Source organism: Quercus suber, unplaced genomic scaffold (genome assembly GCF_002906115.3).
Source record: "Quercus suber isolate HL8 unplaced genomic scaffold, Cork oak 2.0 scaffold_10, whole genome shotgun sequence".
Taxonomy (NCBI): Eukaryota; Viridiplantae; Streptophyta; class Magnoliopsida; order Fagales; family Fagaceae; genus Quercus; species Quercus suber.
The window spans coordinates 199,043-271,131 of record NW_027069476.1 but is presented as its reverse complement, the minus strand read 5'-3'; the positions used below and the strand labels follow the sequence as shown (position 1 = coordinate 271,131).

General features: G+C 33.7%; 2 protein-coding genes across 4 annotated transcripts in view; both read left to right on the top strand.

Moving 5' to 3' along the window:
* LOC111990399 (uncharacterized) overlaps positions 1-17,627 on the top strand; it is a 20,248-nt gene extending 2,621 nt beyond the window's left edge. Inside the window, exons 3-25 of one of the 2 annotated variants that reach the window (XM_024022174.2) lie at positions 3,649-3,866; positions 4,011-4,116; positions 4,219-4,320; positions 4,465-4,524; positions 4,623-4,701; positions 8,015-8,162; positions 8,793-8,916; positions 9,445-9,625; positions 10,031-10,059; positions 10,236-10,384; positions 11,724-11,826; positions 12,016-12,111; positions 12,235-12,290; positions 12,398-12,521; positions 13,228-13,290; positions 13,398-13,457; positions 13,586-13,747; positions 13,985-14,058; positions 14,138-14,231; positions 14,389-14,525; positions 14,601-14,681; positions 15,430-15,535; positions 17,303-17,627. In XM_024022174.2, the coding sequence (XP_023877942.1) occupies positions 3,649-3,866; positions 4,011-4,116; positions 4,219-4,320; positions 4,465-4,524; positions 4,623-4,701; positions 8,015-8,162; positions 8,793-8,916; positions 9,445-9,625; positions 10,031-10,059; positions 10,236-10,384; positions 11,724-11,826; positions 12,016-12,111; positions 12,235-12,290; positions 12,398-12,521; positions 13,228-13,290; positions 13,398-13,457; positions 13,586-13,747; positions 13,985-14,058; positions 14,138-14,231; positions 14,389-14,525; positions 14,601-14,681; positions 15,430-15,535; positions 17,303-17,374 (2,424 nt within the window). In that variant the 3' untranslated portion in view covers positions 17,375-17,627. Of the gene's footprint in view, positions 1-3,648; positions 3,867-4,010; positions 4,117-4,218; positions 4,321-4,464; positions 4,525-4,622; positions 4,702-6,441; positions 6,654-6,797; positions 6,904-7,005; positions 7,108-7,251; positions 7,312-7,409; positions 7,489-8,014; positions 8,163-8,792; positions 8,917-9,444; positions 9,626-10,030; positions 10,060-10,235; positions 10,385-11,723; positions 11,827-12,015; positions 12,112-12,234; positions 12,291-12,397; positions 12,522-13,227; positions 13,291-13,397; positions 13,458-13,585; positions 13,748-13,984; positions 14,059-14,137; positions 14,232-14,388; positions 14,526-14,600; positions 14,682-15,429; positions 15,536-17,302 lie in introns of those variants that run through there. The other variant, XM_024022172.2, reaches the window with a different exon arrangement.
* A 14,800-nt stretch (positions 17,628-32,427) lies between these two features.
* On the top strand, positions 32,428-63,553 carry LOC111984107 (uncharacterized). 2 transcript variants are annotated; one of them, XM_065777497.1, is made up of 14 exons: positions 32,428-33,535; positions 34,398-34,500; positions 35,686-35,781; positions 44,612-44,667; positions 45,743-45,866; positions 54,307-54,369; positions 54,477-54,536; positions 54,627-54,788; positions 55,372-55,445; positions 55,525-55,618; positions 55,930-56,066; positions 56,136-56,216; positions 61,407-61,512; positions 63,181-63,553. In XM_065777497.1, the coding sequence occupies exons 1-14, from the start codon at positions 33,411-33,413 to the stop codon at positions 63,286-63,288; spliced, it is 1,389 nt and encodes a 462-aa protein (XP_065633569.1). In that variant the 5' UTR covers positions 32,428-33,410; the 3' UTR covers positions 63,289-63,553. The 2 variants fall into 2 exon arrangements, with proteins under 2 accessions (XP_065633569.1, XP_065633568.1); XM_065777496.1 differs by lacking the exon at positions 61,407-61,512 and adding an exon at positions 58,721-58,826 and having other exon boundaries at positions 32,429-33,535; positions 63,181-63,552.
* The last annotated feature ends 8,536 nt before the right edge of the window (positions 63,554-72,089 follow it).

Genomic DNA, 72,089 nt, shown 5'->3' with positions numbered 1-72,089 from the left:
ATAAGGACAATAAGATAATTTAATGGGTTAGATAAGTTGAAAAAACTATCAACTTGAACTCAGCTCTACTCAAGACTTTAAAAAAAAGTTCTAACCCACCAACCCACAAAGATCAACTCAGGCGGCAAGTTGGGTTGGTTTTGTTAGGTTATTGGGTATGATAGCTTGATGCACACCCCTAATATTTTAGTTCACAAACTTTTATAGTCCAATTTTTATCAATCTTAATTACAATATTTTTGCACTTCATTTCCAAAACTGAAAATGCAAAAAAAAAAACCCTGTGCACTAATTTGTACATATAGCAATTAATGTTTCCAGTGTTTTTGCGTTTGACCTTGTTTTTAAATTAGCAAGTTGTATCAATGTCCATTCTATAATTCATTGCTGGAAAAAAAAAATGTTCATTTAATCATTTCAATTCCAATCTAACTTCTTTAGTGAACATTTTTCGTTTTAAATTTAATATAATAACAAATACCATCCTCATTCCCACATTTGTGCAAATTAATCATTACAAGTCCTTGTTAGGTACTAACTTTTATTTATTATTATTATTATATTAAAATTTTTATCAACATGGAATAGTTATTTAACCTTAAAACATATGCTAAAGAATATGAGTGAAGTTCTGGAAAAGACAAGCAGTGGGAGATAACGTTTTGGCCTGCCAAATGAAGAGCTCTGTTCTCTTGGATCGCCTTTCGCCACTGCATACTTTATTTTTCCTGCATTGAGTTTAGTGGATGTCAGATGTCTTCTCTGGACAATCGGATATACTCTGTCATTACTCATTTTCCTTCAAAATAAAAGTCTTAAAGAAATAATTTTGGTAGCAGGTAGCTACGAGTATCTTTCCAACAAATTTAGCTTCAAAAAAATGTACACATATATACATATCACCTAGAAAATAAACTTAGGAAGGTACTTTTTTTGATGGTATAAAGTTAAGTCTTCACAGCCTATTTAGGAAGGAACTTTATTGTACTGTATAATGTAGCCATGTATTCAGATCTTTTCTATTTGTTTTTGAAATAAAGATGGAAATGTGGATTGTTCCTTAGTGCAGTCGTGGTAATATATACTTTAAATTCTTGACATTGCTGGCCTGAAACAGTTTGATACTGAAGACAACAAAGTTTAAGTGAGACATTTTTATTTAAATATTATATATATATATATAATTCAATTTATTGCTTCTTGATATTAAAAATGACTAATTATGTGTTTTTTCTAACTTCTATATTTCAATTGAAAATATGACTAATCAACTTAATTTGCTTGTGAAATAATCGATTTTAATTAAAATTTTATCAATTTTAGTTGAAAAACTATTTTTCCATTATATTATTTTATTATATTCCAACTTTTAAATTTTTTTTTTAAAGTTCTTGTTAATTTGTGAGTTTTCATATATGCTTATCTTGTATTCCTTATAACAAATTTATCAAAAGATCTTAGGTGAGATTCAATCAATTTTTTTAATTCTTATCTCATTATTTTTTAATTTTTTTTTTCATATTTAGGTGATATTTCTTGTATATATTTTTAATTAAAAAAATTAATACATAAAAGAAATACTATCTATAGCATACAATTTTAATATATATATATATATATATTGAAGAAAATAACATAATTTACTTTGTCAAATGCACTACAACTTCATTTAACAACATAATCACCTAACAAACTCAATTCACTAAAATTTGGAGAGAGAGTTGATCACCAATATTGAGAATCTTTTGTGTGGCAAGGAGACATAAAAAATTGAAAATTCAAGTCGTTACGAGAAATTATTCGTTAATATTTGGTACACTCAAATAATTTTAAAAACTAACTATTAATTTACAAATTTTGGGCCTTATCGCATCAAAAAAAAACATTTTGGGCCTTATTTTTTATTGGGCCTAGGTAATGGCATAAGTGGCCTTGCCACTTGGCCCTAATTATTGAACATGTAAATCTTCAATCAGAAATGGTACCTTCCCATTTTTTTTTTTTTTTTTGGATAACGGTACCTTCCCTTTTTTTTTTTTTGATAACGGTACCTTCCCATTTTGATAACAAATTTTAATTAAAGATTCTCTCTATTCAAAAGAAAAGACACACTTCTCGAAAAAAAAAATAAATGAAAAGGCAGAATTTATTTGGTCACGAATTTAACATGATGTTGCATAGAATGGACATCAAAATTTAATATGAGTTCCTTTAAATTTATGAAAATAGAAATACGGTTCTCTCAATTTTATTTATTTTTATTTTTTATGTTATATTCTCTCTATATTTATTTTTCAAAAGAAAATACACAATTTTAGGGTATAGATTTAATTTTCACCAATCTAATAACGGGTCAAATATAATTATTTATATATATATATATTATATTATATAAATGCTCTCCTGTAGTAGGATCTCTCAACGTTTCTTTCTTGAAACTGAAAGGCATCATTATTTAGCGGTTAAAAAAAATGAAAAAAATAAAACGAAGAAGAAGAAGAAGAAATAAAGGCACTACTTTGCAATGAAAATCCAGTTTTTCATAAATCAGTGGTGGAGGGTTTTAAATAGAAAGATCTAATGGACCAGAATAATAAATCAGTAGCTAGTAATGTACAATATTAAAATCAGTGGTACTATTAAGTGTTTAGGACTAAGGAGTGGATATTTATCATACGTTGCCATGCTGCGTGGTACTTTAGAATAATATTTAAAATGTCATTTTTTAAATAATATTGTAATAAGTAGTTATAATTTCTGCCTTTCTGCTGAAAAACACGTCCGTGGAATTAATTAATTAATTTTTTTTTTAATAATTTGTTTGATTAAATCTTTTACTGTGAAAATTTGGAGTTTTTACATAGGTGCGTGTTGAGTTGTCAGTGGTAGTAACATTTGATAGGTATTTTTAAATATCTCAACTTAAGTTTATGCTCTAAATGTGTTTTGTTGTTAATAATACTTTACGTAAAAGCAATTATTTTCTGTTGGAATTATAGAAAATTTTCACTACTTACTAAGGTGGCAATTAAATTGTCATTGTATCAACAACATTTATATGAAGTTCCGAACCCGCTATTAACACAACTTTTATTATTATGTGTGAATCATGACATATCACCTTAGCTTTTGTGATGATAGTGATAACATAGTATGGGTATTTTTCTCTCTGTTGGCACTCTCATGATCACTGCTCCCAGTTTCTCTTTGATCTTTAAGTCAATAATGTCAAAAACCCACCTCATTAGGGATGGAAAAATACCTCTAACTCACCCCTTCCAACCTGGTTGCCATCCCTACCTCTTATAGTGTGAAATTGTTCTCTACATCCATGCACTATACCTCCCTCTCGTATAAATGTGTTCCTTAAGTATTAGGACCTACCTTTACTTCTTGAGAGGATGGTTTAATACATTGAATGTTCGGAATAATTTCACTTAAGTTCAAAGCAAATGAAAATGATCTTGATTAGTACCAATTCATTGTTAACCTGAGTTCTTTCAGCGTTTCAGGCCTCTTTGTGTGTCATTCTTGGTTGTGTGCTTAAATTCTTGGTTGTCATTTTGTTTTTCTGTTGGGTCAAAAAGACGAGAAAATTTGCAGTTATATTGGTTTGGTCTGTTGTTTGAGGATTGGGAAATTGGACAGGTAACATATCCAAATATGATGGAATTCTTTGAGAGTCTTGGAGTTGATATGGAGACATCAGATATGTCATTCTCAGTGAGCTTAGACAAAGGCCATGGATGTGAATGGGGGAGCCGAAATGGTTTGTCAAGTTTATTTGCACAGAAGAAGAATGTTTTGAATCCATACTTTTGGCAAATGCTTAGAGAAATTTTCAAGTTCAAGAATGACGTCCTAAGGCAAGCCATTCTATTTCCAACTATAGATATGACTTTTTTCTCTTAATTTTTTAAGTGAAAAACAATACTATAGGACATCACTTTCATGAATTTTATGTGAGAAGGAATGAAGATAGGGGTCAAGCGTTTGTATATTTATTGCAGTTATCTTGAGCTACTTGAGAACAACCCAGACATTGATCGCAATGAAACCTTGGGACAGTTTATCAAGTCACGGGGTTACTCTGAATTATTTCAGAAAGCTTATCTTGTAAGGCCACTAAACCAATTTTTTCTATTACATCCTTGATCCTTCTCTGTTAATTCCCTAGACCATGATTTTTTTTTTTACTCTAAAAATGCATTTTTATAGGTTCCAATATGTGGTTCAATTTGGTCCTGCCCTTCAGACAGGGTCTTGAGCTTTTCAGCTTTCTCCGTTCTTTCATTTTGCCGAAATCATCATCTACTTCAGGTATAAACTAGCTGTATATGTTTTGTCTGTGTTTATTTTATAAAATAGTGGTAGGGTTGTTTTCTGCATATGTTGCCAATTTTTGTACTCCTGGAGTCCTCATTATAATTTTGATTTTATATCTTTGTTTGGTGCTATCTGCAGCTCTTTGGCCGTCCACAGTGGCATACTGTCAGATGGCGTTCGCATTGTTATGTGAAGAAGGTTTTTATTTTGTTCTCAGGAAAAAAAAAGAAGAAGAAGAAGAAACTGCTTAGTGTGTCACATGTTGTGTGAAATTGATATTTTGTTTGAAAAATCAGGTCAGAGAAGTGCTGGAGAGTAAAGGTTGTCAAATTAGAACTCGTTCTGAGGTACATTCAGTTGCAACAAATGATGAGGGTGAGAAGTTATTTTTATATTTCTGGTCCCTTTGTCCCTCCCTTTTGTTGCACTTGTACTTCGAGTGATCATGGAGTAAATATTTTACCAATAAGTGATAACAAATTCATATACTCATATTTGAATTGCTAGGATATCCTTATCTATATTCAATTCAGTTGGTTGTAAAACAACACATGGAAGAGTGAATGAAACTTAAAACATTGCGTCAAATGATGTACAACTAGGTGAACTACACACACCCAGGGAATAGTTACGTGTTTGAAAAGCTTTGGGCACTTGCGTTGACAAAAAGAAAAAAAAAAAAAAAAAAAAAAAAAAAAAAATTTTTCACCAATCTAATAACGGGTCAAATATAATTATTTATATATATATATATATATTATATTATATAAATGCTCTCCTGTAGTAGGATCTCTCAACGTTTCTTTCTTGAAACTGAAAGGCATCATTATTTAGCGGTTAAAAAAAATGAAAAAAATAAAACGAAGAAGAAGAAGAAGAAATAAAGGCACTACTTTGCAATGAAAATCCAGTTTTTCATAAATCAGTGGTGGAGGGTTTTAAATAGAAAGATCTAATGGACCAGAATAATAAATCAGTAGCTAGTAATGTACAATATTAAAATCAGTGGTACTATTAAGTGTTTAGGACTAAGGAGTGGATATTTATCATACGTTGCCATGCTGCGTGGTACTTTAGAATAATATTTAAAATGTCATTTTTTAAATAATATTGTAATAAGTAGTTATAATTTCTGCCTTTCTGCTGAAAAACACGTCCGTGGAATTAATTAATTAATTTTTTTTTTAATAATTTGTTTGATTAAATCTTTTACTGTGAAAATTTGGAGTTTTTACATAGGTGCGTGTTGAGTTGTCAGTGGTAGTAACATTTGATAGGTATTTTTAAATATCTCAACTTAAGTTTATGCTCTAAATGTGTTTTGTTGTTAATAATACTTTACGTAAAAGCAATTATTTTCTGTTGGAATTATAGAAAATTTTCACTACTTACTAAGGTGGCAATTAAATTGTCATTGTATCAACAACATTTATATGAAGTTCCGAACCCGCTATTAACACAACTTTTATTATTATGTGTGAATCATGACATATCACCTTAGCTTTTGTGATGATAGTGATAACATAGTATGGGTATTTTTCTCTCTGTTGGCACTCTCATGATCACTGCTCCCAGTTTCTCTTTGATCTTTAAGTCAATAATGTCAAAAACCCACCTCATTAGGGATGGAAAAATACCTCTAACTCACCCCTTCCAACCTGGTTGCCATCCCTACCTCTTATAGTGTGAAATTGTTCTCTACATCCATGCACTATACCTCCCTCTCGTATAAATGTGTTCCTTAAGTATTAGGACCTACCTTTACTTCTTGAGAGGATGGTTTAATACATTGAATGTTCGGAATAATTTCACTTAAGTTCAAAGCAAATGAAAATGATCTTGATTAGTACCAATTCATTGTTAACCTGAGTTCTTTCAGCGTTTCAGGCCTCTTTGTGTGTCATTCTTGGTTGTGTGTTTAAATTCTTTTGTTGTATGGGAATGGGATAAAACCTTGACCTCACCTTCCATCCTTGTATATGGGGAGAGGAAATGCCATTTTGCACAAAGGCTTGTTTGTCATTTTGTTTTTCTGTTGGGTCAAAAAGACGAGAAAATTTGCAGTTATATTGGTTTGGTCTGTTGTTTGAGGATTGGGAAATTGGACAGGTAACATATCCAAATATGATGGAATTCTTTGAGAGTCTTGGAGTTGATATGGAGACATCAGATATGTCATTCTCAGTGAGCTTAGACAAAGGCCATGGATGTGAATGGGGGAGCCGAAATGGTTTGTCAAGTTTATTTGCACAGAAGAAGAATGTTTTGAATCCATACTTTTGGCAAATGCTTAGAGAAATTTTCAAGTTCAAGAATGACGTCCTAAGGCAAGCCATTCAATTTCCAACTATAGATATGACTTTTTTCTCTTAATTTTTTAAGTGAAAAACAATACTATAGGACATCACTTTCATGAATTTTATGTGAGAAGGAATGAAGATAGGGGTCAAGCGTTTGTATATTTATTGCAGTTATCTTGAGCTACTTGAGAACAACCCAGACATTGATCGCAATGAAACCTTGGGACAGTTTATCAAGTCACGGGGTTACTCTGAATTATTTCAGAAAGCTTATCTTGTAAGGCCACTAAACCAATTTTTTCTATTACATCCTTGATCCTTCTCTGTTAATTCCCTAGACCATGATTTTTTTTTTTACTCTAAAAATGCATTTTTATAGGTTCCAATATGTGGTTCAATTTGGTCCTGCCCTTCAGACAGGGTCTTGAGCTTTTCAGCTTTCTCCGTTCTTTCATTTTGCCGAAATCATCATCTACTTCAGGTATAAACTAGCTGTATATGTTTTGTCTGTGTTTATTTTATAAAATAGTGGTAGGGTTGTTTTCTGCATATGTTGCCAATTTTTGTACTCCTGGAGTCCTCATTATAATTTTGATTTTATATCTTTGTTTGGTGCTATCTGCAGCTCTTTGGCCGTCCACAGTGGCATACTGTCAGATGGCGTTCGCATTGTTATGTGAAGAAGGTTTTTATTTTGTTCTCAGGAAAAAAAAAGAAGAAGAAGAAGAAACTGCTTAGTGTGTCACATGTTGTGTGAAATTGATATTTTGTTTGAAAAATCAGGTCAGAGAAGTGCTGGAGAGTAAAGGTTGTCAAATTAGAACTCGTTCTGAGGTACATTCAGTTGCAACAAATGATGAGGGTGAGAAGTTATTTTTATATTTCTGGTCCCTTTGTCCCTCCCTTTTGTTGCACTTGTACTTCGAGTGATCATGGAGTAAATATTTTACCAATAAGTGATAACAAATTCATATACTCATATTTGAATTGCTAGGATATCCTTATCTATATTCAATTCAGTTGGTTGTAAAACAACACATGGAAGAGTGAATGAAACTTAAAACATTGCGTCAAATGATGTACAACTAGGTGAACTACACACACCCAGGGAATAGTTACGTGTTTGAAAAGCTTTGGGCACTTGCGTTGACAAAAAGAAAAAAAAAAAAAAAAAAAAAACAAAGAAAATGATGTACAATTTAATCAGTAAAGCATGTAACCTCTTCCAAACATGGAATAAGTTTTGGACGTCCTAATGGAAGCACATTCCAAAAAAATTGTTTATGCATACCTCGTAACGTTTAAACATTTGTTTTGATGAATTAGACATCTTCTCTATTGGAATCATGGTCCACTTCTATCACTGAATTTTAGAGGAGATTTCACAGGTTGCATTGTGTTCTGTGGAGATGATTCCAAAGAAATGTACAATGGCTGTATATTGGCAGTCCATGCCCCTGATGCTGTGGAATTATTAGGAGATCAAGCAACTTTTAATGAGAGGAGAATACTTGGTGCTTTTCAATATGTTTACAGGTGCATTCTCTCCTCTCCAAAATCATCCATACACATGGGGTACAGCTCAAAAAATAAAAAGACACATTTATCTTGCTAAAATTCATAAAAACTATTTTTTTTAAAATTTTTTTGGGGTTGCAATATAGACTTCTTATTTGTACTCAAGAACTAATTTTTGAGAATGGAGGATGTGTATGCAGATTTTTTTTCTTCCATGTGATCTGCCCCTCTCTCTCTCTCTTGTGTGTGCATTGACGATGTCAAGCAGGGGGTGTGGGGAGGACAAGAAGAAGTTAGTAATGTAGATATTTTTTTTTTGATAAGATAGTCATGTAGATTTAATGCTTATCATATGGGGTATTTCTCTCTTCCTATAATAAGATGTCCTCATAGAGTTAATAACATATTCTGATTAAGGGAAAAAAAAATTATAGAAGAATTTTATAGTGTACTTGTTAACTGCAACTATATAAGAACTATAATGTCAATGGACATAGGAGATAGTTGCTTTCTGTTAGTGTACTCGTTAATGTGTAATTCCATTACGTTTGCTTTTTCAAAAATGAGCTGGTAAAATTGATGGTACTGAGCTCTGCTATGGTGAACACGCTTAAATTCATAGTCATTTTTTTAACTCTCTATTGGCAGTGATATTTTCCTTCACCGGGACAAAAATTTAATGCCCGAAAACCCAGCAGCGTGGAGTGCTTGGAATTTTCTTGGGAGTACAGAAAGTAAATTATGTTTAACATATTGGCTCAATGTGCTTCAGGTTAGTAAAAGGTTCCATTTGTGAAAAGTAAAATTTATATTAGTGTTCAGCAACATTTGAATGGTAGAATTTGTGCATGTTGATCCTACTTTTGTTGTATATCCACCCTCACTTGTGGGTGAGCACATTAGAAAAACATTGAACGGCTACTTATTTCCCTGTGGGCCTTACTAATGGGTTAAGGATGTTTGAAATTCTCCCCAGTAATGGAGTACAGAATAGATAACTTCTTTAAAAGCACTTTCACTATATTTTAAAATGACCTAGAGCTTACAATTGTTGAGAATGAATCATTAACAACCTTCAACAACAAGAGATACATTCTATTTGACAGAAATTGGTATAAGAATACTGTATCATCTGGAGAGAATAATATTACCTTAAACATATAAAGCCTCTTCATAGACATACCAAGAAACAAATGGTAGGCTGGAAAAAAGAAGACAACCATAATTGTAGCTGCATAAGATTAACATTTCACTTATTGAAATTTTCTCTAATCATACCCTGGAATAATTGTGCATGCAGAATATTGATGAAACGAGTCCACCTTTTCTAGTGACTCTAAACCCAGGTCATACACCAAAACATACCTTGCTTAAGTGGTCAACTGGTCATCCAGTCCCATCCATTGCAGCATCAAAAGCTTCACTTGAGTGTGATAAAATCCAAGGGAAGAGAGGAATTTGGTTTTGTGGGGCATACCAGGGTAAGTTTTCAGGCATATAAAAAAAGGACTTTCATAGCATATTTTAGGATTAAGATCCTCTTGAGTTCTTAGTTTAACTCAACCATCAATTTCCTAAAATCTCATTAATTCATGGAGTTCCTAAAATTCAATCCATTCATTTTGAAATGAGTGGATTAAATTTTATCACGTAATCAAAATTTGAAAAAATGTTGACTATGATCATTTTGGCATCTATTTAAATTGTTGATGATGTGGCAAAATTTAATACACTTATCTCGAAATAAATGGATAGGATTTTAGAAACTCTATGGCAGAATTACCCTAAGAACTTTAGAGGATCCTAATTCATAATGTTTAGAGTCGTGTTTTCCTATGTTATAGAAATTTACTGGTCATCTGAGCATGTGTGCTACTTTTTCTCAGGTTATGGCTTCCATGAGGATGGATTAAAGGTAGTGACTAGTGCTTAATAATTCTTATGAGTAGTAAAGATATATGCTGTAGTAAGGCTCTAAAAGATTGTTCTTTGGAAGAATTGTTCCCAAGCCTATGGATTTACTATGTTCACTATTTTTCTTTCAAGAATTGTATAGTTGGAGTGTATCTTACGAGGTAGTCTAATTGGCAGGCTGGCATGGCTGCTGCACATAGCATGCTAGGAAAAAGTTGTGCTCTTTTGAGCAACCCAAAACACATGGTACCTTCTCTGATAGAAACTGGGGCGCGCCTTTGTGTTACTAGATTCCTTGGACACTATATCTCTACTGGATGTTTAATGTGAGTTTAATTATTCTTCCAGTTGTTTCCTCCTTGAGTGAAATATAGACATTCTTCTAACCATATAAATTTACAAATTCAATGTTAAATAGTATGTACCCTCTGTCATCTCTTTGTCATATGGGTTCCAGACTAAGAGGAAATCGAAGTTTATCATAGTGCAAGAACAGTTATGATGTTTATAAATAGAAATTTGGAAAAAAGTTTCATGTGAAATGTTTATTTTGACTGAAACATCTGGGAGAAAGGGTAAGAGAAGGTGTTAATGGTTAATTTGGAATGCTTGGTCTTTTGGTTGAAGTAAGGCTAACCTAATCATGTGTGTCATGCTGGGCGTTTGGTGATAATGAGACTTTGGTTTACTACTACTACAATAAAAAATAATGGGTAATCATCGGGAAAATTAGTTGATTCACAAGATGACTATATTTGAAACCACTAACAAGAGGAAAATCATGTTAGTGAAGAAATTCAAGCTAGGCCCAATCAACTTGATCTCGTACCATGTCAAAATTTGAAACATTATGGAAAATTAAGAGGAGGTGAGAACAGAATAATGGGAGAGATTTAAGTGGTTTGGTGACTAAGATTGCCTTGCTTGTATCTTTTCACTCACATGATTTTTCTCTTATTGGTGATTCTAATATGATCAACTTGTTAATCAACTTTTATTTTCTACCTTTTTACTTTCTTCCCATTTTTAGTAGGGAATATTACTACTGCTTTATTGCATATTGGTAATTTATCTACTGGATTCCTGCTTCTAGTAACTTGCTTTATAGTGAAGGATTGGTTGATTGAGCCGTCCTTGAATCTCTTCACTTGCTTGATTTTCCTATTGGTAATGATTTCTATTTAATCAACTTTTCCATAAACTTTTATTATGTACTTCCTTTTGTTTTGGGTCCTATTTTCAAGTGACTCAGCCAGTTAAATCTACTCCATTCTTCCACTCTCATCTTTTCTTTATTTTATACATTATTTCAAAATTTGACAAAATTTGTAGCAAAACAGGTGTAGGTAGGGTACTATAGTCACTCTTTTGAAAGGCCTGCTTTGCTTGTATCGTGAACTATGTATTCTTTTCTTCTTGATAGATTTTAAGGGTTCAAGTTACGTCACAGAAGTGTTTAGCTAAGTTATTGATCTACATTGCACTTGAAAAAAAAAAATTTCTTTTTAACTCTTCTGTATTGTGTAACTCAGTTCATTTTTTGACTATCTGTCTTCTGATCTGAAAAATTATCTATCTCCCCAATATACTGCTTTGTTGTTTTAAGAAAAATAAAATTTACCTTTCATGGAGAAAATTGATATATTGTGTCTTGTGGTATCACAGTCTATTGGAGGAAGGGGGCACACTATTTACCTTTGAAGGAAGCATGAAAAAATGTTCTCTGAAAACTGTGTTGAGAGTTCATAGTCCCCAGTTTTACTGGAAGGTAGGCACTCTAAATTTATATCAGTATTTCTGATAAGGATGAAATGCCATATTTGGAAAGTAGCAGAAAAGTTTCATAATTTAAAGGAATAGGTGACTCGTTATATTGGCATTCAAAAATTTAGAATACTTTTGCTATATTGCTGAAATTTCTCACCATCACTGAGGAGCACTATATTGCTTTTATCAGGTAATGACACAGGCTGATTTAGGCCTTGCAGATGCATATATCCATGGAGATTTTTCTTTTGTTGATGAAAAGGAAGGTCTTCTAAATCTTTTTAAGGTAAGATAAATTTATTTGAGTCTGATTCCAAACCTCAAAAGCCAAAAATGGTCTAAGTCTCAAACAAAGTTATTTTTCTGGCATTGAATCCGTTGGAATTCTCCATGCTTATTTATTTTGCAGATTCTTATTGCCAGCAGAGATGTAAATTCCTCCATCTCAAAATTGAGTAGCAAAAGGTATATTGTGACGGGCATTCTAGCTGGAATCATGGATTTTATTTGTGATATTTAGCACTTATCTCCTCAATTGCATCACGTTGAGCATTCTCATTTGTTTGCTTCAGGGGCTGGTGGACTCCACCTTTATATACAGCTAGTGTAGCATCAGCAAAATATTTTCTTCAGCATGTTCTGAGGCAAAATACTCTTACACAGGCTCGCAGGAACATCTCTCTTCATTATGACCTGGTATAAGATAACCTGAACATGTGTTGGTTTACAAAATTTTTCAAAGTATGTAAACATTTTATATATGCACACACAATATGTAATATTTTTTTCATGCAAGCATGGATGAAAATGTATTTTGGAGGTGGGGTTGGATCTGTTAGATATATACATTCTATGTTGAAGTATTTAAGGGAGGATTCAAAAAATATAATTGAAATATTTAAGTACATAACTGGAGTGACTGAGGAATTATGTGAATTTGTTCAGCCACAATGACTACTCATCTTCCAGCCAACTATTTGTTCCTCACCATTGTAAAGAAAGCTTGCTATCGGTTGATCATTCAATCTTTTGCTGGAGATAATCTTTTGTCATTAAATGGTTTTAGAGTAACATAACATCGGTAGTATTTTGCCTTTTCTTCTCAAGCTTTTCTTGCACAGTACTAAGTGGATGTGGTTTTTAGGATTTTATGTATATGTTGTAATTTTCATAAATTGAAGTTCATAGAAAGATGTTGATTGGGGTTTCCTCTAACAAATAGTATTTCATTGGATCAATTGTGGAAGATATTCTATTTTCTTCAATTTCCATTATAATATTCCCATCAATTTTTAAAACTGATTGTGTTGGCAAGTTATGTTTTCTTTGAGACTGCAAGTTTTTTATCTGTTCCAGACTTTTAATTACGAAACTTTACAATTCCTCCTTCTTGTGTTTTTAGAGTAATGAACTATTTGGTCTATTCTTGGACGAAACAATGACATACTCCTGTGCTGTATTCAAGGTAATATCAAAACCTTTTGATGATTTATGATTAAGCAATGCAGAATATTCTTCCATGTATGCTGTAGCTTTATCTTATATTGATTAATGTGTTAAAACATTTCATAGAGTGAAGATGAAGACTTAAAGGATGCACAGCTAAGGAAAATCTCTCTTCTAATTGAAAAAGTAAGTATTCAAAAATTTCCCCCCTTTTGGATGGGTCATAATTGGTCTTTTCACTGGGAATCACCAAATTTAAATCTTTTTTGTTGTTGTAAGTTAGTCCAATTTACTCTCAACTTCAATTTATTTAGGCAAGAATTGATAAGAAGCATGAAGTTCTTGAGATTGGGTGTGGTTGGGGAACCTTAGCTATTGAAGTTGTCAAACAAACTGGATGCAAATACACTGGCATAACTCTCTCTGAGGAGCAACTGAAATTTGCAGAAAGGAAAGTGAAAGAAGCTGGCCTTCAGGTATTAACTTGATGAGTGGACCATTTGCATGTAAACGCATACATAATGGGTAATGAATATATTTGGAAAATATTGGAAACTCAAGTGCATCATGCGCAATCCATCTGTCATACTGTTTTTATTCCTCTACCTTGGTTTTACTAACCCTTAAAATGTCTTTTGTAGAATGTGTGGTTCCTACAGCATTATACTTCCTACTTTCTGGTTTTAATTTATTTTTATCTACTCAATTACCAGGACCGAATTAAATTTCTCCTTTGTGATTACCGCCAGTTGCCTAAAACCTATAAATATGACAGAATCATATCCTGGTAAGGTCCTTTTCCACTGAATTATATCTGACCATAATATTCCCCAAAAAAATACAAGGTTTTTGTTTGCATTTTTCAGTGAGATGATAGAAGCTGTTGGCCATGAATTTATGGAAGAGTTTTTTAGGTGCTGTGAATCAGTTTTGGCAGAAGATGGCCTTCTCGTTCTGCAGGTAATGATAGGGGCAAGTACAAAACTGGTGTCCTGTCTTATTTTCAGTTTGATTTTAGCACCCAAATGCTGACATCTTCAACATTTGATCTTTATCTCTAACGTGTTAGACCTTATAACATATTGCTGATGCGTAATAGTGGTTGATTTTTTCTTAGTTCATATCGATACCAGATGAACGTTATGATGAGTACAGGCAAAGCTCAGATTTTATAAAGGAATATATCTTTCCTGGTGGATGCCTACCTTCATTAAGTAGGATAACGTCAGCCATGGCTGCTTCATCCAGACTCTGGTATAGGTTTACATTTCAGTGTATTTTGTTTCGTATTGATTCTCTATGATATTAATAGAAATTTGGTAAGTGCAGTATGGAGCACCTGGAGAACATAGGCATTCATTACTATCAAACACTCAGATATTGGAGAAGAAATTTTTTGGAGAAGCAGAGGTAAATGAAGTAATCCATTGGAAAATTTTTCTCAAAGAAGTTTGTTCTAAACATGACTCATAAAAGCTGATTTTTTGAGTATTTGAGGTCTAATACTCATGCAAAACTGGTCTCACTCAGGTATAGTTTGGGTGATAGAGGGGCCTCTTTACCTAGTGAACCTTACAGAAATTAGATATGTAGTATCCAAGCACAAACTTAAAAAGCATTAAAAGGTTCCCAGGTCTAGCATAACAATTCACATGTTTGGTAAATACCAGGACTTTATTTATATTAGATCCAAGGGAAATCAAATATGCAATGCTATGCATGAAAATATGCATTTATTGATGAAGAGGTCCCGCAAACAATTTCCAAGTTATTATATTTCTCCGTAAGGAAATGCTAAAAATTGTTTACATATATGCCTCCAGGATTTATATGAGTGCATGCGCTTGACACTTACAATCGATATTAGACCCTAGAGGTCAAGTTTTTTAAACATGTATTTGGACGGTTATTTTCTCTAGTGTTGATCAGAATTCAAAAGTAGGACATGCACAAATCTTTCTACGTGAATTCCATAACTTTGTCATTGGAATTTCTATTTTCCATTTGCAAAGTTTTGCATGTTTATATTTTTGGTTTTCTTCTCTATGTTATTAAATTGCATATCTATGATTATTTTACAATGTACAACTTATTACGGCCTAAAGATGGTATCAAAGTTTAATATTTTGATGTTGTGGCATTAATTTTGTACTTTCAGAAAAATCCTTGCTCTTGGTTTTAATGAAAAATTCATCCGGACGTGGGAATATTACTTTGATTATTCTGCAGCTGGTTTTGAGTCACGTACACTAGGAAATTATCAGGTATGTTCCTTGACTTAGTGAATAATTTCTATTTGGCCATAACTCTTGTTAAATATTTCAAGAGATTTGGATTAATCTCTTATGAATTGACTTGTGGAAAATTAGGCTAAGAGAATCGCAGTCATTTTGTATCCGATGAGGGATGAAATCATTTTGTGCAATGAATGTATATAAACAACTTATTACGTCATGAGCATGATACCAAATAGAAAATCAGAGTGTTGCTTTCAGATCATGGAGATATGCAGAAAAAGGGTAAACTGTAAAAGACATCGTTTACAAGTAGAGAAATAAGCTAACTATTACGGAAATCCTGAATTCTTGACATCATATTTTTAAGGAACAGGTATCTTCACTCCAAACACAACCTTAATTTAGCCCAATTAACCATGGTAGAGATAAGTTCTTAATTGAAAAAGGAATTCTCATCTGGTGCTAGACTTGTGTAACCCAAGCTTTTGTCCATCCCAAATGGGAATGGCCTCCAATCCAGAGGTAATATCACATATCAAAGACAAAGAGGTAATATCACATATCAAAGACAAAGAGGTATAGCAAAGGGTATACAAAGTTACAAACCTATGCCAGCTAATTTAAACTCTAAAGTTCTTGATCATGCTTTTAGGTTGAAATAATATTTGACAATGGCAAGGGATAGAAATTTTACACTAGCTTAATCTAAGTGTATATGTGTGTGAAACTCTCTTTTGGAGACTTGAACTCCGGCCCTTACCTGCAACACCCTACAAACACTTATACTTATAGAGTGATCATTCCACCAAGGGTGTGTGGTGGTGTTATAATACTTTTACTATTTAAAATTTCTGAATAAAATTTATATATAATTCAAAATTTTAAAAAATCTTGAAATTTAAATATTTTATAGAAGGTTTGCTATTGATTATTATATTCTCTCGGAACCACAGTTATTAAACTCGGACTAGACATTAACTTGGTATAAGAGTCAGGTCACTAGTTCAATCAGTTGGTCACCTATTAAACCACATGGTGAATTTTTTTTTTTTTTGGGTTGAGAAATCATAAAATAAATATGAAAAATAGAAAAATGCATACCTAAATTACTAATTAATTTTTTTTCTAATAAATAAGCCTACCTATATAATACAAACTCTAGGTTTCACAAATAACAACACACTAGAAAATGTAAAGTAAAAAGATGTCAAAAAATTGTAGCTAAGTCTTTATTAAATAAAAACTTACTACATTATATTTCTTAAAATTCTTGGAATAAAAGTCTATCTTAAACTCCAAAGTCACATTCTATGCATATTACATATCTCACTTGTTGCTCTAATCTCATGGATTACAATTTGAGCCAAAACTTAAAGCTCCATATTTATTGAAAAGTCAAGAATCAATCTCATGTTTTTATTACGCTCCAAATTCAGAAAACATTATTGCAATGAATCCACAAAGGTAATTTTATTCAAAATTACAAAATCAAATGGGTCACAACAACTAGTTTGAGGTTGCATGGGTTGCGAAAAAAAAAGGTTTTACTATATTTTACTGAGTCAATTACAGAAGTGGTCGAATTTAACTACCAGACCGACTTAGGTACCAATTCACTAGGTTATTGGTCTAACTGGCTAGGCTAGGTCAAGTTTAATAACTATTCAAAACTGTTATGTCTTTCCCCATATATGTACATTTCTTTTGACTTGCTCCCATCTATCTTGAAATTTCCTTCTATGGGTTATGTTTGCGTTTCGACTCACATATATTTGGCATGTGACCTTGATATAGGTTGTATTCTCTCGTCCTGGAAATGTTGAAGCATTCAGCAATCCATATCACAATTTTCCTTCAGCATGCTGATACAATGATATTGTTTTCAAAGGAGAGAGAATAATCTTCAAATTCGTGCCTAGACAAACGGTTGTCGATTCTTTTTTTCTATTTCTTTATGTTCTTTTAATTTTTTTAAAAATAATCATGTAGCTTTTGTTTTTTCATTTCTTTTTAAAGGCATGACCGAAAAAAATATTGCCAAAGGACTTCAATTGCTTTCCTTTCTGCTTTGGAAGGGTAAATTGTTACTTATTCTTTTGATTAATAATGGGGAAGTACTATGAGTAATTTTTTAGCTTAATTGAAATAATTTAGTTTGGATTAAATTGAGTTATAATTAGTTTTGGTGATATATTCTGGAAGTTGATATCTATCTTCATCTACTTCAAAATTTATATAAGTTCAAATGTGGTTAATATGTTTTATGGTACGATCTCGAAAAAATGGTTATTTCGGAACTAGATCAATAAACCTTTGTGTTGCCTCTGCAAATCATGTGCTTCCTTGCAAACATGCTTATCTTATTGTTAGAAATGTGCTAACCTCCTTAATTGTTGCACGCATGCATGCCATGAGAAGCTACCTCTCCTGATTGACTGTCCCATACAATTTTTTCGATCACAAACGCTCTTGCATCCTACTTTCCATGGCCTTTTGGGGAAATAATAATAAATCAATCTCAACATGTTTTGTGTACCTTGTTTAGCTTTGATGAGCTAATTTATTGCACTTTACTAGTTAAAACTTTGAAGTGCATGTTGTGTGAGAAAGATGTTTATGGTGTCTATCTCTTTGTCTTAATCTTGAAGTCACATGTTATTTGACTGTCGGACTTGATCCTTTTGAGAAATGTATAAATAACCATCTCACCACTGTTCACTAGCCAATCATGAACACTTTAGTGCATATCGTAAGATTCTGTGCTTGAGAAAGTGTTGCACATGCAAAAAAAGAACATAAAGTGTAACCTCGGTTTAATTGCTTAATGCTTAAAATTTGTGTGTACTATTAGGCTTGATGCCAAATCATATAATTAAAATTGGTGTATACTACTAGGCTTGATGCCAAATCATATAACTAAAATCTGTGTGTACATTATGAGGCAAAATTCAAGAAACTTACATGATTGCAAGCTTATGTTCTAGGAGATGTGAGAGTTATATGATGTAACTCTTTAGGTGATAGTCTCTTTTGAATTCTATGGGATGGATTTTGTAGACTTTGTGGTTGATTACTATTCACATATCACCTCACATGTATCTCAAGCTTTTGCTAGTTGCACACACTACATAAGTTACTATTTGTTAAACATTGTACATGTTATTGTGTGTGTTATTGGTTTGACCAACCAAGTTTGAAAAATACCTTGAGATTTATGCACAACTGATTTGTTGCTTGAAAATTAAAAAGGAAGTTTGTTTGAAACCTTAATCGATTCATTCTGTTTTTCGATCGATCGAAAATGTGCTAAAATATTTTTAAAAGTCTTAGGTTGATTCGATTGATCGAATGTAATTTTCGATCAATCTAATATCATGAATCAGGTTTTTAAAATATCTAACTTTGATTTGTTCAAATCTCTTTTCAAAAGTTTCAAACCTTTTTTTTCTCTCTCTTCGACTTGGCAGGGCTAAAGCTTCTATTTTTTGTCGTTTTTCTCTAAATCTTTTGCAAGATTTTTGTCTTCTAAGGCCGGTATGTCCATTATACCCCTCCTTTTTCTTTTCTTTTCATGTCTTATGCATTTTTCATGCATTATTCATTCCAATTTTCGGACCTATTTCTTTTTGGGGTTTTTGTTGATTCAAGCCTTTTTAAGTGAAATTGATCATTGGATTTTTGTTGGGACATGATATAAACATGATTTTGAAGGTTTAATTTGGTCAATTTTGTGATCTATGACAAACTGAAAAATCTAGGGCTTGTAATTGATCCGAATTGGGGATTTGTTCAAATTGGATTCAATTGATGAAATTGGCTTGTTGAATTGATGTCATTGATCATTATATTATATTTTTTAGCTTGTGTGATGATCAATTAGTCAAATTTTTTTTCAAAATCTTAACAAGTGGTTTTCAATTTTGGGGTTTTTGTTAGAAACTCTGTGCTCAAGCCAATTTTGTGAAATTGAACTTAAATTAAACTTAGTTTAACTGCATTAGAACATGCATCATGACATTGTAATTGTTCATGAATCATATAAATTTTTGTTTTCTATTTTTTTTTTATGCTAACTTGTAGCCTGCCCTTGATTTGTGTGTGTGTGTGTGTGTGTGTGTTTTTTTTTTTTTTTGATGTCTTTGTCCTTTCTTTAGCACTATGCCTAGGAAGACTAGAGCTCGTAGGTCTGTTCCCTCACCTTCTCCTTCCCCACCTTCTTTTGACTGTGAGAAGTTTCCTAGTGAGAAAAACCAAGAAATTTTTTATAAACTGAACCTTAAGAGAAAGATATGGGCTAAGCATTCTGTTGTATTAGATGAGCTTGATCCTGCCATTAGGGCAAATTTTGAGGGTCGGGGTTGGTTACCTTTGTTGGATATTTGTGATCTTCCTCCTCCAGCTACCCTGATTATAGAGTTCTTTTTGAACATCTCTATCCGCGTCTATGATTCCAACACTTTAGTAAAGAGTTGGATACGAGGTGTAGAGTATACCATTACTTCTACTGTAGTGGCTGATGCTCTAGGGGTACCTGTGGTCCAGCACCCTGTCTATCCTTATGATGAGTCTCCTCTTTTGAGTGATGTCATGTCATACATTACTAGGTCTTCTATCCAGTGAGGTTCTGATCCTAGGATCACCACTGCTGAGCTATCTGAGTTGCACTATCTTTTCTCTAGGATAGCATGTCATTTTATCTGGCCTATTTCTCATCTTCACACCATTCCTCTCGAGCGGTGTGTCTTTTTGTAAACTCTTGTCACTGATGCTCCTATTAGTTTTCCTCACTTGTTTCTTCGTTCTTTGAACGAAGTTTATAGGAGTTCATCTTCCTCTCATGCTCTTGTACATCCTATCTTTATTCATAAGATTTTGTTATATCTTAGTCTAGATGGTTTCTCTTCTTCTGAGCCTGTTCATGTTATTACTCCCATAGGTGCATCTTTTCTTAGACAAAGGGTTGCTCATCTTCGAGTTGGCTCTAAACACCCTAAGTCTGAGCCTTCTGGTACCGCACCTCCTCCTTCTTCTTCTACAGGTCCTGCTGGTGAGGATGTTCCTGATCCTGTTAGTGATGCTGTTGCTGCTGATGTTCCTCCACCTCCTTTGGATGACTTTGATTTACGTCGTACTTTGGAGATTGTCATGACCGTTCAGGCGGCTCATGGTCAGATTTTGGTGGACTTGCTTGATGAGATGCTTGCTTTGCAAACTGACTTAGCACATCTTCGTTCACCCTTACTACCTCCTTTTGATGATGGCTTGTGATTGTCCTTTGGCATTCCGTCACAAAAAGAGGGAGTCGAGTTTTGACACTGTAGAGGAGTTTTTGTAGTTAGGGGGAGTATTCTTTTGTTTTGCTGAGCTAATGGAGATATTAAATTGTATCTAGATACTTCACTGTGTATATCATGCTTTTGGGGCTATTCATGTTAAGGGGGAGATACATTTATTTTGCTATACATGATTCTTGTTTTTTGTGTTCACTGCTTATTGATTTATATTTATGAGTTATTCATTGATATATGTCTTTATTATGTGTTGTGTGAAATATACAAGAATGTTTTATTTTTATTGTATCTAATTTAAGGGGAGAGTTAGTTTACATACTTGTTGCTTTACTGTTCTCTGTCACACATGCGTTTATGTGTTTATTGAGTGTTTTAGGAATATACATGTTAATTCAATTGAGCTGCTGCCTACACTTGCAACTAATGGATAGTAGTTAGGATTGAATTTGTGTTTATGAGCATTATTTTTGTAAAGGGCTTTTATTTGTAAACTTTGAGCTTTTAATTTGTGTTTTGTCACGGATTGCCAAAGGGGGAGTTTGTTAGGTTCTAAAGACTTAGGATTTGGTGTATTTAGAACTCTAATGTGTAATGTTGGCAAACCATGATCAAAACAATATGTTTAGTCTTGTTTAGACTTGCTCAAAGTTGTGTAATTCATGTAAAGTTGGAATCGAGAGGCTGCAGATGTATTGGTGCATTTCGGCCTGGCTCGATTAATCGAAAGTTAGACTCAATCGATTGAAAGTCAGCCAGAATGTTTTTCTGCAGAATTTCCAATTCAGCCCTATCTCATTAAACGTTTTGGGTTTTCTGTTTTTGCCCTAGGTATATAAAGCAAAACCCTAGCCACATTTTTGAGGGTTGCTCTAGGTGTATTGTTGCTCATATTTTTGCTGTTTGTGTGAATCTCTTGTGAGATCCTTGAGAAGCTTTCCTTCACATAAACTTAGGGTTTTTAAGGTAGAGATTATTTCAACGTCTTGATGATCAACTCAGTTGCTGTCATTGGAGCTTAAAGAAACACAAGCGGGAGTGCTTGTATCTTGTGGAGAATCCAAGAAAGAAGGAGTCTGTAGATTTGGAGCTTGCACATGGTCGTGTCAGTAAGTTCTACTGGTGGATAGCATTAGGAAGTCAAGCGAGGGAGCTTGTAAGTCCTTTTGTATAAACTTCAATTCTTTCATATAGTGGATTCAAGTTTACCTTGAGGATAGCTAGGTCAAATCCTCTTCAGGTTTTCACCGTGTGGTTTCCTGGGTCATCATATCATTGTGTTATTAACTTTTCTGCTACTTTATATTTTTGATATGGTTGTGTGTTTGTGATAACCTAGATTTGCATAATTTAACTAAGCTAATCACTTGACTAATTAACTAGGTTAATCTGGTTGGGTTAAGGGGTCTAAAACCGTTTTTTTTTAATGATTTTTAATAAGATAGAATGTGTGGTGATTTTTATTTTATTTATTTTTTGAGAAACATGTGGTGATTTTCATTGAGTATATGTAATTTTTTTTTTTAATTTTATAGTTTATTAATATTAGATTCTTAGTATTTTGCACTCATTAACTCACTTGACACAAATATTAAAAAACTGAAGTAAACACATGGCACATGCTTAAATGGATAATTATGGCATAGTCTCCACATAAATTTAGACACGTGCAAAATTGGATTATAATTTCAAATTCTAATTTAACTTTCTCTAAGTTTTACCTATTAATATATATATATATATATATATATATATATAGATGACTTATAAATTTGAATTTTTTTTAGTTATATGATTATGTTTTTTATGGTTTATTATATTGGACTCCTCGTTTTCTACACTAAATTAATTAATTTGGCACAAAATTTAAAAATTTAGATTAGATGAGACACATGGGGCAAAATTAAACTCTAATTGAAATTCAATTTTTTCACTAAATTAACTCACTTGGCACAAAATTCTAAAATTTAGATTAAATGAGACATGTGGCGCAAAATTAGACTATAATTGGATTTTAATTTGAAATTTAATTAGATTTTCTTTCTACTTTACCTATTATTATATATATAGATTGTGTTTCCATGGGACTTTGTATTGTAAACTTATAAATTGAATTTTTGAGTTTCTATGTGTCTATACTGTTTCTGTATTTAAAGAATTGTAAACAAATTAAAGAATTGCAAAAAAATTCACTTAACAACAATAATTAATATGTTTATTATATTAGAAAAAAATATGTTAAATGAACTTATAATTTACTTTTTATTCTTTTGCTAGCACTATGAACTTAAGAAGATATTATTTACAAAAAAACACTGTCAACTAGGGGTGTCAATGTTCGACCCAACTCGCGAACACGACACGAACCCGACACGGGTTTTTTTGGGTTAGAGTTGAGCCTTAATGGGTTTGGGTCATAAACGGGTCGACCCGAAAGCGGCACGATAAGAAACGGGTCATAAATGGGTCAACTAGTGTAACCCGCAATAGACACATTTGACACGCCAATTTATTTGTGTCAACCCGAAATGACCCACTTAACACAACCCGTTTAACTCATCTAACAAATAAATATTTATTTTATTTTAGATTTGTCAAATACCTTTTATATCCAACATATATTTTAAATTTAAAAAGAAAAGTAAGTAATTACAAAAATTTACAAGGGATATAATTGGAAATTAAAACTTTACAGACCTTAGAATTACTAATACTTTTTTTTTTCTTTTTTGTGGTATAGAACTTACGCAAATGAAATTGGATGAACTTGTGGAAGATGTTATGAATTTGGACATCAACAAAGAATATATGGATGATAATCGTGGTCATAATCAGGATTAGTCTATTGTTTGCTCAAATTCTTTCAATATTGATACTTAGCATTTGACGAGTTCCAAAAATATTATATTTTTGTTGAAACTATGTTATTTCATTTTGTGAAACTTTGTTATTTTGAATTTGGGTTGAAGTGTATGCACTTCTTGAGTGTAAAAAACTTATTTCTAGATGAATGTTATATTTTTATTGAATTATATTATTTTGAATGTGGGTTGAATATTTGAAGTGTATGTTATTGCTTTTTGGGATGTAAAAATAATTATTTCTAGATAAATGTTATATTTAATATTATGTAGGTTGAAATGAGTTGTGTTTCATTCGTGTCAACTCAACATGACTCGTTTATTAAGCGTGTCAACCCGCCTTATTAACAGGTCGGGTTAGGGTTGAAAGATCATGACACGATTATTAAATGGGTTGGGTTAGGGTTGAGCCATTTAGTCGAATACCCCTACCTCGACATGACACGAACCCGACACGCTAACCCGAATTGACACCCCTAGCTGTATCTTACTAATTTAGCCTCCAAAAATGTTTTTTATTTTTATTTTTATTTATTTATTATTATATGAGTAAGAGCAATATACATGTGCAATGGCCTGAATTGGTTCTAGCTTCTCTCATCACCTCTCATGTCCGTCTTTGGAAGTTTCGCATACATTGAACTCCTTGATTGAGTCATTCATTCCCATAAAATTTTTAGGACCACCTCGCTCTCTATCTTCTTCCCCCTTTTTTTTTTTTGAGTTGTTTGTGTTTGTGTTTGTGATTTTGAAAGGAAAAATCATAAATCTGAAATTTTTGTGTTTGTGATTGTGATTTTGAAAGGGAAAATTATAAATTTGAAATTTTAGTGTTTGTGTTTGTGTTAGGATTTGTGTTTGGTTTTGTGATTCTGAAAGGGAAATCATAAATCTTTGGTCATTGTTCATCCATAATTTTCTGGTGGGTCTTTTTAATTTTCAATTTTATTCGTTGATTTTCTCTGCCGATCCTCAAATCTTTATTATTTTTCAACAATTTCTGTATGTGGGTATTTCATTCTTTGATTTCTTTGATTTTCTCTACCTAGGTTTTCGGGGCAGACCAGCGGGTCGGGTCCAGGTGTAAAAAATTCGGCCCGAATCCGGCCATTCTTAGTTTCAACTAGGAAAACCCCAGTGACACAGAGAAAGCGAGAGGCGATGAAAGAAGCAGAGAAAGCGCCAGAGTTATTAGAGAGACAGAGATAGAGACATAGATACAGTCCGGTAAGATTTTTTTTTTTTTTTCTTTTTCTTTGATCTGGGTAGAAGACAATATTACAATTCCCTTTTGTTATTTCACGTGACAAACCCCCTGACCAACATAATTATTCACACAATTACTGGATATGTAAATTCAAGTGCTATTTGGGAAGATAGGAAGTAGTTTGTTCCTCATGATATTTCCCAAGATTTTTCTTTTTTAATTTTTAAAATTTATATATGCTTGATTAGTCTTTTTCCTCCTATAACTGATGCTTTGATTTTAGTAATTTTTTTGTTTATTTGTTATTAATTTTTCAATCTACCTAGAGGGGTTTAATTAATTTTTGGTTGGTTAGAGTGCTTGGTTGGCCCCATAGCATTTGCTGCTAAACATTTTGAAATTCTTCTTCTCCTTTGTCATATGAGACATTCGGAAATTTTTCCTATTTGTTTGTAGGACTGATTTTTCTATCTGTGTATAGACCAGAAAGTAGAAAAGGTTAAGAGAGAATCAAAAGCATGTCTAACAAAGGATGTAATTTCACCATAATTGGTTGGAGATTTGGAATTGAAGGAATACCCCTTCACTTTCTTTAAAACAATCTATCACTAACACAGGTTGTATTTCTTCTTCACCTTTCTTATATGAGACGCTCTGTACTTTTTTCTATTTGCTTTTAGGACTTCCATTGCTTCTGTTAAATACCTCTTCACACTGATCTTATTTTAAAATACTAATATATATATATATATATATATATATATATTTTTAAATACTAAGCTGGTTAGGATTTTTTTTTTCTTTTTTTTTGTTGAAGTTTGAGCATTCACAGTGGTGGTACTAAAAATTTTAGCTTTTAGTACTTCAAAAAGTTACTTTATCTATTTTACTACCTTATTTTATAATACACTCAATATCAAATGTTCTATTTTTACTACCTTACTTAATGGACTTAGTTTTTCTTTATTTTGGATTAGTTTTCTTAATCAGCAACTGCTAGGGTTATTAAACTTTTTTTTTTTTTTCCACAAAAACTAAGGTTATTAAATTATTAATACATAGAGAGGATGCAGTGCAATGCAGTTTGTGCAGTTTTCTTATTGTAAATTTGCAAATTGCACTGCACCATGCAGTGCGGTGTAGTGTGGTTATGCCATTTTAAAAACAGTTTTAGTGCAGTTTTTACGGTTTGTGTGGTTTGATGAACACCCGCTAGTATTATAATATTTACTATTGTAAAATGCATGGTTGGTTTACAATATGATAGCTAGGCATTTATAGTTAATTTACACCACATGACCACATGTCCTTCCTGATGGCCTGTTTGGATGGAGGAGGGAAGGAGGGGGAATAGAGGAGAGTAGAGTAGAGTTGGCTAAAAATAAGCCAATTTTGTGCTAAATCTACTCTACTCTCCCTCCCTCTCCCTCAATCCAAACAGACCATGAAAGTCCAATAATTAATAAAACAATAGATGAATTTGGACAATAAGGCTATATTTGGTGTAGCAATTTGTAGAAAACTTGCACGTGTCATTCTAGAAAGTCCATTAATAAAACTTTTGAGAATCCATTAATAAAACAATTGAATTTGGGCAAGTATTCTTCTCAAAAAAAGAAAAAAAGAATTTGGTTTCTTTTTTTCTTTTCTTTTCTTTCTTTCTTCATCACTCTGGTTTTTTCTCTTAGTTGCTTCTTCTTCTTTCTTTGGTTTTTTCTTCACGCGGTGATGGCAGAGATGGTTGAGTTTGTGAGTATTATTGGGTAATTTGTTGTGGGGGTTTTTTTTTTCCTCATTTTTTTAATATATAAGAATTTGTTGTGGTGTTGAAGGTTTTGGTGGTGTGAATGGATCTTGGATGGGTTGATTTTTTGTGATTTGTACAGTGGTGGGTTTGTGGGTTGTTGGTGGTGGTGGAGGTGGGTTAGCTGGGAATCACACCATCTAGAATTAGATGGAGTGAGAGTCGAAAATGAAAGGAGAAAGGGTTTCAGTGTTACCATTTTGATATAAAATGTGTGGGCTCCACCACTTTGTCAAAATTTTGAGTTAGGAATTGAAACATCACCCAAGATTTAGAACCAAACAAAAATTGGATAGAGTTAAAGAAAAAGTAGAGATAGAGATATGAGAATTGAGTTTGAGAGATGAGAAATAAGATATGAGAACTAAGTATTGAGTTAGGAGTAAACCAAACAGGCCCTAAGTCTCTATTTGGTGTAGCAATTTGTAGAAAACTTGCACGTGTCATTCTAGAAAGTCTATTAAATTTTTTTTTTTTGGTTGAGAATCCATTAATAAAACAATTGAATTTGGACAAATAAGGCTGTATTTGGCGTAAAAATTTGTAGAAAACTTGCACGTGTCATTCCAGAAAATCCATTAATAAAAACCTTTTTTTTTTTTTTTTGAGAATCCATTAATAAACCAATTAAATTTGGACAAGTAAGGCTGTATTTTTTATTTTTTTTTTATTATTAAACTTTTATGTGTTCTTTCAGAAAGTCCATTTATGTACAAATTTTAGGATTTATTTTTTTAAAATATGTAGAAAACTTCACTTAAATTAACTAAATATTAATCTAATACCAGAGTCAAAACGATTATGTATCATATATTAGGTTAAAAAGAAGAAGAAGAATATCATATTTTAGTAGATCGTGCATTATAATGGTAAGTTACCAAACTTCACTATATATGTACATATGAGTATATGACCCTTAAGTTGTACTGGGTTATTAAATGACAATATTGAGTTATATACAATATTTGAAACATATTTCTCTATTAGGCATGAAGAGCTTTGTTGCCTATTGCAATGCAATCTAGATTGCAGGAATTTTATGCAACTCATTACGTGGAGGTTAAAAAAAAACCATTCATACTTATTATTTAACTAAGGGCCTGTTTGGATAAGCTGTTTCGAAAGTTGCATTTTAAAAACCACAAATAAGTGTTTGGTAAAAATGTGAAAATATGCGTTTTTAATTTTTAAAGTCATATTAAGCATTTGGACAAGCTGTTTTAAAAATAGCTGTTTTGAGTGTAAATTCAAAAAAATGACTTAAAAGTATCTATCATTAAAAATTATGTAACTGGATAAATCAAAATAAGTATCTATCATACAACAAAAGCCCACAAAAGTATCTACCTAATTGTCATGACTGCCCATAACGTCTATGACAAAACACCCTAGGTAGACTCAAAGACAACTTATCTTAAGAGCACCTTACTATGGATGTGTTCTTAAGTAAAAATTACTTTAGGAGCACCTTATGCAAAATGGCAATAAAACTACTATCAGAGTACTATAAGCTCAGTTTCTTATAGGCCAAATTCAGAACATGATACCTAACCTACATCAATCCATCAACACACAACACCCAACAATACCCTACCCCCCTCCCCCCCCCCCCCCCCCCCCCCAAAAAAAATCCCCAACCAAAAAAAGAAAAGAAAAAGTCCCACGTACAAAAGCAGTAGAAACTTCAAAAAGGCATCCAGAATGGCATCTAGCTAAGAGCCTTAACTTGTTTTGATAGTTAAACTTTCTAGGGGTAGATAGTCCTTTAACATTCAGGGGTAGTGAGCAATTTGCCACAAGTTTAAAGGGAAAACATGAATTTTTTCAGAAAATTCATTAAGAGTAAAGGTTAAGTAGAATAATAAAACTAACTTAAATCATGCATTCATAGTCAATAGAATAAAATAAGCATTTGGAATCTAAACCATGGTCAACTCTAATAACCAAGGAAGTCATCTATCTAGTTATTAAATCATGTCTTGCTGGCACACTCTAGCCAGGAAATCATCTATCACTTCACCATAGAAAATTTTAGAAAACGTAAAACCAAAGTTTGAATATCAAGAAATTCAATACAAAACAAACACCATAACATTTAACCCTTCCTGTATAAGCATAATAGAATTGTTTGCACTCTCTGTACCTAATCTCAATTCTTTGATTTACCTCAAGGTCTATAACATATCAACTGCTGAAAGAAAAGACACCTAAAAGGACTACCTTATATAATAGTAAGAAAAATGAAGTATAGTAACATTTTTCTTGTGTCAGAAGATAGCCAAATGGCAACCAGAAGCTGATTGTCTCCAAGATATGAATTCTAAGAAGAATATATATATATATATATAGTAATGTACTTTGCCTACAAATTAAAAATATTTTCATTCAATTTTTTTTCTTGGCAAGTACATATTCTGCAAGAGGGGGAAACAAAGGGAAGGGAACTGCCCAACTACATGAGTGCTATATGTAAGCTACTAACCAGCTACAGCAACTATGTCCAACAATTTAGAGATATCATAAATTAGACAGAGAGGCCATGAGCTCTAGCCTAAATGGCAGCTCCTGCAGTCTGTAGTTAAACCAGTGAGAGCATCCTTCCCCCTGACCCTTTCCAGCAACCAATACTGTTATTTATAGACCTTTGCAGTCTGCAATCAAACCAACGAGAGCAAACACCAAAGCGACAATAGACTATAATTCTAAGTTGCCAAAAACTGAAAGTATATGAGTAACCAACTCCCCTTTAACAGCATCAGCTAACAACCTATGTCTTGATCAAATCATATGTAGTTAAAATCTAGAGCTTAAGTTCCTTGAAAACTAGCAATTACTCAAGTTCAATCCCTTCATTATCTAATTAATTCCAAACAGAAAACAGATGAAATTGGGAATTGAAAACCAGTTAATCCCCCCAAAATCATAACTGATGCTTAGAATAGTGATTGTCTTATGGCTTGATCCTCAGTATCTTCTATATATTTACTCTTAATAAGTGGTAAATTATAATATTATATATATATATATATGCATGCATTAAACAATCAAACATATTAGATAAACTGATCAACCTTAATCCAAATGGTTTTGATTAACCTCATATGTTTGAAATTATTTTAAAAACTTCACAACTAATAAAGAAACAGCAGCAACAACAAATCCCTCAGTCATGTAAGCTCTAATATTTTGAGTTTATTCAGTCATCTAAACTAACATGCAAAAGCCCAAATCAATATAATTATTTCAACGATGGGTAATGGAGAATGTTTACTTGGAAATCGTGATGTAGAACAATAGCGATAATCGGAGAGAGCAACTTAGCAATAACAGAAAAGAAAGAAGTGAATATTGTGAAATTGATGAGGAGAGAATCAAGATTGGCACACTCTTACATATATATATATATATATATATGTGTGTGTGTGTGTGTGTGTGTGTGTGTGTGTGTGTGTGTGTGTGTGGAGAAGGGATAGGCTAGGATTTCAGTAAATAATTTCCTGAAGTTTAGGCTAATTTGGGTTTTCAGCCAAAACAATTAGCAGCAACCCAATCATCCATACTGTGCGATACTGAAAAAGTAGTAGAAAACTTCATTTTCGAAATCGCAAAAATCTGTGGAATTGAAAACGCAATCCCGCAGATATTGCCTAGCCAAACACAATCCCGGAATCCTGATTCGCGAAATTGCCGTTCTGTGCAATGTAAATGTCTAAACAAATGGGCTCTAAGTCACATAACTCATTAAAAATATCATGTGACTTTAAGTACACGTGGATGAATTTTTTTACCGCCATATAGTAAGCTGTATAAAAAAGTCTACAACCTAGATTGCATAAAAACATTTTCATTACCTAATAAATAGGTGCCGAGTGGTTGAATAGAAAACCGAAGCAATGGAGAGCATGCCATTAACTTCACACAAAGCTAATTATTGAGGAAGTGAATACACATTATCACACACAATAATAGCCCACTTAAATCCTCAAATTCACAAAAACATTTCAGACTTATTTCAACTTTGATGTTGCCAACTCAAAGCGACGTTAGTTGGGTGAGGTCGAAACTCGGGGTTGTGGAAGCAAACGTGTGGAAGCAAACGATAAAGAGAATCAGCACCATTCACGGTGTTATTTTTTTTTTTTAATGATAAAAACTTGTACAAGTTTTGGCCTAATGTCTAAAATGTGTTTGTGGATTTGGGGATTTAAATAAGTTATCATTGCGTGGGGGTAAAGTGTATTCATTTTTTTACTAGCAAATTTCCAAAAGTCAGGGGAGGATAACTTTAAAAAAAAAAAAAAGGAACAACTTTATGGGTCGTGCCGTGGAGTTGGATCTAGCTGTCAATTTGAAATCCGAGTAATTCTTTTCTCCCCTCTCTCTCCTCTGCCAGAGTTAACGATGCTACCTGGCTTTTTCTTCTTCTCTTATTAACTAACGATAATCATTATAGTTGACTTCCCATAAATTATAAATCTATTTTTTTTAGATAATTAAAATATGTTGTTAACTTAATTTGTACATAATTAGGTGTCAATTCAGGTATAAGGTCATTGACATCTACAAATTAAGTATAAATGGTCAATCAAGGGCGTAGCTAGAATTTTTTTTTTTTTTTTTTTTTTGAGAAACAAAACACACACACACAAAAGGAAGAAAGAAAGGGGTTCTAACACACATAAAATTTTACTTGGGGGGCTGAATTGTAGTATTGATATATTAACTATAGTTCATATTGAATACAAAATTATTAACTTTGATATCTTGTTATATTCTTAAATATTAATGAACATACAAAAATTATATAGTTTATTATAGACAAATACAAAAAAAAAAAAAAATCCAATAAAAGAACAGTTCACATCAAAATTATGCTCACCGATTTTTAATGGAAAATCTTAAATACCCATATGCATATCAACACACAAATAATGGCAGAAGAAAGAAACAAAAATAATACTAATGGTAAAATAACAATGATGATTGATAAAAGAGAAAGAGAAAAAAATGCACTTGCATATTCACTTCTTTCAAGAGTTAAGAAGATGATGTTGCACCAAGAAAAAAAATGGATTAATAATTTTGGTTGAGGTAGGAGTTTTTGTGTTGAAAATAAAGGAAATTGGACCATGGGCTAGCACTAGCAACTGCAACAAAGCTCCATAGGTATCTAAAGGTGAATTTTTTTTTTTTTTGAAATTATGTTGGAAAATGGGTTGTCAATGATGCTAGAGAGTGAGTTATTATCCATTGAATTAATTATAAATTTTTTGGACAATTAAAAAGATCAACTCATAGTTATTATCTTTTAGACTAACTATAAATCTTAAGAATAATTGAGATGGACAAGTAATAAAGTTTTGTATAATTGAGGAAGCCAACTAAAAATCTATTGGATTAAATAGAAATCTTAGAAATAATTGGGTGACGGTTCTAATTTTTTGGTAGGGCTATATAATACTAGCCCTACCAATTTTGTAGGAGAAAAAAAAATTGGGGGCCCACAACACAACACTACAAATCAACTAATTTTGTTAAATCTCAACTAACACTAAGAGATAAGCACAATACATAAAAATATATACATATATAAAATGCAAAACACGTGGGATGGGTTAGTCACACCACGCAACTTTAAAATAATAATAATAAAAAATAAAATAAAAAACTGTTACTTTAATTGTTAACCTTTATTAAAGAAAGACAGATGAAGCATTAAGTCATTAGATGCATTCTCTCTCTCTGTGCCATTCACGGTAAATGTAGTAAAGAGTTCTCTGCCGCTTTTTCTTTCTTCTTTTTTCTTTGAATCTTTGATATTTGTGTTTAGTTCCAAATAGAAATCATAACTCAGATTATCAAATAAACTAATAAAAGCTCAGCAATATTTTGCACTAGAGATCAAATATATGAGAGAGAGAGAGAGAGAGAGAGAGAGAGAGAGAGAGAATCTGGGGCGGTGCTGTGCTGCTGCTGCTGCTCCTCCCTGCTTTAAGTCTCAGTCTCTCTTCTCGTATCTTTAGATCATCTCCGACAGTTTAATTATATTTTTGTACTGTTTAAAAAATAAACAATTATTTTTATTTTTTTCCTATGTACTTTTTTAAATACACATTTTAACATACGCTTTATCCTTTTTCTATCACATTTTTTTTTTTTTTTTTAGTCTTGCATGGGTTTGTTTTGGGTTGTTAGTTGGCTTAAGTTTGTTATTAGTAATTTTTTATCGGGATAATTTTTTTGCGCTTGCTGGTTTATTCTAGATTTTATATCAATAAAATTTTTCTATGAACTTAAAAAATGTCAATGATATTATTAAAGGGGATTAAGTGTAATTTTATTGAACCTAATTACTAAAATTAGTAAACACATACTAGTATTAAAAAAAAAAAAAATATCTTGGAGGGAGGTGTTCGTCCAACAATAGCTTCGTTCGTAGTTGAAGTTGTGGGCCTTATGGCTGGAACCACAAAGAGACATTAAGATATATATAACTACATTTGGTAAGCATCTACTTTTAGTTTATTGCCCTAAACATCAAAATGACTCTTTTATATATGTGTATGTACATACTGTGTACAATAATCATTACCCTTGATCACTGCTAATTTCCCTTGGAGAAAAATTGTATCAAGTCTATTACCTTTTGCTTGCCTTTTTCTAAGCTCTATAAATTTCTTTAAAGAGAATCATTAGTTTGAAGGGAAGGTGTCTTACTGGATATACTTGTTGGTAGGCAGGCATGGCTGCTGCACAGAGTGCTCTTCTAAGCAAGCCAAAACACATGGAACCATCTCTCATAGAAGCAGGGGCGCGCCTTTTTGTCACTAGGTTCCTTGGACGTTTTATCTCTGCTGGATGTTTAATGTGAGTTAAGTTTACTTCTAACTTAGATATCCTGCCAGTATGTGTGTGTGTGTGTATATATATATATATATATAAAATGTGTATGTGTATATATATATATATAAAATACACTTTTTATATATGCACTCTCTGAAATTCAGTTATAGTATGTAGTCTATGATCATCTGGGTTCTAGGACTGGTACTTGACGAGAGGACACTGAAAATTTATCATCATGCAAGAGCTGTTTAATTTGAAGGTTTCAAATATTATTCTGGGTATGTTTTTTGTTCAGCCCCCGAGCTGCTGCTATAGGTTAATTTCTCTGCATTCTTTAGCCTTTTCCTTTTTGTTAAGGCTATGTGAGTTGATTATGTAAGGATTTCGATAATACTAAGGTCTATGAACACAATGTTTTCTTTATACAAAAAATTATAATTGTTAAAGTGGTCAATTGTGAGTAGTGAAGAAAAAACAATGGAGTTTTGAGTGTTAGTTGTGTCCACTGCTTGCAAATTACAATCAACCGCTTTAAAAATGGTGAAGTTGTGTTCATAATATTAGTGAGGGTATTTTGTAATTGACCATGGGGCTTTAGTTTATGTTCTCCCTAGAATGAATTAAAATGGATATTATTGTTTGCACAAAGGATACCATAGCCATTTTTGTTGAATTCCAGCTTCAAATAATAGGACCATTAGAATATGTATTGGAATTCCTTTTCCGGAACGTTTCTCAATAGGATTTTATGAAATTTTTGTGTGAAGGATTTAACCCAGATGGTTTTTAATTTCCACCACCAGTGGCAACACCCAATTTTTCAACTATGCTGCGAAAACCCATGTTATTAATATTTGATATACCATGCCTTGTGGTGTTGCAGTTTATTGGAGGAAGGGGGTACAACATTGACCTTTGAAGGAGACAAGAGAAAGTGTCCTTTGAAAATAGTTCTTAAAGTTAATAATCCACAGTTTTATTGGAAGGTATGTACGCTTAATCTATGTAGGAATATTTTTATACGGGTCACATGCATGCAACATATTATTGTTGAAATTGGCCGGAATTTTTTTCAAAATTAACTAATAGGCTGCGCATCTATGTTGCATGGACACGGACATGAAGATACGACAATTTTTGAAAAATAAAGACATAATACGACGGGAACACGGTGGTTAAATAATTAATTAAATTTTATATTTAGGCATATTTTTAAAGATTTTTAGACATAAAATACGTTTATGTCTAGAATTTAAATTATGTACGAACTACAAATAAGTAAACTAACACCCAAAGTAGTACAATAATACAGATAAAATGTTTAGAGTACAAACCAAAAGTTTAACTAGGCTACATTCAAATACTAATACTAATATTAAAAATAATAGTCAAAATAATAATATAAATTATTTTCTTTTGGACCAATGGCATATCAATGACATCTTGGCACTGACATATGGTATTCAATAGTTAAAATTTGAAATTGAAATTGACTTGCACGTGGGGTTGGCAGAAGACACACAAAACAAATTAAGAGGAAATATAAAAAAGTATTAGAAAAGTTAAAATGAACTAGACTAGAAGACAGAAGGCATTTGGGTGAGAGAGTGAAGAAAAAGAAAACGAAAAAGAAGCAGAAGAAGAAGAAGAATGAGAGAGGAGGAGCTCGCCGATCGGAAGTGACAGGGCATGACGTTGACATCTATGGAGTTTGCCAATCGGCCTGATCTAGCTTCCGTGAGGGACAGAGGGCAGCGGCAGCGGGCAGAGGTTAGAGGTCAGAGAGAGGGTGGGTTGAGAACTTGAGATGTGGGTTTTAACTTAGACTGCTCAAACTCTAAGAATTTTTGTTTTAGGGTATATCACAAAATCAATGGAATTGGTAAGTCCATCTGTCAAAATATGTGATTTTCTTCTTCTTCCTTTTTCACTGCTGACATGTCGGAGAAGTGAAAAAAAAAAGAAAAAAAAAAGAAAAAGAAAAAGAAAAAATAGAGACACTCGCGGGACACCGGAATCCGGCTAGTCGTACTCATTCCAATGTCCAACATCGACACGATGCCAAAAATGGCGTGTCCATGCAACCTAGCTGCGCATTATATTGGCAATTAAAATTCAAAATCTTATTATATTATACAACAAAATTTTTCTCACCATCTTGTTTTAAATAGGTTATGGCAAATGCTGATTTAGGCCTTGCAGATGCATATATTGATGGGGATATTTCTTTCAATGATAACAATGAAGGTCTTCTAAACCTCTTTTTGGTAAGATTGATTTGAGTTTGAATTAATTCCAAGCAGAGCTAGTTTGTCCCTATATGTACAAAGCATTTTTCTGGTATTTACTTCCTAAGATTTTGCCTTGCTCTCACACACACGCATATATATATATATATATATGTTGAGAAAAAGGTAAGAAAACTTTATTACAGTAAATCAAACTAGAAAACATCATCCAAATCTCGTGGCAAATCTTCCAACCACACATTAGTATCTGTAGATAAAATTGCGCTATGAGCGAGGGCATAAGCTAATTTATTACTCTCTTGCTTAACAAGCAAAAAACTACAACAAACAGTGGAAGACAAAATTTTGATATCATCAATAACATGTCCATACATAGTTCGAACTAGCCTGGCATCGTTAATGGCCTGAATAACCAACAATGAGTCTCCTTTAACCACCATTTGATGAATACTGAGCTCCTTGGCAAAACTGATTGCTCTACAGGTAGCTAAGGCTTCCACCAAATCAACTAAACCCGGATACCTCACTTTCTAACTTAATGCAGCTATGATCTGCCCCTCCCAGTCTCTAATGACCACCCTTAAACCTACACTAACCTGATCAGCAAATAAAGCCCCATCAAAGTTGATCTTTTAAAGACCATAATCAGGCGGCTTCCACCATAAATCCTTGCTATGATCAACTACCCGATGAGCCTTCTTATGCACATCCTGAAATTCTTGTAAGAGCTCCAAAGCCTGCTAAACAACTTCCTCAACCCTCCATGTTTTTTGCCCCACTCTCCTTCTATTTCTACTCCCCCATACACTCCACGCAACCATAGCAAACTAGGCAACTAGATTAGATGATCCATGTAGACACAAGAACTAGAAAAGATCTTCAAAGGTTGAGAATTTCTGGGTTTGAAGAAAGGAAAAGCGGAAATCAAACTGCCATATAGCCTTCACTAAATCACAATTAGGGGTGGCAAATGGGCTAGTTGGGTCATAAATGGGTTGGGTGTGTAGCTACCCATTTATCCATTTATGACTCGTTTATATATAAATTAATTATCCATTACCCACCTAACCCATTTAATTAGTAACCCGCCCATTTAATCCAATATGACCCAAATGAATAAATAACTTGTTACTAAATTTTCCCATTAAGTTAGCAACTACAAAATTTCTCATAAACCAAACAAGACCCTTGAAAATTGGATTAAAATCTTTTAGCTTTATAACAACATCAACCACTTCATTTTCATTTATTTTCCCAAGCTTTCTCACAAACCAAACAAAACTTCTCCTCACCCAGACCAATACCTAGCTAATCAAACAATCTTTTAAGCAAACAAACAGATACTCATAAAACTAACTTGAACTTTAGTCTAAACTCTGTAATACAGTTTTTCCCTAATTTTCTCAAAACTTTCTCAGCAACCAAACAGACAAACTCAAAAAGTGAAAAGTTAAAAAATAAAAATAAAAAAACTAGAGGGAAGAATGAATCACAGACAATAGATTTGTTAAGCAAAGTGAACGAAGAAAGTAGCATAGCATAATAATAATAATAATAATAAGAAGAAGAAGAAGAAGAAATGGTTACTGGGAGGGAAGAATGAATGAAAATGAGATTTGGAAGAGTTAGACGTAGTAGAGACAGTGAGCTAGAAAATCAAAAGGTAAAACTAAAACTAAAACCACGACAAGACAACAGAACATGACTTTGCAATTGGGGCTCAATGACCAATCCAATCCTCTGGTGAACTTCGATTCCATCCCTTTCTCTCTCTAGAATTTCCTTTTGTTTAGTAATTGAGAAAATATGAGGGAAAGTGTTTGGGCTTAGAAATCGAGAGGTTAAAGTGTTTGGGAAAGTGTTTGGTTACTTAGAAAATTTGAGGGAGAGTGAGACTAAGGGTTATACTATTTATTTAAGTTTTAGATTTTAGAAGGGTTTATTGGGTACTAGTGGGTTTATTTAATTTTAAATTTTAGATGGGTTTAGTGGGTATTAGTGGATTTATCCATTTTGACCCATCTAATTAAATAACCAAATGAATCTTTATCCATTTAACCCAAATACTCAAATGGGTTGGGTTAAGACTTATCCAAATAAGGTGGGTAATGGACGAGTTCATAAATATGGACAAAAATTGCCACCCCTAATCACAATACCATAAAGCATGAACATTATCTTCAGAGAAATCTTGGCACAATTCATAGAGACCATCTGTCACCACCTAACGCCTATTCAAGTTAAACTTCGTGGATAAAGAATCTTGGACAACTCGCCAAATGAAATGCCTAACTTTGTTTGAAGAACTTCCCAGCTCCATGTTCGAAGAACGGGCTTGACTTTGACGTGAATCATAACAAGCAACCGATATGCGCTCCTGATCGTATACTTTCCATCAGAAGAAAAAGGCCAGATCAAAGCATTAGCATCTACATATTGACTTATAGGGATACTTTTGATAACTTCAGCTTTCCATGGGTAAAAATTCCCATCAATAAGCTCCTCATTCCAATTTCTTCAACTTCGTAAAAACAAATCACTAACAACCTATAAAGAGGAGTCTAGTTGCGAAGATAAAACTCCACCACCCCCATCAGAAGGAAGCTAACAATGTCTCCAAATATTTATATCCTTCCCATCTCCCACCCTTCACTTAGCACCCCTCAAAACCCTTCTCTAGCTTGCAATATACTTCGCAAGCAAAAGAACATTGAGGAGACACCTCCGCATCAAAAATATTGCCTGATGGAAAATATTTTGCTCAAAATACCTTGAATACCAAGGAAGTTCTTATGTGAAAAAGACGCCAAACTTGCTTACCCAACATTGCATCATTAAACAATCTCAAATCTCTAAAACCCATACCTCCTACCAATTTTGAAAAGCATAACATTTCCCATTTCACTTAATGGATTTTTTTAGAGTTTTCTGAACATCCCCACCAAAACTTCCGAATCATTGCTTCTATATCCTTGAGGAGCCCAATGATAAGACAAAAAAAAATCATAAAATAAGTCAGGATGGATTGAACCACAACTTTAATCATTACTTCCTTGCCCGCCTGAGAAAGTAATTTCTCCTTCCACCCTTGCATTTTGCCCAAATTTGCTCCTTAACTTGATTGAACAAGCTTTTTTTTTACGACCCACAAATGAAGGAAGCCCTAGATATTTCTCATAATTTCTTATAACTGGCACCCCCAACAAAGCTTATAATTCTCCCTGAACCTCCTCAGAGGTTTTCTGGCTGAATAATGTTGTAGTCTTGTTAGAATTAACATGTTGCCTTGAAGCTGCTTCATACCAAGCAAGAATATTTTGAATTTTTCCACATTCAGAGGAGGTTGCTCTACAAAATAACAAAAAATCATCGGTAAAGAAGAGATGGGTTATTTTTGACCCTGCTCTACAAATAGAATAACCTCAAATTTCCCCATCCCTAGCTACTTGTGATAGAAGAGCATTTAATCCTTCCACACAGAACAAAAATAGAAAAGAAGACAGAGGATCGCCTTGTCTTAAACCCCTAGAAGGATAGATAAGACCCTTCAGTTCACCATTCACCATAATCGAGTAAGAAACTGTTGTGATACATTGCATTATCAAGGCCACCCAATTATCCTGAAACCCCATCTTCAATAAAATTTTCTCCAAGAAAACCCATTCCACTCTATTATAAGCCTTACTCATATCAAACTTTAAGGCCATAAAACCTATCTTTCCTGAACATTGAGTTTTCATATGATATAGAGATTCAAAAGCAATCAAGATATTATCAGTAATAACTTTGTCAGCAATAAAAGCACTTTGAGATTCCGAAATAATGGAATTCAAAATTGGTTTTAGCCTATTTACAATGACTTTACTCAAGATTTTATAAATAACGTTACATAGACTGATAAGCCTAAATTGAGCAATGAATTTAGGATTTTTTTACCTTTGGAATCAAAGTGATAAATGTGTGGTTGATTGACTTTAGAAGAGTACTTGAATTAAGACAAGAGAGCATCGCCTCTGAAACAACCATCCCAATATCTGACTAGAAGGTTTGAAAGAAAAGGGGAGGCATCCCATCCAGTCCCGGTGCTTTTAAAGTGGCTATTTGTTTAATTGTCACGTCAACCTCTTCCTGAACAGTTAAAGCATAAGTCATAGGAGCACTAACCACTGTTTAAACTCCTACCAAGACTCTCCCTAAATCTGTTGGATTTGAAGTTATAGACAGCCTAGAATAAAAGTCCACAAAAACATCCCCAACAGCCCCCTCATCCATGACCCATGCACCATACATGTCCCTAATGCCTTTTATGAAGTTTTTACGTTTTCTATGCGTGGCCACCCCATGAAAAAAGTTTGTATTACAATCTCCATTTGGTAACCATTGAGCTCTAGACCGTTGGGCCCACATGCAACTTTCTTTGTCTAGCAAAGCATTTAGCTCCCTTCTTAACTGAACCACCATATCATAATTCCCACCTTTAGCCGAAGCCTCCTCAACCCTCCATAACAGCTATTTCTTTGATTTGATTTGACTTTTCACATTACCAAAGTGATTTTTACTCCATGATTTCAACATTGTTTTACACTTATTTATCTTGGTAATCACCCTAAACATTTGGTGCCCATTCGGCCTAATATCCCAAGCCTTTCTTACTGTATCACCATAACCCTAGTCAGCCAACCACATTTCCTCAAAGTGAAAAGGTTTTCATTTCCATCTAACTAACTCACCATTCAGAACAAGTAGTAGCCGAAGTGGCTGATGGTCTGAAGCTACACAATTAAGATGTCGAACAGTCGCTGCAGGGAATTTTGCCACCCAATCATAATTCGCAACCCCTTTGTCCAATCATTCCCAAATAACCTGCCCATGCCTAACACCTTGCCATGTAAATTCTAGACCTATGAATCCTAAATCCATGAAACCTTAAGTATTTAAAACATCTCAAAAGGCTTGCATCGGACATGTGGACGCATTCAACCCCATTGCTTCTCTTCAGTGAAAAGAATTTTTTTAAAGTCTCCCATACAAACCCAAGGTAAATGTGGTTTTGAATTCAACATCCGAAGCATATTCCAAGGCTCCATCCTTTCATTAGTGTCTGGCTTACCATAAAATCCAGTGAATCTCCAAGCCCCCATTGTGTCCCCTTTAACCACTACATCAATATGGAATCTGAAAAATCGTCAACCCAAATTGAAACTCATTGCTGCCAAAAGAGTGCCAAACCACCCCCTTTGTCTTGACTTTGAACATAAAATAAACTAGCATACTTAATCTTGGCTTTCAATCTTTCTAATTTTGCCTTATCTGACTATGTCTTTGATAAAAAAAAAAAAAAAAAAAAAAAAAAAAAAAAAAAAAAAAAAAAAAAAAAACAATTAGGGGATCTTGTGCTTGAATCAAATCTTCAAGCTCTCTTTTTGCATGCGAGTTCCCAAGCCTGTGATAATTCCAAGCTAAACAACTCATAGACCTCGATGGGGCTAGTCCCCAGTCTCCACCATTTCTATGCTTTTAATGCTAACACATTGTCGCTTTGTTGGTACCAAATCCTCCATCACCTCCGAATATTCTTGAATACCCTGTTTTGCATAAATTGGGGAGCTTACCTGTTCCATTGCTGCCTTCTCTCTAGCTAAACATTTCCATCCTCAAACCGGACCCCCTAAGGAAGTAGTCTCCTCCCAACCAATAGAGGCTTGATAGGTGCCAACAATCTCAGTAACATGCTCTCCATCCTCTACTCCCAAATGACCCTTGGGATCATTCAAAAGGCCTACTATAGCAACCTTTACCCTTGGTTGCAAGTCTGTGTCTACTTCACGATCATACTTAGCCAACTCCAAATCAATCGCCTTTAAATGCTCTTGAAAATTTCTTTGGAGACTCCTACACTTCGCAGGTAATGACTCAGGTATGTCCACACTCCCCTTAAGCCTATGATTATCCTCAAACTGACCCCCTTGACTCTCTTTATCCTTGCTTCAGCCAAGCACTTTGTTTTCACTAGTATCCATCTCCTCACCGATGCGTACAAGAGAAGACTACAACACCTTTTACGTTGCACCATCATACCCCTCAAACTGAACCACAGGACACTTCTTGGGAATGGTTGATGAAGCTTGCATCCATCCTCTGTATTGTTGATCACTCTCTATCAGGCTTCCTCTGCTTTGAACCCATAAATCGCAGTCTTTGTCACTATGCGTCAAAAGTCTGCACCAATAGCATAGGTTAGGTAGTCTCTCATATTTGAATCATACCCATCCAACCTTACCATCTTCCTTGCAAATTTTTCATCCCCTGCAATGTGGTTTTGATGAATCAACCAACACCTTAATGCGCATATAGCTACTGCCATCCTGGGTTCCCCACCTTTTCATCCCTAATTGAACTTCCCCGATAATCTTTCCAATCTCACATGCTGTCCGAGGATTTATGTCACCTATAGGAGGATCGTGGAGTTGAACCCAGAATAACGTCTTATTGAATTCCAACTCCCTAATTGGAACACTTCCAGACGTCTGAGAGAGACTAGATGTTTATCATAGCTCCACGGCTATCCCATGAGAACGCTCTCCGCATCAACTTCATCCGCAAACACAAACAAAATCGTATGATTCCTCACATCCTTCACTTCAAAGCCTTTCTTTGTCCTCCAAAGGGGCTTGAAAGTACTAGCAATAGCCTACATATTCAGTACTCAATGAGTAAAAAACCTTGCTACCACCACTTGTCCACCACTCCGTTCAAAAACATCCGACTCATACAGGTTTCCTTCATCCTCCGATAAGGATAGTTTCTCCCACAAAACCGATAACTTCTCCATGACTTAACATGAACCTCTCACTCACTGCCGAAGCAATGAAGAGAACTAGGAAGCTGCATGAGGTAGGCATAACATTCTACTATGCTGTCTAGGGTTTGGGAAGTCGCCCCCTAGGTCAGAGAAACCACACACACACACACACACACACACACACACATATGCACTAGTATTATGCCCATACGATGCACTGTTTAATCAAGAATCATGTGTAAATTGATGAAAAAAAGTTATTTTTATTTTAACTAAAATTAAATAAATAATAAAAATAAAGTAATTTTTTACTCTATTTTTTTAAACAAAGTAACCTTTTACTTTAAGTTATATAATGAATGCATATGGTGTAAGATTAAGTTTTTATAAATAAATAAAATCATATATAAGTTGAAAATTAATTGAATGGAATATGGTAGATAACTATGCAACTAATATAAAATGAGATGCCTAAAAATATATAAAGGGAGTTTGCATAATTCAAGCTCAAGTGCATATTTAAATGAATAACCTTGAATTCAATAAGTAATAATATTAAAAAAAAACAACATAATTGAAAGCATATTTAAGCAGTAACCTCAATGTAATAGTTAAGAATTATGAACAACCCAAATTACTAAACATTAAAAAATAAAAATTGATAAACTTACATAATAATTGAATTTTTGTCTTTGAAAGTGAGGTAGGAGGCACCAAATTTCACTCTTTCAAAACAAAATGTGTAAATATAAACTTCAAGAATTTTTTTTTGAGAAAAACTCAATACCAAGAGTATTGTTTGTTCGAGTGCTTTGAAATCTCAAGGAAACTCCCTGAAAATAATAATAATAATAATAATAATAATAATAATGATAATAATAATAATAAAAATTAAACAAATAACAAATAACCCTAAAAAATTATAGATACTTGAACGTTCAAAATATTAATAAAAAAAAAATCAAGAATCTGCCCTTATTAGTTATAGTGACTTGAAAATTTAAAGATGAGAGTCATGGTATAATAAAACTATTATCCATAATCATTCCTATATTTATCCAACAAACAAAATTTCAAGCACTGTAAACTTCAACCAAAAAAAAAAAAGGTTTATAATAATAATAATAATAATAATAATAATAATGATAATAATAATAATAAAAATTAAACAAATAACAAATAACCCTAAAAAATTATAGATACTTGAACGTTCAAAATATTAATAAAAAAAAAAAATCAAGAATCTGCCCTTATTAGTTATAGTGACTTGAAAATTTAAAGATGAGAGTCATGGTATAATAAAACTATTATCCATAATCATTCCTATATTTATCCAACAAACAAAATTTCAAGCACTGTAAACTTCAACCAAAAAAAAAAAAAGGTTGATAAAAAGTTGTTTCTATTTAAAACAATAATTTTAAGTTGTGAAGAAGTTAATATAAGCAACAAGAAAATAAAATAAAATAAAATCCAATACCATAAAAATCAAATTGTTAACGTTACTTACAAATTTTTATTTTCTGTTATACCATAAAAATCATGTTGTTAATTAACGTTATTAGCTTCTTCTTTTTTTGTTATCCAAAAATTTGATACTTATCCAAAAAAAATTAAATTAAAAAAATATATTTGAAAAAAAAAATAGATAACAAATTTATTATCAATTCATTCCCTTGTATATATCATCCCAATGAAAGTTGTGATGAAGTTAATATAAGCAAAAAAAGAAGAAATTTTTTTAAAATCAAATATCATAAAAATCAAGTTGTTACCACGTGTTAATTACAATATTTTTTTTTTCTTTTGTTATACCGTAAAAAGCTTGATGTTATTAAGATTTTGATGGATTAGATGAAAAATTTGGATTGTAATCAAATTAAGATTTCTATCAACTTAGAAATTATAGAAGAAGAAAAATTATATATATTTTTTAAAATCTAAAAATCTAAAAAAGGTTTCTGTAATTTGGTGAAGTCACTTGGCACAACTACGGTTTCTAAACCCAACTTTTATTGTATAGTATATAATTTATTTGTTCTACAGATTCTTATTGCCAGCAGAGATTCAAATTCCTCTATGTCGAAATTGAATAAGAGAAGGTATATATTGCTATTTTGCTACTACCAGATTTTGCTGGAAACTTGGATAAAAATATTATGATTAATTATTTCCTAAATTGTTCATTTTATTATTATTATTATTATGAGATGGGTTTAAGTTACACCTGGCGTAACTCTTGTAAAGTTACACCTGATGTAACTCTTGTAAAATTACACATTTTTTACACTGTAGATTTTTAAGAGATCTAACGATTAAAAAAAAAATCATTAAATGTTATTGTCTTCCACCTTTGTCTCTCTCCTTATTTATAGTTTTTCACTTGATTAAAGGGCATTTGCCATTTTCAACAACCTACTTTTCAAATGATTCGTCCTAAAAGAGAAATTAAATAGATATTTGATGATGAAATTAAATTTATACAATTATATATACAATTGAATTTAAAAGTAATCTACTGCTTTTTATTTCAACAAGAAAGAAGAGCTGATAGTTTAAAAGTTTTTGCGTTGCAAATGCAATGATAGTGAAAAATTATTATCCCTGACCATGCTTTGGTCCTTCATATAATATAAAAATATTTTCTTATAAAAGATAAACAAAGATTAATGGAAGACATTATTTCGAATAATTTATAATTTATGGTAAAAGTTCAAGCTTAATGTATGTTTTTAGATTTGAATTGCTTCTTCTACAATCTAATAAAAACTTTTTGGAAAAGCTGTATTGATGTTTTATTCATATATATATATATATATATTTGTTTTTTTTTTGTCTTTGCTAATAGTTGAAACACTGATAGTTTAGCATGTAATTCAAAAAAGAAAAAAAGAAAAACAAGGATATTTTGCTTTAGTGGATGATAGGCACAAATTTGAAGTTTTGGATCAAGTGGAAAGCAATAATAAATAAGAAGAGAAAGAATACTAATATTAATTAAGTAATTAAGTAGAAAACAAGAACATTTAATAATGGTTTTTTTAACAGTTAAATCTCTTAGAAATTTATAGTATAAAAAATGTGTAGCTTTACAAGAGTTACACCAAATGTAACTTGATCCTATCACTATTATTATTATTATTATTATTATTATTATTATTATTATTTTGGCTATAGGGGCTGGTGGACACCATTGATATTCACAGCTACTCTAGGATCTTTGACGCGCTTTTTCAAGCATTTTTTAAGGCATAATAGTCTCACACAAGCTCGGGGGAACATCTCTCGTCATTATGAGCTGGTATATGACTATGGCTTAATTTAAATTCTTTATTTTTATTGGATCATGCTAATGAGTGCCTTAAAATAATAGTTAATAATTCATTTTAAAAAAAATTTGACATAATTTTTATGGAAAAAGAAAAAAATTGTCAAAATATTAATTATTTTTTCATAAAAATTTTCTTTAAATAAATTGTTAATTAATACTCTAAAAGTATTGTTACCATGATTTTTTAGTGGAGTTGTGGTGTGCCTTTGTATTATAACTTATTTCCCTCCCTTGTGTGTGTGTGTGTGTGTGTGTGTGTTTGTTTCTAAAAAAAAAAAGAGTAATTTTCCTATATTGATTAAGAGAGTGTGTTGTATGTAGTATAATTTCCCCACCTTCCCTTAAAAATTACCATGACTTTTGAATGGAGTTGTGGTGTGCTTTTATGTTGGAACCCTTTTCCCTCTCCCTTGTGTGTGTGTGTGTGTGTTTGTTTCTAAAAAAAAAAGGGTAATTATCTCACATTGCTTAAGAGAGTGTTTTGTATGTAGTATAACTTGTTTCATCTTCCCTTAAAAGTTACCATAATTTTTGAGTGGAGTTGTAATATGCTTTTGTGTTAGACCCCTTCCCCTCTCCCTTGTGTGTGTGTTTGTTTCTCCAAAAAAAAAAATCCTTAAAAGCATTCGATAGATTTCCCATTTTTATTTGAGGTCTTTGGATAAGTCTAGAAGGAATCTATTGTAAAGTTTACGTAAACACCGATTGGAACAAAATTTACGTAAACACAAATTGAAAACATGCAAATGTGTACACGTGTGTGTATTGTCATGCAAAGCACTGTTCAAAATGTTTCATAGGACGATTTGACCCATCAAAGTATGAACTATCTTTAAAATTCTCAGAGAAAGCAATTGGGAATGAGGAAGGATTCCAAAAAATACGTCAACACAACACAATGTTAGGCAGAGTTAGGAATCAGGATATATTGTAGTTTAAGAGGGCAAACAAAAAAGAGGTTAAAATTAATTAATTTTAAAAAATAAGGCAAAATACATCATTAGTCTATGAAATTGATTTAATAAACACTTTTGCACCTTAAAATTTCAAATAGGTTCTATTGTTTCTTAAGGTTTAAAAAATAAACGTTAACTACAGTTAGTCTCATTACTTATGTGGCTAATGAATGAATGATGTGGGTTTTTTTTTTTTTTTTTTTTTAATGACATGACAATTTTTTCAACAAAATAAAAAATACATGTAATTACTATTACCCGGACCGAACAAAGATCCAAACCCAAACCTGTTAGAAACGGATCTTCCTCAATTCAACAAACTGAACCCTAACCCATTCCGTTACAGCTCTTCAACATAGCGAGAACCATCTACTTTTTTTTTTTTTTTTTTTTTTTTTTTTCTACATATCCAAGTGATATATAAAATCCCAAATTCCAAACATGGTTGAGACTTAAGAGGGAACTAAAAAAATTAATTGATTGTACAGAATCTTAATCTAATTAGTACTTGTGCACCTCTATCCAATAAAGAAAACGTAATAGCAAAAAAAATTAAATGAGAAAAACAAAGGCAAACACATATTTTGCCACCAAAATGAATGTCTGAGCTGAATTAATGACACATCAAGATAATTCTTAAGCGTCAGTGCACCAACTGAATTATAGACTTAAAAATATAAAACATTTAAAACTGTACAACATCTTTGTTCTTATCATTTTCTATGGCTTAAAAGAGAAAACTAATTCAGGCGAGAGAAGAAGCCTGCTGGGAGGGAAAGGATCGGCTCTCTCTTTGGGCAGGATTTTTCGGACCGCAAGATGGAGGGAGGAGCTGGGAGGGGTGGGTTGGGGCATAATCAGGTGAATTGGGGAGGACTCATTTTTAACAAGTTTGGGTTTGGATCTTTGTTGGGCATGAGCGATACTGGTATGGATTTTTTTAATGTTAATAATGTTGCCAAATCACCTTACGAAAGTCACATCATTATTTCTGTTAACCACATAGTTAAAAAAAAGTATCGAAAATTAATGAAAGATTAATAATACCAATTTAAAAATTTTAAGGACTAATAACTTTCATTTGAAACTTTAGGAACTGAAATCGCTGGATTAGTATTCTTCCATAAGCAATTAGGACTTAATTGGATCGATTGTGGGATACTATTTTCAATCTGTGTAATGGTACCTGATCAGTCCATGTAGGTGGTCGTGGTGATAATTTAAACTTTGATTGGAGGTTAGCATTGTGTGCATATGTTATTCTAGCCTAGCATCGCATAGGCAATACCCTCATGGCTGGCGCAACAGCCAGCCCAAAGGGTTCAAATCAACCCCTGACCTGGACTATATATATATATATATATATATATGAAATTAATTAATTAACTTTTTTTTTTTGTTTCGATCTCCTAAAATAAAATTTTGAATATAACCTAAAAAATATTGTTTAAACCCAACTGAAATAAGGTTAAATATAATTATTTTAGTGATAATTTCACAATATTTTCACACTAATTTTACAATAAAAGTTAAGTGGTAAGTTGTAATTGGTTTTTATTTAGACTCATAACTGACATCACTTTTTTACATACCTTTGACAACTTATCACCTAGATTTTATTATGAAGGTGTTTTGTTAGTAGCATTACTCTTAAAATTGCTCATTCGTTAAATAAAATAAGTAAATAAATAAACTTTCTCTTCGTACTTTGACTTACTTTATCATTGATGGCAAAATGAAACTGATTTTCCTTACACTTTTCTACTTCATCAGCCAAAAATTACACCACTTTTGGCACAAAAAGTAGAAAATTACACCACCTGTATGACAAACTAATTGTATCTACATTTATGATTCTTTCCTCATTCTCTTTATCTATTTTTCTCATTTTCTCATTTTTATGTTTTCTTTATCTCTAATCAAGTAGTTTGATAAGTGCCCTACAGATTTTCAAGTCCAAGAAGTCTTTTAGTGTTTGCTCAAATTCTAAGAAAATGATAGCATGTATGCTTAAAAAGCTATACACTTCAAAAGCAAAAACTTATATGAGTTATTATTTTTTTCTTCTTAGTTTTACGTTTACTCCTAGTCCAACTCCTAAGTGTGTTTCTATTTTTCTTTATTATATATTTTTATTTAATTGATATTATGTATAAATATAATAAATTATTATAAGTATGCGTTTGGATTCAATTTTTTTTTTTTTTTTTTTTTAACTAGAGCCTCTTGCACTATTCATGAGACATGAATCAAGTCCAAAAAGTCATTTAGTGTTTGCTCAAATTCCAAGAAAATGATAGCATGTATGCTTAAAAAGCTATACACTTCAAAAGCAAAAACTTATATGAGTTATTATTATTTTTCCTTAGTTTTACGTTTACTCCTAGTTCAACTCCTAAGTGTTTTTCTATTTTTCTTTATTATATATTTTTATTTAATTGATATTACATATGAATATAATAAATTATTATAAGTATGTGTTTGGATTCATATATTTTTTTAACTAGCGCCTCTTGCACTATTTATGAGACATGAATAGTACAAACAGGAAAATGAATAGTAACCCGCGTGTGAATAGTAACTTTTTTAAAAAATTGTTTTCAGTTTTCAGCAAAATAAGTGGTATTCAAACGGATACTAAATTTGACAAAAATGTATTATTAGTTATTCTATTATATATATTTATGCATTCAATGATTGTTGTCTTACCAATCTTTAAACTATTAATCATTTTTTTAGATCACTACACAATATAGTTGTATTGTATCCTAAATTATATTTAGAATACTATTTTAGATCATTGAATATAATATGAAAGTCGTATGTACAGAAATAAAAATGAATCATTTTATTTTTTACTCCCCTACAACAAATTCCTAGCTCCAACACTATTAACCCTTAGAAATAAATCTTAGAGTCGCCCCCGAATACATTTTCCAATATTCGTCTTGATTTGTTAAAAAAAAATGCACTTTTGGAGAATTTTGTCTTTTGTAAGGTGCTTACGTGTTGTGGCTTGATATTTTACTATTGGTTTTGATCAGAGAGGTTATTTATCTCTTGTATATGCACTTTCTTTTGGTTTAATTATGATTAGGGATGTCAAATGGGCGGGTTTGGGGTAGGCATAATTGAATTTGGTACACAAAATCTATTTACCCATTTATTATCCATTTATCTAATTACTTTTAACCCAAACCTAACCCAACCCAATTATTATAGGTAAACCCCAACCCACCCAGTTAACCAATAATTAAAATTACCAAAATGCCTATAAAACTTGAAAATGACCAAAGTACTCCTAAAATTCTTTAAAATTACCAAAATACCTCCTAAAGCTAAAAAAAGAGTAAGTGTGCTCAAAAACCACTAAAAATTACCAAAATACCCCTGAAACCTAAAAAATGATCAAAATATTCCCAAATCCTAAACATGACCAAAATACCCTCGAAACCTAAAAATTACCAAAATACCCCCTAAAACTAAAACATGACCAAAATACCCCTCATAAATCTAAAAAATGATCAAAATACCCCCTACACCTAAAAATTGATCGAAATATCCTTGAAATTTTAAAAAATAACCAAAATACTTCCGAAACCTAAAAATTGACCAAAACGCCCCCTAAACCTAAAAATTAATCGAAATACCCAAAAACCTAAAAAAAAAAGGGCAAAATATCCCCCAAAACCTAGAAAATGACCAAAATACCATTAAAACTTAAAAATTGACCGAAATACCCCTAAACCTAGAAAATGATCGAAATGCCCTCGAAATAAAAAAAATAGCCAAAATACCCTTGAAACCTAAAAAATGAACAAAATACCCTCGAAACTCAAAAAATGACCGAAATAACCCCGAAACCTAAGAAGAAACCAAAATACCCCATAAACATAAAAATGACCAAAATACCCCCAAAACCTATAAAATGATCAAAATAGTCCTGAAACCTATAAAATCACAAAAATGCTCCTTAAACCCATAAGATAATAAAAATACACCCTAAACCTAAAAAATGACCGAAATACCTCTAAAATTTAAAAAACTAACCGAAATAGCCCCAAAATATAAAAATTGATTAAATATTCCCAAAACCTAAAAACTGATTAAAATACCTCTGAAAGCTAGAAAATTACCGAAATAGCCCCAAAATATAAAAATTAACAAAACACGCTTAAAACCTAAAAAATTACCAAAATTTCCTCAAAAACTACAAAATGACTAAAATACTCTTAGAACCTTTAATTTGATGAAAATACCCTTGAAACTTCCAAAATACCCCAAACCTATATTTTGGTAATTTTAAAGGCTTCAGGTGTATTTTTTTTTCATCTTATAGGTTTAATGATATTTTGGTCGTTTTAGATATTTTGAGGGGTATTTTTGTTGTTTTAGTGGTTTAGAACTATTTTGGTCATTTTAGAGGTTTTAGGGTATTTTTTGAAATTTTAGAGGTTTCAGGTTATTTGCGGTCATTTTTGAGGTTTTGGGATATATTTTGGTCATTTTAAAAGTTTAGGGGTATTTTCATCATTTTATAGGTTAGAGGGTACTTCGGTAATTGTTTTGATTTTCGGGGCATTTTGGTCATTTTTAAGTTTTAGGGGGTATTTTGGCCATTTTTAGGTTTCAGAGGTGTTGGGAAATTTAAATCTTGGTTGATAGAATTAACAAGTTTTAAACCCAAGTTGTTAATTAGATTTATTATGAATAAAACTTGTTAAAACAAACAAACATCAATATCATGTCAAAATCATGCAGTGGAAAAGTAAATAAGACAAGATATGATGACCCAGGAAATCCAATGAAGCAAACTAGTTTCACAGTAAAAAAATCTAGGGGGAAACCTTCTCAAAAAGCAATCCACTATAATAAAGAGAAGTTTCAGATCTAGTACAAAACCTTTATCTCTAGACTCTACAATCCCCGTAGATGAACTCACAGCAGAAACCTTTTATTGTTTCAGAACCTCTGAACTTTTCAATATATGAACGCCACCCTCTTGATGCACGAATTCCAGTACGTGACTAACCAGTTGCGTGAATCCCAGTACGTGACTTCAATCACCAACTAGAAAAAGAAGAATGTTGGCTGTAAAGTTCTTCACTTCATCAATAATGAAGATCAAGAAGCACTTGGTTACAAAACCCTAAGACGCAAAGATGCAGTAGCTTCTTTCAGAGAGAATAAGGCATTAGTCACCTTTTGCATATGTTCTCATTGTATTCTCTTATGTGACGACCTCTAAAATAAGTTTTATATAGGTCTAGGGTTGTGAGAAAAGAAACCCTACACATACATGTCAGCATGGGCCAAAAATCAGATCTGAAAATCAGAATTCCCGTCAAACCTCGATAAATATAGAGGTGTCAAGGAGGTGTCGAGCTTTTAACTTCGACAAATACAGTTATCGAGAATCTATCGAGAAGGTGTCGAGGAGACAAGAGCTTTCTTGATCGATCCACCAGCTGTCAAGAAGGTGTCGAGATTGCGATAACAATCAACTGAAGAGCTCAATAGATAGCCTAGCTGTCGAGATGTGTAGAGAAGCTATCGGGCTATCTGTCCAGCTTTATTGAATTGCTTTTCTTCACTTGTTTCTTGGTCTAATCTTTATGGCTTTAATACTAGACTTGAAAAAAAATGTTTTTTGAAGTACTAAACACATCCTAACAAGAGGCATTCCTGTTGTTTTATAAGCTTCAGGGGTATTTCAGTCATTATAAAGGTTTTGGGGGAATTTCGTCATTTTATAGATTTATGGGGTATTTTGGTCATTTTTAGTTTTCGGGGATATTTTAGTATTTTTTTAGGTTTCGGGGGTGGGGGGGGTATTTCGCTTATTTTTTAGGTTTCAGGGTATTTTGATAATTTTTTAGGTTTTAGAAATATTTCGATCATTTTTAGGTTTTGGCAGTATTTTGGTAATTTTTTAGATTTCAGGGGTATTTCGCTCATTTTTTAGGTTTTGGGAGTATTTCGGACATTTTTAGGTTTTGAGCGTATTTCGGTCATTTTTTAGGTTTCGAGGGTAATTTAGTCATTTTTTAGGTTTCAAGGGTATTTTGGTAGTTTTTTAGGTTTCATGGGTATTTTGGTCTTTTTAGTGGTTTTGGAGTATTTTAGAGTTGAGTAATTTATAGAAATGATACTTGGGTCATACTTGGGTCTAATTGAGTACCCAGTTATACCCATTTAACCTAATTAATAATCGGGTGGGTTTGGGTTGACTTTGCCACCCCTTTGTGAGTGCCACTTTGCTTGTGGACAGTGAGTGTGGTTGTCTGGGTCTCACAATCTTGGATCTTTGTGATGCTATGCAGTTTTTCTCGTGTAAGGTGCGTCATTGGTTTGGTTTAGTTTGAGTTAGAGAGAAATCTCTTCGGGTGTGTTATGTAGCAATTTTAGTAAATAATTTTTTTTTCTTTATTTTACTGCAACCCCTAATCTATGTATTTGTGAAAGAAAGTTATTTGGGTGTATTGGAGTTTTGGATTATGTAAAATTGCCTCTACTCTATCTTGCACTTTCCAAATTTTTAGTGATGTATTCACTTCATTGACACTTGTGGATGTGGACTAAATGTCAAACCACATAAATCCTTGGTGTTCTTATAGTGTGTTTGAGTCTATTACTCTTTTGGGTTTCTTTCTTTGTTCCCAAGATTTTTCTAATCAATCTTGATATTTGAGCTTTTGCTTTTACAACAAACCAAAGTTCAATACCTAGGCATTTAGATTAATTATTCTTTAGAGATTTTGTTGATTGGTTTGTGAAACTAATAGTTATTGGCAATAAATATTTCAGGTGAGCTCTCTACAGAACTTTCAACAGTTAGGACTGTGGTTCCAATGCCAAATTTAAGATAGAGAAGTTTGATGGAATGAACAACTACGCCAAGTGGCAATGCGAAGTTATGGTATGTCATGATCCACAAGAGTTAAATATGTCTTAGACATACAACTCTTATTTGATCAAGACGTACATAACTTTACATTGCCACATGTTCAAATTGTTCGATCCATCCAATTTCTTTACTTTAAATTTGGCGTTAAAAACCACAGTCCTAATTGTCAAAGGTTTTATAGAGTACTTTGCCAAAGGTTTTGTTGAGGACTTACCAAGAATTTAATTGATTCGACCTATATCCTACCTCCACAAGCGACGAGAGGGAGAAAATTACAATAACAAATATGAATATACAAAAGATGGTGTAGAGATGCTCTTTCAATAACCCAAATCCCAATCCAGCTAAATAAGTCTCACTCACAAATATAAAAAAAGCTAGAGAAAATTCTGATTTCTGTAAAGAAATTTGCCACAACATTCTCTATTTATTTTGCCACTCTCACTCTGCACAAATAATAAGACTCATCAAGTATATTCAAACCTGATTAGTGGCATAATTGATATTAATTAGTATAAGCTTATAATTCGTTTTGTTTTGTTTCTAGAGTAATGAACTTTTTGCTCAGTTCTTGGACGAAACAATGACATACTCTACCGGCTTATTTAAGGTCAGGATCAAAACCTTTTGATAATTTATTGCTAAACAATGCATCAACTTCTTCCTTTTAAAGATTTAGCTTTAACTTACCTTCATCATTATGAAAATATTTCTTAGAAGGAAGATGAGGACTTGAAGGTTGCGCAGCTAAGAAAAATATCTTCTTTGATTGAAAAGGTTAGACTCTTCTGTTTGATTATGTCAAACATTAAAGCTTTTCTTGCTCTAAACTAATCCTCACGTTTTTTCTTCTTTCAATTAACTTAGGCAAGAATTGATGAGAAGCATGAAGTTCTTGAAATTGGGAGTGGCTGGGGAAGCTTTGCCATTGAAGTTGTCAATCAAACTGGATGCAAATATACTGGCATCACTTTGTCTAAAGAGCAACTGAAACTTGCGGAAAAGAAAGTGAAAGATGCTGGCCTTCAGGTACTAATTTGAGGAATGATATTTACCGTAAAAGAATATACCATTAATATCAATACGAGTGGAATATATTGGGAGGTAAAATTTATTGTTTCTAATATCGTTGCATCGTTTTAAAATTGATCTATTTTAAATGTAAAGGTAAAGATAGTACTACACCATTTAAAATCAGTCATCGTTCTTTATTCACTGGAGTTTATTATTATTATTATTATTAATACAATATAGAAATTCTACTATAGTCTAATTTAAATATATATATGTGTAAAGTCCATTCTTAGAGACTTGAATCCCAGTTAGCTTTTGCTCCCTCACACTCCACAAGCATTTATACTTGTAGAGTGACCATATAAAATCTTAAATTCATAGAAACTTGAGGCAAAGGAAGAGAATCCTGACCCTTGTTTTATTAGGGTCACATATATAAAAGTACATAGCAGAGAATCACGACCCTTTTCAATTTGCATATAATCACTAGTTAATTCTTCTCTCAGCACAAAAACTTCTGGTTGAATATGACACATCTTAAGAAATTATTTTTTTCTATAGTCACTTCAAAACTAATTTTAATCAAGTTCGCTTGCAGGACCGCATTAAGTTTCTTCTTTGTGATTACCGCCAATTGCCCGATACCTACAAATATGACAGAATTATATCTTGGTGTGTTCCTTTTCCAACAAATATTTAATTAGACCCTAATGATTCCAAACATAACATTTTCTTTGATGGCATTTTTCAGTGAGATGATAGAACATGTTGGCCATGAATATATGGATGAATTTTTTGGTTGCTGTGAATCATTATTAGCAGAAGACGGGCTTTTTGTTCTACAGGTAATTAAACAAATGGTGTCTTATATATCTGATATCTCTTTCCCTGTTTTATTATAACGTCTTGGTCTTTATAATTTTTGTATGGGTTTAATTTAAATGCATGCGGAAAATATTGTTTCACACTCGTTATTTACTCTTTACACACGTTCATTAGTTCTCGTGCGATGTATACAATTTTTATTAATATTCACATTTAAAATATAAACCGAGAGATATGTACTAACAATGTACACTAGTGAGTATGTGAGAGTAATTGCCCATTTAAATATACCGCTAATCATTGAACCTGGCTTGTGATTGTCTCTTCTTAGTTCTCATCAATGCCAGACGAACGTTACAACGAGCACATGCGAAGTTCGGATTTTATAAAGGAATATATATTTCCCGGTGCATGCATACCTTCATTAAGCAGGGTAACATCAGCCATGGCTAATGCATCCAGACTCAGGTATTAAATTATTGTTTGGTTTAACTATTTATTTCTCTAGAAAATTAATTCAAAGTTTTTTAAGTGCAGCGTGGAGCACGTGGAGAATATAGGGATTCATTACTACCAAACACTTAGATATTGGAGAAGAAATTTTATGAACAACCAGAGGTAAGAAAAATAATCATAATCATATTGATTATCAAAAAATAAAAAATAAAAGAAAAATAATCATATTGTTCTCTTACTTCTCGTCTTAAAGAAAAGCTTCTCCTGACAGTAGAATAATTTCCTCATCAGGTTGTGGTTAGACTTGCGAAAACACAGAAATTATCACAGTTTAGAATGTGCTGCATAATTAGCTAACCAAACGTCTTATGATCCCATTAATATCTTAGAAAATAATAGAATTCTTGTTGATTATCAAAAAAGCAAATAATAGAATTCTTGTCTAGATTTCGTAAATCAAACATGAATTAAAAAAAATGGTCTGTAATTGTAAATCAAACGACCTAATGGATACATTATGCTGAATGCATGAATTGTACTTAATTTGATGTACTAGTTGAAGATGCCTAAATGCTAGCTTGTTTGGGAGGTGGTATTTTATGGAGCGGCTACATATATAGCTACATACATCATCGTGGATGTGAGGTCCATAACTCTGCTCCCACAAAATTATTATCACTTGTTTTAGTAATTAAAAAATTATCTCCTACGCTATTGAGTGGGCCTCTCACAAACATGCGGGCCCCAAAAGCGCGTACCAACCTCATGTGAGAATCTCACTCTATAAAACATGAACCAGAGATACTTTCTGCTCAAGGCTTACTCAAGACTAGTTTTCTTTTAGAGGATAATATATCTATATTCTTTTGTCATTATACAAACTCTGAAGAGAATTTTTAATGTTGCACCCATGTCAAATTTTTGCGAAATTCTCGAAAGCAAAGTACGTAATTTTTTAATCATTAAAGACACTGTCTAGACCCTGCTATAAGTTCTCCATGAAAGAATGAGATAATATCATTGAATCACAAAGACTCTTAACTTGCATTCTCTGTATTATAATAAAATATGTTGGGAATTTAGACCCTAATTGATACATGTTACTTAAGCCATTTTATGCCAAGTTTGATTGATATAACCAATTATGCTTAATTGCAAGGTGAGTTCGTGGTTAATCATAGCACACACCAATAATGCAAATATAATCACAGTGAAAAATAAAAATAAAAACACAGGTAATATGGATATGAAGAGAAAGCTAGCCCTAGAAGGGAAAAACTCTTTGGAGGTTTACTACCAATTCTCAAGGAAACATATTCACTAAATAAAATGAAATTTTTATACCAAGTAATAATGCTTACTGACATGATCACAAGTAACTTCAAATTTTTGGACTCTTCTACCATGGACTTTGTTCACACGAACACCCTGTTTGTAACTTCAAGATCACTCTTAAAGATTCTTCACAGGAGTAACTCTATATATGGAATGTGCATATCAACTTCACCTTAATCACTAATTTGGAAATATTCCTCTTCAATTCATGGTATGAGAGAACACAGTTACAAAAACCCTAGGCACACAGTACGCATCTCTCCAAAAATCTATTCGGTCATTCTATATTATCTTTTATACTATAATTAGGTCGTGAAATACTAGAGATTGGACTACTCAATGGGCTTGGATTCTGAACCTGTGATTCTAAATCAATCAACTAAGTGTTGAACCAAGTGTCGAGGCTCCAAACACTTTAGTTCGATTGTTCTAATATAAGTCTTGTACATTAAATAGTATTCAAAAACTCATTCCAAACCAACTTTTGTTCATGGTTCGCCAACCTGTAACCATGAACCTAACAAAATCATCAAAAAATATATACAAACCATAAACTAAATAGATTAACACTTGTACTAGAAGTAAAATTAGGATTACTTTATTTGTAAAACAAATATATCCTAATATTATCAATTTGAATTAAGAATTATAAGAGATTTGGGTCTTACTATTTTTAACATACCATTGTTATTGTTATCATGGTGTTGCACTAGCCCTCCACTGGAAAAATGATTAGAATTTATTATAGGGAAGTACTATGTCTATAATGTTTTCACAACAAATTTTAAGTGATAAGTTGTTATTGATTCTAATTTAAACCTATCATTGAAATTATTTTTTTGCTCATTAATAACAACTCATAACAACCTATCACGTATGTTTTGTTGTGAAATTATTGTAGAGGCATTTCACTTTATTATATGGTAAAGAAACAGACCCATCCAAGAGCATTGTCATTTAGTTTCTGCAAAGTAAACAAATGCCAAGGCAAATTAATTTGAAAGTGCAAAATGGTCGACTGAAGATATAGTCGCATTTCCTTGAAACTTGCTACGAATGTTAGACAAAAAATAACCAAGTTTTGGTAACATATATTTCAAAATTTATTTTCGTTATAGGTTGATGAAGACTAGAACATGCACAAGTTTTTGTTACTTTATAGTAGAAAAGAGGAGATGAGAAAGAATAAGATTGCTATAGGAATGTGTAATTAAAACTATTATATGGAAATTTTATGATTATTCTACATTGTCAAACTAATCATGATATCAAGCTGACTACAAGGTTTTTTTTTATTATTTTGATGTCGGGTATTTAATGTTTGTGTTCAGCAAAATCCTTGCTCTCGGATTTGATGAAAAGTTTATCCGAACATGGGAATATTACTTTCATTATTGTGCAGCTGGTTTTAAGTCACGTACACTTGGAGTTTATCAGGTATGTTTCTTGCCTAAAGTATTATTATGATACAAAAGAACATATTGACTCATGAAAAATATTGCTAAGATTCATGTAAACTGTCATTAAGACCGTTGTTTCTTTTTGTGTTGATTACCCATTACCAAATTATTAGTTGAGAAAATATATGTCATATTTTTTTAATATTTGATACAAACTAATTAAAATGGTTAATAGAATGAAATTTCATGATCAACAAGAAGTTATATTAAGATCAAGGGAGTCAATACCGTACTGGAGGCTATACCGGTTTGGCCAGCGGTACGATATATTTCGGATACCAGTCAATACCAGTGTACCGTTTCGGGTTTACCGCTATTTTTTATATTTATAAATATATATATATATATATATCTCTGTGTTAAAAAAAAAAAAAAAAAAAAAAAAAGGGTCTGTAATTGTAAATCAAACGACCCAATGGATACATTATGCTGAATGCATGAATTGTACTTAATTTGATGTACTAGTTGAAGATGGCTAAATGCTAGCTTGTTTGGGAGGTGGTATTTTATGGAGCAGCTACATACATCGCCATGGATGTGAGGTCCATAACTCTGCTCCCACAAAATTATTATCACTTGTTTTAGTAATTAAAAAATTATCTCCTACGCTATTGAGTGGGCCTCCCACAAACATGTGGGCCCCGAAAGCGCGTACCAATCTCTTGTGAGAATCTCACCCTATAAAGCATGAACCGAAGATACTTTCTGCTCAAGGCTTGTTTACTCAAGACTTGTTTTCTTTTAGAGGATAATATATCTACATTCTTTTGTCATTATACAGACTCTAGAGAGAATTTTTAATGTTGCACCCATGTCAAATTTTTGCGAAATTCTTGGAAGCAAAGTATGTAAACTTTTAATCATCAAAGACAATGTCTAGACCCTGAAATAAGATCTCTATGAAAGAATGAGATAATATCACTGAATCACAAAGACTCTTGACTTACATTCTCTGTATTATAATAAAATATGTTAGAAATTTAGATCCTGATTGATACATGTTACTTAAGCAATTTTATGCCAAGTTTGATTGATATAACCAATTATACTTAATTGCAAGATGAGTTCATGGTTAATCATAGCACACACCGATAATGCAAATATAATCACAGTGAAAAATAAAAAACACAGGTAATATGGATAAGAAGAGAAAGCTAGCCCTAGAAGGGAAAAAATCTTTGGAGGTTTACTACCAACCCTCAAGGAAACATATTCACTAAATAAAATGAAATTTTTATAACAAGTAATAATAGTTATTGACATGATCACAAGTAACTTCAAATTTTTGGACTCTTCTACTATGGACTCTGTCCACACGAACACCCTGTTTGTAACTTCAAGATCGCTCTTAAAGATTCTTCACAGTAGTAAGTCTATATATGAAATGTGTGTATCAACTTCACCTTAATCACTAATTTGGAATATTCCTCTTCAGTTCATGGTATGAGAGAAGACGGTTACAAAAACCCTAGGCACACAATACGTAGCTCTCCAAAAATCTATTCGGTCATCCTATATTATCTTTTATACTATAATTAGGTCGCGAAATACTAGAGATTGGACTACTCAATGGGCTTGGATTCTAAACCTGTGATTCTAAATCAATCAACTAAGTGTTGAACCAAGTGTCGAGGCTCCAAACACTTTAGTTCGCTTGTTCTAATATAAGTCTTGTACATTAAATAGTATTCAAAAACTCATTCCAAACCAACTTTTGTTCACGGTTTGCCAACCTATAACCATGAACCTAACAAAATCATCAAAAAATATATACAAACCATAAACTAAATAGATTAATACTTGTACTAGAAGTAAAATTAGGATTACTTTATTTGTAAAACAAATATATCTGAATATTGTCAATTTGGACTAAGAATTATAAGAGATTTGGGTCTTACTATTTTTAACAACACCCATTGTTATTGTTATCATGGTGTTGCACTAGCCCTCCACTGGAAAAATGATTAGAATTTATTATAGAGAAGAATTATGTCTATAATGTTTTCACAACAAGTTCTAGGTGATAAGTTGTTATCGGTTCTAATTTAAACCTACCATTGAAATTATTTTTTTTCTCACCAATAACAACCTATAACAACATGTCATATATGTTTTGTTGTGAAATTATTGTAGAGGTATTTCACTTTATTATATGGTAAAGAAACAGACCCATCCAAGAGCATTGTCATTTAGTTTCTTCAAAGTAAACAAATGCCAAGGCAAATTAATTTGAATTGCAAAATGGTCGACTGAGGATATAGTCGTATATCCTTGAAACTTGCTACGAATGTTAGACAAAAAAATAACCAAGTTTTGGTAACATATATTTCAAAATTTATTTTCGTTATAGGTTGATGAAGACTAGGACATGCACAAGTTTTTGTTACTTAATTGTAGATAAGAGGAGATGAGAAAGAATAAGATTGCTATAGGAATCTGTAACTAAACTATTATATGGAAATTTTATGATTATTCTACATTGTCAAACTAATCATGATATCAAGCTGACTACAAGGTTTTTTTATTTTGATGTCGGGTCTTTAATGTTTGTGTTCAGCAAAATCCTTGCTCTCGGATTTGATGAAAAGTTTATACGAACATGGGAATATTACTTTGATTATTGTGCAGCTGGTTTTAAGTCACGTACACTTGGCGTTTATCAGGTATGTTTCTTGCCTAAAGTATTATCATGATACAAAAGAACATATTGACTCACGAAAAATATTGCTAAGATTCATGTAAACTGTCATTAAGACCGTTGTTTCTTTTTGTGTTGATTACCCATTACCAAATTATTAGTTGAGAAAATATATGTCATATTTTTTTTAATATTTGATACAAACTAAAATGGTTAATAGAATCCAATTTCATGATCAACAAGAAGTTATATTAAGATTGTAAAAAAATGGTTCATGTTTTACGCCTTAACCATTTTCTAGACCAAGCACGTGCCACCTTCTCATCTCTCTCTCCCTCTCCTCCACATCCCAAGTACCGTCCCATCAATGTGACCTCCTTCCCATTATAGATTAATTCATGCCTCTATGACTGCTTCAATTGTTTTGTTTTGTTTTGTTTTTTTTTTTCTTTTACCTAATTTCCTAATACACTTCTTACACTGCTGCCACCACCACCTCCTTCCTCCTATTCCTCTCTACTATCATTTCCCGCCACCTATCCTCATCCCCATCACATTCACCCACCACTACCTTCCTATCTCCTCTTTTACATTGCCAACAATACCACTATCTCCAACTCCCACTCACTCCTCTCACCACCACTTTCATTCCCTCCCTTCACTCTTCACAACTACTGCCACCAACAAGAGGGATAACCCTCCCCATCCCCCTCCCCAACCCTACCTAAGAAACCCTCATTTATGTAGCCCTGCCTCTCTCCCTCACTCAAAAAGACAAAAAAAATTATTCTCCCATAAAACCAATTCCATTTGACCTTAATGTCATGTAAATAAAATCACATATAAACATAACTTGCTTTTTGAGTGGATGCTATATAATTTTTTTAAACTCATCAAGATGCATAGAAAACCTTATTAGATTGTCATACTTTTAATAGTTCTACAATTATTTATTTTTCAATTTTACATTTAACTTTCTTATATTAGGTTGATGTCTAATGTTAATTTGTTATTAAATATATATAATTGATTTTTATTATAATTGGAATTATATAGTGGTATATCTGTAATAAACTAAGATAATGGAGAAACTTGAACATAATAGTAGGTCACAATAGAACACAAATCTTCTGTCCCCCTTCTTCTTCTTCTTCTTCTTCAAAAAAAAAAAAAAAAAAAAAAAAAAATTTTTTTTTTTTTTTTTTTTTTGCTATTTTAAACTTTGATTATTTTATGAGGAAAGTAAAAATAATATATGATAGGTTATGAGTTGTAGAGTATAAAATGAAACACAAAATGTGGAACAAATTATTTGTATTTGTCACAATGTAATTCTAAATGAACTCCAATTTATGGAAATTTTATGAATTTTCCTGTGATTCTTTAAGATGAAAATTTTCTTGTTATTAGCTCAATTATAGAAACTAGATTGAAGAGTTTATCAATCAGAAGTACCACACATCTACATTAGTCACAATTATATTTAAGAGTTTGAGTTATTAACCATTGCAAAAATTGTATTGACACTTTACTATTGATAATTATATTACTCAAGAAACCACACATCTCCCACTGAAGTAAAATGGTATATCATTTGCTCATGAATTTGCCACACATCTATCTTGAAATCATACTCTATAGCACATACTTGGTCATAGAACTCATTGATATTTGGTTACTATCTACAATGTAGGTTGTATTCTCACGTCCTGGCAACGTTGCTGTACTCAACAATCCATATCAAAGTCTTCATCAGGATCTTGATTCTGTTCCCGAAGGAGACATCAATTCTTCATATTAATGCTAGGCCAACGTATAAAGGTTCATTTTCATGTTTCTACTTTCATGGGAAGTCTTTTTAATTTTATTGTTTGCTTCTTCAGAATGGTTATTTAATCATGGATCAAATACTTAAGAACGGTTTGCGATTGTAATTAAATCCTATGGCATCTTTCTTTACTTTATTCGACTTATTCATTATCTAAGAATAAAATGCTACAGAGAAAACAGTATGTAATGCAATATATGCTTTATCTGGCTTTCAAATATTTAGAGGCAATTTTATTTTGGCCTCCTCTTTGCACAAATGGGGAATGCATGTGCATTAGAATGCGACTAGATTATTTTGGTGCGATTAAATGAGTTTGGTTTGAGATTTTAGTAGGTTGCGCTTAGTTCAAATTTCGCTTACACCAATGTTGTTAAGTTTATGTTTTTGTTGGCTTAATTCCATGCCAAATTTCTTTGTAATTCTCTCATTTCAATGTATTTTTAGGATTGCTATGTAATTGAGTGGAAGTACTTGAGCCTTGGTCATTGTTGTTGTGAAGAGCATTTTGCTTTCGTGAGATACAATTGGATGATAAAGAAGGACGCTTGTTACATAGCAACTTGTGAGATTCTTGCCAGTTTGTCGAGGACAGAAACAACTATGCATTCTTATCCTCTTGGCTAGCTCAATCCCTTTTGATTCGATTTGTTTCTATACATAAAAACCCTAAGGAAACAGAGATAGAAATATTCATATTACTCTTTTGAGCGAGAGAGAGAAACATATCCTTTAAGAGAGTCATACACTGATACACATAGTTTTTCTCTCTTTCCTTTCCCTCTCACCATTTCCATATCAATGAGAGAAGGTTTTTATCCATCACCTTATTCACCATATTGATTGTTGATTGTTGTTGGTGTTGGAAATCATTAGAGAGCAATACCATAAATCCAAGAGGGCTTGGTGGCTTGCAGTTGGTCACTCAACGCACACATACCAGAGACTAGTTGAAGAAAAGACTTCGCGTAGTCAGTTGTGAGCAAGAGCTTGGAGGGCTTATTGTAAACCTATACTACAACTGTTCCACTAGTGAAAGCTTCGATGTTGTGTCACGAAGAGGTTTATCAACCTGAATAGTCGAGTTTTCCTTTTCAAAAACATATTGCTATTATCGTATGGTTTGCATTTCTTTTCTGCTATTTATATTACTTTATTTCCTGTAGTGTTCTTTTCATATTTATTTCATGTACATTTGAGTTTGAAGCTAGTTTAAAGTAAAACTAATTATGGGAAAGTAAGGTGAAGTTTAAGGTGGGCGAGTGGACAAGAAAGGTGAATTTCCTAGTCATGGAATTAGATGATTTCAATGTAATTCTGGGTGATGAGTTCCTAGTGGCTGCTAAGGCTGCATTGCTGCCATTCCTTGGAGTATTGTTAATACTTGATGAGAAGCAGCCATGCTATATTCCTGTGAGGCGTGGGGCAGGAAATAGCAAGACAAGCAAGGGGAAAGAACCAATGGTTTCAGCCATGCAGGTTGAGCATGGGCTAAAGAAGGGTGAGACAACTTACTTGGCTACCTTGATTGAAGTGAAGCAAGACAAGTATGTCGAAGTTCCAAATGCTGTGGCTGGATTTTTGGGGGAGTTTGCTGATGTGATGCCTTCAGAACTGGCCAAGACCCTTCCACCAAGGCGTGCTGTTGATCATAGGATCGTGTTGGATCCAGGATCAAAGCCTCCTTCTAAGGCTCTGTACAGAATGTCCCCAATGGAGTTGGTTGAAATGGAAGCAATTGACAGAATTGCTAGATGCAGGCTATATTCAATCCTCCAGGGCCCCTTATGGTGCTCCTGTTCTGTTCCAGAAGAAGCAAGATGGTTCCTTGCGGATGTGTGTTGATTATAGAGCCTTGAACAAAGTGACTGTGAAAAATAAATATCCAGTCCCTTTGATTCAAGACCTCTTTGATAGATTGAGCAAAGCTGTTTACTTCACAAAGCTGGACTTGAGATCAGGCTATTGGCAAGTGAGGATTGCTGAAGGGAATGAGCCTAAGACTACTTGTGTGACCCGGTATGGTTCTTATGAGTTTTTACTTATGCCTTTTGGTTTAACGAATGCCCTTGCTACATTCTGTAATTTGATAAATGATGTCTTTTATGAGTATGTGGATCGCTTTGTTGTTGTGTATTTGGATGACACAGTGATATATAGGAAGTCCTTGGAGGATCACTTGGAACACCTTGGGAAGGTGCTGTCCAAATTGAGAGAACATCAATTGTTTGTTAAGAAAGAGAAGTGTGAGTTTGCCCAACAAGAGATTTTGTTTCTAGGGCATAAGGTCAGCAAAGGTGTGGTTATGATGGATGAGAGGAAGGTGCAGGCTATCCTTGATTGGCCTCCACCAAGTAAAGTTGCTGAGTTGCGGTCTTTCCTTGGATTAGCTAACTATTACAGGACGTTTATTCAAGGGTATTCAAAGAAGGTGACTCCTCTCACAGATTTGCTAAAAACGGACAGAAAATGGGTGTGGACAGATGCATGTCAAGAAGCTTTTGAGAAGCTGAAGGTTGCTGTATCGAGTGAGCCTGTACTGCGTCTGCCAGATTTTGTATTGCCCTTTGAAGTCCATACAGATGCTTCAGACAAAGCATTGGTGGTGTGCTGGTGCAAGAGAAACATCCTATTGCTTATGAGAGCAGGAAGTTGAATGAGGCAGAGCAGAAATGTTCAGCTCATGAGAAAGAGATGATTGCAGTGGTACACTGTTTGTTGGCATGGCGTGTGTATTTGCTTGGGCCAAAGTTCGTGGTGAGAACAGATAATGTGGCAAACACCTTCTTTAGCACACAAAAGAAGCTGTCACCCAAGCAAGCTAGGTGGCAGGAATTGCTGCAAGAGTATGATTTTGTGTGGGAGCACAAACCAGGCAAGCACAATGAAGTAACTGATGCACTTAGCCGCAAACAGGTACAAGAATATGTGGCTGCCTTGACTAGAGTGGAGTCAGATTTTGTGGATCGAATCAAAGAGTGCGCTAAGCTTGATGCTACCTATCAAAAGCTGGTGCAGGATGTTAATGTAGGCCTTGTGAGGCGTTACTGGCTTGAGGATTGGTTGCTTTATGCCAAGGGTGGCAAGCTGTTTGTACCAAGTGGGAAGATCCGAAGAGAATTGCTGAAGGAAACTCATGATCCACAATGGGCAGGACATCCTGGTAAGGATAGAATGTATGCATTACTGTCCTGTTCTTATTATTGGCCAAAAATGGAGTTGGATATTGAGTTATTTGTGAAGACTTGTCTAGTTTGCCAGCAAGACAAGGGATTAACTCAAAAGGAAGCAGGTTTGCTGCAGCCTCTTCCTATACCAGAAGGTCCTTGGGTTTCAATTTCCATGGATTTCATTACTGGTTTGCCAAAAGTTAAGGTGATGGGTTTAGTATTTGTGGTGGTTGATCGATTCTCAAAGTATGCTGTTTTTATGGTTGCACCGAGTACATGTACAGCAGAGGTGGTTGTTGATTTGTTCTATAAGAATGTGGTGAAATACTTTGGGTTACCTGAGGATATTGTAAGCGATAGAGACTCAAGATTTACTGGTCGGTTTTGGACTGTTCTGTTTGGTTTGATGGGTTCAGAGTTGAAGTTTTCGACTGCTAATCACCCACAAACAGATGGGCAAACAGAAAGAATTAATGTTGTGTTGGAGGATTATTTGAGGCATTATGTGACTGCCAGCCAGAGGAATTGGATTGACTTATTGGATTCTGTGTAGTTTGCCTACAATCTGCATAAGTCCTCATCAACTGGAATGAGTCCATTCGAGTTGGCCATGGGGCAGCAACCTTTCACACCTCATGAGATTGCTAAACAACGTGCAGGAGGCAGGTGTCCTGCAACATACAGATTTGCTATCAACAAGCAAGAGTTGATGCAGGAGGCACAAGATAGCTTGTTGAAAGCACAGAGGAGAATGAAGAAGTATGCTGATAAAGGGAGGAGGCCTCTTGAGTTCCAAGTGGGGGACAAGGTGCTGTTGAAATTGACTCCACAGATTTGGAGAAAGTTCAGAAGTGAGACAATTCACAGAGGTTTAATTCCTAAATATGATGATCCATTTGAGATTGTAAAGAGAGTTGGTGCTGTAGCTTACAAATTGAAGCTACCAGAAAGATTGCAGATTCACCCAACGATCCATGTAAGCTTCTTAAAGTCTTATCATGGAGATACAGATGAGCCTACAAGGAATGAGGCAAGGCGTGCCCCGCCTGCTGTCATGATTCAATTTGATAGAGAAGTGGACAGAATTCTTGACAAAAAGGTGAAAGGTTATCGAAAGGGAGGAAATATGATAACTTTCTACTTAGTAAAGTGGAAAGGGGCGGCTGAATTAGAAGCAATTTGGGAGAAAGCGTCTACGTTGTGGCAATTTGAAAAACAGGTAAAGGAATTTGAGGATACCCTACCGACGAGGACGTCGGCTTCTTCTGGTGGGGGTGGTTTGTTAGGAGCTTTACACATTGCTGATGATGGCATGAGGAATTGGAGTGCTTGGACAACATCAGGCCAGTCACATGGCTTAATGTTTTCTCAACACACCAATGGCTCCTCGTGCCTATCTAGTGAAGCTCCTAACTGCTCGTTGAGGGGGATAAGCCTAGTCTCCCTACTGGATTCATAATGAAGAGCATGATGAGGGGCAGCATGTGGAGGCACCTTGCTCCATATGATGCCCCAAGACCATGGTGTAGGAGGACCATGGTGGGCAGTGACGGATTTTGATGTTGGGCAGCAGCAGGTGGTGCTGACTCTACATGATGATGCATGGCATTAGTGGCTTGGTTGATGGTTACTTTGTGTGTGGGCTTGGTAGCTTGAATGCAAGGCAGTGCTGGGCTGCTGTGATTATGATATGTTATGCAAGGCATTGGGTTGGTTGGTGCTGGTAGAATGCATGGACTTGAGTGAGTGGGTTGATAGCAGTAACTTGGTGTGCTGCATATGGACATGTGATGTGGGCTGTGATGCTGATGAGAAGGGCTTGGGCAGGGGGCCAAGCCTTCTAAAACGTGATGGAACAATTGGTTTGGGTTGTTGAAGCATTGGCAGAGGCCTTATGATGATGTGCTGATACATGGGCTGGAAACGTGGAAAGCAAACCAAGACAGCATCAGGCAGAGGTGTCCTAAGTCAGACCACATGTGGCAGCAAGTCTTGGACAGGGGCAGTTACTTGGCAGTAACTGCTGTGATAGTTTATTTTGTATATTTATCCTAAGTTATTGGGGTTGTCAATGGCAGAGAGTGTATATTTTGCATAGAGAATTTCGTGTGTATTCTCCAGGCTTCCTTTGTACTTGATATTGAGTAATAAAGGTTGAGGTTAGTGCCCTGTAAATACTGTGTGTGCTGTGTGTACGAATTTCCTTAATAATTCTGTTCTAAGTGATTGCTGCAGTGTGTGTGTGTGGAGTGTTGGCTGAAACTAAGTCAGGGGCTTAGTGCCATCACAGGCAGAAAATTTAAAAGAAAAATTTGACGCTTGTGACAATTGGTATTAGAGCCAAGTTTCGATCCTGAAGAGTTGACTGCTGTAATGGACACCTAGAACCAGGCAGCAAGGGAGACCCAACGCCAACTTGAAATAGAAATTGCTCTGTTGAAGAGAGCAGTGAGTGGCCTGCCTAGGGAGGGGGAAGTGGCCACCAAAGTAAAGGTACCTGAACCGAAGCCCTTTAATGGAGCTAGGAATGCCAAGGATTTGGAGAATTTCCTGTGGGATATGGAGCAGTATTTCAAGGCTACTAGGGTGCCAAGTTAAGAGATGGTAACGATTACTAGCATGTATCTTTCAGGGGATGCCAAGTTATGGTGGAGAATCCGTGTGGAAGATGATGCAGATGCTGGTAGAGGGAAAATTGACTCATGGGAAGCCTTAAAGAAGGAATTGAAGGACCAGTTCTTGCCAACCAACACTGCTTGGGTTGTAAGAGACGCCTTGAAGAAGTTGAAATAGACTGGTACAGTGAGAGAATATGTCAAGACGTTCAGTTCTTTGATGCTGGATATCAAGAACATGTCAGAGGAGGACAAACTGTTCAACTTCATGTCTGGCTTGCAGTCTTAGGCACAGTTGGAATTAAAGAGGCAGGCTGTGCGTGATCTGCCTTCTACTATGTCTGCTGCAGATGCCTTAGTGGACTACAAGTTCAGTAAGCCCAGTGGGGAAGAGGAAAAACGTAAGTCCAAGGACAAAGGCAGAGACAAGTAGAAGAAAGATGGCAAGAAGAAGGATAAGCAGAAGAAAACGTGGGGTAACAAGAACAAGGGAGAGAGTTCTACCTCTCAACCAAGCAAAGAACAACCCAAGCTTAATGCTAGCTGCTTCATTTGCAATGGCCCTCATCGTGCAAGAGACTGTCCAAAGTGTGAGAAGCTTAATGCCATGGTTGCTGAAGATGGTAGTGGGCAGTCTGATGAAGAAGTTCCTAGCAGAGTGAACCCTTTCCAATTGCTGAATGTACTACGTGCAGGAGGTACTTCTAGGGGTTTGTCTTATGTTCAAGTTGAGATAAACGAGAATGGGGCTGAGGGTATGCTTGATTCTGGTGCTACCCACAATTTTGTTGCTGATCGGATGGTTCAAAGACTTGGTCTGAAAATGAGTAAGTGTCCAAGTAAGATCAAGGCTATAAACTTAGAAGTAAGACCTGCGTTGGGAATTGCTTATGGAGTGAAGTTTAAGGTGGGCGAGTGGACAGGAAAGGTGAATTTCCTAGTCATGGAATTAGATGATTTCGATGTAATTCTGGGTGATGAGTTCCTAGTGGCTGCTAAGGCTGCATTGCTGCCATTCCTTGGAGTATTGTTAATACTTGATGAGAAGCAGCCATGCTATATTCCTGTGAGGCGTGGGGCAGGAAATAGCAAGACAAGCAAGGGGAAGGACCTAATGGTTTCAGTTATGCAGGTTGAGCATGGGCTGAAGAAGGGTAAGACAACTTACTTAGCTACCTTGATTGAAGTGAAGCAGGACAAGTATGTCGAAGTTCCAGATGCTGTGGCTGGACTTTTGGGGGAGTTTGCTGATGTGATGCCTTCAGAACTACCCAAGACCCTTCCACCAAGGCGTGCTGTTGATCATAGGATCGAGTTGGTTCCAAGATCAAAGCCTCATTCTAAGGCCTCATATAGAATATCCCCAATGGAGTTGGCTGAAATGAGGAAGCAATTGATAGAATTGCTAGATGCAGGCTATATTCAGCCCTTCAAGGCCCCTTATGGTGCTCTTGTTCTGTTCTAGAAGAAGCAAGATGGTTCCTTGCGGATGTGTGTTGATTATAGAGCCTTGAACAAAGTGACTGTGAAAAATAAATATCCAGTCCCTTTGATTCAAGACCTCTTTGAAAGATTGAGCAAAGCTGTTTACTTCACAAAGCTGGACTTGAGATCAGGCTATTGGCAAGTGAGGATTGCTGAAGGGGATGAGCCTAAGACTACTTGTGTGACCTGGTATAGTTCTTATGAGTTTTTAGTTATGTCTTTTGGTTTAACGAATACCTCTACTACATTCTGTAATTTAATGAATGATGTCTTTTATGAGTACGTGGATCGCTTTGTTGTTGTGTATTTGGATGACATAGTGATATATAGTGAGTCCTTAGAGGATCACTTGGAACACTTTGGGAAGGTGCTGTCCAAATTAAGAGAACATCAATTTTTTGTTAAGAAAGAGAAGTGTGAGTTTGCCCAACAAGAGATTTTGTTTCTAGGGCATAAGGTCAGCAAAGGTGTGGTTATGATGGATGAGAGGAAGGTGCAGGCTATCCTTGATTGGCCTCCACCAAGTAAAGTTGCTGAGTTGCGGTCTTTCCTTGGATTAGCTAACTATTACAGGAAGTTTATTCAAGGGTATTCAAAGAAGGTGACTCCTCTCACAGATTTGCTGAAAAAGGACAGAAAATGGGTATGGATAGATGCATGTCAAGAAGCTTTTGAGAAGCTGAAGGTTGATGTATCGAGTGAGCCTGCACTGCGTCTGCCAGATTTTGCATTGCCCTTTGAAGTCCATACAGATGCTTCAAACAAAGCAACTAGTGGTGTGCTGGTGCAAGAGAAACATACTATTGCTTATGATAGCAGGAAGTTGAATGAGGCAAAGCAGAAATGTTCAGCTCATGAGAAAGAGATGATTGCAGTGGTACATTGTTTGTTGGCATGGCGTGTGTATTTGCTTGGGCCAAAGTTCGTGGTGAGAACAGATAATATGGCGAACACCTTCTGTAGCACACAAAAGAAGCTGTCACCCAAGCAAGCTAGGTGGCAGGAATTGCTGCAAGAGTATGACTTTGTGTGGGAGCACAAACCAGGCAAGCACAATGAAGTAGCTGATGCACTTAGCCACAAACAGGTACAAGAATATGTGGCTGCCTTGACTAGAGTGGAGTATGATTTTGTGGATCGGATCAAAGAGTGCGCTAAGCTTGATGCTACCTATCAAAAGTTGGTGCAGGATGTTAACGCAGGCCTTGTGAGGCGTTACTGGCTTGAGGATAGGTTACTTTATGCCAAGGGTGGTAAGCTGTTTGTACCAAGTGGGAAGATCTGAAGAGAGTTACTGAAGGAAACTCATGATCCACAATGGGCAGGACATCCTGGTAAGGATAGAATGTATGCATTACTGTCCCGTTCTTATTATTGGCCAAAAATGGAGTTGGATATTGAGTTATTTGTGAAGACTTGTCTAGTTTGCCAGCAAGACAAAGGATTAACTCAAAAGGAAGCAGGTTTGCTGCAGCCTCTTCCTATACCAGAAGGTCCTTGGGTT

Coding starts and splice junctions, on each gene's coding strand:
- LOC111984107 (XM_065777497.1), top strand. CDS start 33,411: ATGGCTGCTGCACAGAGTGCTCTTCTAAGCAAGCCAAAACACATGGAA. Junction 45,867..54,306: donor TCTCTCGTCATTATGAGCTG/GTATATGACTAT, acceptor TTTTGTTTCTAG/AGTAATGAACTTTTTGCTCA. Junction 54,537..54,626: donor TATCTTCTTTGATTGAAAAG/GTTAGACTCTTC, acceptor CAATTAACTTAG/GCAAGAATTGATGAGAAGCA.